General features: G+C 48.3%; 1 protein-coding gene and 1 pseudogene across 3 annotated transcripts; one reads left to right on the forward strand and one right to left on the reverse strand.

Annotated features, from left to right (window-relative positions):
- Positions 1 to 4,928: 4,928 nt before the first annotated feature.
- Positions 4,929 to 5,923, reverse strand: LOC116584085 (annotated as a pseudogene).
- Positions 5,924 to 27,560: 21,637 nt separating this feature from the next.
- Positions 27,561 to 35,392, forward strand: PRDM8 (PR/SET domain 8). Of its 3 annotated transcripts, none has more exons than XM_032334700.1 (5): positions 27,561 to 27,665; positions 28,752 to 28,888; positions 31,180 to 31,400; positions 32,397 to 32,563; positions 33,034 to 35,392. In XM_032334700.1, exons 1-5 carry the CDS (start codon positions 27,637 to 27,639, stop codon positions 34,865 to 34,867), a joined length of 2,388 nt encoding a protein of 795 aa, XP_032190591.1. In that variant the 5' UTR covers positions 27,561 to 27,636; the 3' UTR covers positions 34,868 to 35,392. The 3 variants fall into 3 exon arrangements, with proteins under 3 accessions (XP_032190591.1, XP_032190592.1, XP_032190593.1); XM_032334701.1 differs by having other exon boundaries at positions 32,397 to 32,628; positions 33,034 to 34,764; XM_032334702.1 differs by lacking the exons at positions 27,561 to 27,665; positions 28,752 to 28,888 and adding an exon at positions 29,399 to 29,668.
- Positions 35,393 to 61,987: the final 26,595 nt, after the last annotated feature.

Consider the following 61,987-nt stretch of genomic DNA (forward strand, 5'->3'; position numbering starts at 1 on the left):
GGAAGCAGACTCCCTGCTAAGCAGAGAGCCCGATGTGGGGCTTGATCCCAGGACCGTGGGATCACGACCTGAACTGAAGGCAGAACCCTTAACCCACTGAGCCATCCGGGCGCCCCCAGGCGCCATCTTTTAATGGCGGAAGCCGCGCTGGCCAGGGGCCCGCCTCCGACATCTCCCCCTTTTTTCTTTTATGGCAAGGATCGTGCCTGTCTTAGGTTGTCAGTGGCGGGGAATATCCTTACCCGTCATCAGACGGCAGATATCAATGATCTGCGTCCTGTCTTAGGTTGGTATATTTCCCCCACCAATCTTATCCGTCGTTGACTACTGATCCAGCATACTTAGCCACACTTGGGGGGATGTTCCAGCCTCGATGGCTAACAAGGCCTGCACCATGGCTTGCTGTTGCCTAGGTTGCTGTCGCCTCCAAATTTGCAGTTTCCTTACTAGCAGAATCAAGCCCACTACGAGGATTGTCATCAGACCAATTACGCTAGCCCATTGTTTCGTAAAGGTTAACACATCTTGCAATGTTTTGATTATCTCTGGGAGGGTTGCAAGCTCAACCCTGGTGTTATTATCCTTGTTATGCCTAGTAGCAGGTGCTGAGTATAGTTTTGGAATTCTGCGGACTAATTCCCCCGCAAGTATTGGCAGAGCTGTCGGGAGACATTCTGTAAGTCACTCATGTTAGTATAGGTTATGGGAGTTACACAAATTGCCGGGAAGGGTGCTATACATCCCAGTCCCAATAGGGCCCCCCATATGTCCACTTGTTCTTGAACCAAATCCACTCTCTGGTTGACTATCAGGATTCCTGCTTGCAGATGTGCATTGATCTGAGTCTATGTTTGAAGGGAAGCCACCGTTCCTTCTGCAAGGGTGTTCACAGCTTCCGCAGTGGGTATAGTTGCAGCAAGCGAGACTGCTGCTGCTGTGGCAGCTGCTGTAGATATAGCCATGCTGTCACAACGGCGGCTGTGATACCAAAATCTCTCTTCTTTCTGGATAGCACCACCGGTAACTTGTCCTCTGGAATGGAAACTGGGATAGGAACACGGGTAGGGATACGCATAATCACAGCCAGCTTGAAGGCCGTGACATTCCAGCACTGGGAAAGATAGCAATTCTTAGTGTAATTCAACGTATCATTCAGCTCGCTAACATTTGTTACGAGGAAAAGGAACGGTGGCGAGACGCATATAAGAAGAGTTGAGGAATTTGCCACCATTTAACATGGACAATTGTACCCTGTAAAGGTATTATTTTTATAAGTAGGAAAGCGTGGAGTGAATGTAAAGCTATGCATTTCATTGATGTAAACTGAGCGCAAGGTACTCTGATATCCAGACCACGCCGGTGGCCATACCCTGTTATTGGTGCACCTGGGCAACTTAAAAGGTTGATATGGCCCCGAGGCATTAATAGGTTTCACAGGGGCCAAACCCTGGATCACAGGTGGTCCCATTGAGGTATGTTTGGCAAGCTTTCATCTAGGAACCATAGAGCCGCCTTTTCCACTGTATTCAAAAAGGCCCGAGCAGTTTTTGCTTTTAGTGGAGTTCCATTGGTTTTCAGCAGGTCTTTTAAAGACCCTTCCAACCGCACTTTAGATACTTCAGATCCCACACAGACAACAGACGCGGACGTTAAAGACACTAACTAATACATTAACTTTTTACACGCATATACTTCAGTCGACCTTTACTCCCCGCTTTACCGCGGAATTCCCACTTTTGAACGTGGCTAATGTCCCCGCTTACCTGCGGACCCTTACTCCCCGCTTTCCTGCGGATTACCTTGCAAGATTTCTTTATTTAGTTCCCAGGTGCCGGCACCATTTATCGCCCTCGACCTGCAAGGGCGACAAGAAGCCCCAGTTCGGATGCATCTTCTCTCCCTTTATTTCCGCCGGTCTACACACTTATATACGTTTACATGACCAATCAGCGAGCAGGGTACAGGAGGGAGCGAATCAGGCTGTGCACCTAAACGAACAACTTCGCTAGCAACCAATGCTGTTTACCTCCTCTTTGGGTGTTCCGCTGAGTCGCACGAGGCAATCCTAACCTGGCAACTAGCCAGGCGCCATCTTTTAATGGTGGAGGCCGCCCTGGCCAGGGGCCCGCCTCCAACAGATTATATTTTATATTTTTAACCTCTTTTATTTCTATTCTTATCTTCATTATTTTCTTCTGCTTCTTTTGGGTTTATTTTTCCTTTTCCAGTTCAAAATGGAAGTTTAGATTATTGATTTGAGATCTCTCTTCTTTTTTAATATAAGCATCTAAAGTTATAAATTTCTACCTAAGTACTACCTTAGCTACATTCCACAAATTCTGTTCTCTATTTTTATTTTCTTTCATTTCAAATACTTTCTATTTCTCCTAAAATTCCCTATTTGAATGTATAGGCTGTTTTGACACACATTTAAATTCTAAGTGTCTGTTAACTTTCTAATGTTTGTTTCTGGCTTACTATCTTTCTGATATCTGGTTTTTGCTTGGTATGGTCAGAGAACGTACTTAAGATAATTCTGATTATCCTAAATTTGTCAACTTTATGTTCTAGGATATGATGTATTTTAGTGAGTGTTCATGTGCATGTGGGAAGAGATATTTCTACTGTTGTTTGGTCAAATGTTCCATAAGTTAAAATTAAATCTAGTTGTTTGATGATGATGTTCTATTACTCTACAACTATGCTGATTTTCTTTCTACTCATTCTACTATTAATATCAGAGGAGGTTTTAGGTCTCCAATGAAACTTTAGTAACTGTCTATTTGTCCTTTCAATTCTGTCAGTTTTATGTAATGTAAAGCAGCATTATTAGGTGCATACAGATTTAAGATTATTATGAATTATTGGTAATGTGTCCTTTTGATTATTATAATAAATAATCATTTTTTATCCCTGGTTCTGTTTTTAGCTATGAAATCTATGTGAGCTACTCATGTAGCCATTAAGCTTTCTATTGATTAATGTTTGCAGACATTACTTTTTATCTTTTTAATCTATACATATTATTATATTTGCAATGATTGTTTTTTAGACAGCACAAATTTGGTCCATGGTTTCTTCTTTTTTCCTTAATCCATTCTGGCCATCTCTGCATTTTCTACTGTTATGTTTAGACCATTTACATTTAATGCACTGAATAAGGTGTTTGCATTTAGGTCTACCATTTTATCATTTCTTTTTTGTTTATTTATCTGGCTTGTGTTCCTCTGTTTTCCCTTTCCTGGCTTATTTTGGGTTATGTTAACATTTTTGGGTATTCATTTCAATTTATCTGCTATGTTTTTCACTATGTTTCTCTTTGCATAGCTTTTTAGCAACTGCTCTAAGGATTGTATCATAATCAGCCATCTCTCACAGAACGAGTATTTCACCAGCTGAAGCTGAATGTCGCACACGTGTCCGACCAAGTGTCTCTTCACTCTCTTCCACAACGGAAACCCCATCTGAAAAATTTCCTCACTTCCAGTGTTTTGAGTTGTGGTAAAATATATATAACATAAAATTTGCCATTTCAGCAGTTTTTAAGTGTACCATTCTGTGGAATTAAGTTCACTCACATTGTTGTGCAATCTTTATCAACAGAAGTTTTCATCATCCCTACCTGAAACTCTGTACCCATTAAACTGTAACTTCCCTACCTCCCCCACCCCTGACTACGTTCTTCAAGAATTTGACTGCTCTAATTACTTATATATAGTCACAGGATATTTGTTCTTTGAGGTCTGGCTTATTTCCCTGGCGTAAGTTTTCAAGATTCACCTGCGTTGTGGCTGTATCAGTACGTCATTACTTTTTAAGGCTAAATGTCATTCTACTCTGTGACTATAAAATAATCTGTCTATCCACTCATCAGTTCATGAACATTTGGGTTGTTCCCACTTTTTAGCTGCGATGAATAATTCTGCTTTGAGTATGTTTACACAAGTTTATGTGTGGATATATGTTTTCAACAGTCTTGAATGTATATCTAAGAATAGAATTGCTGGATGACCTGTGTGACTCTATTTAACTTTCTGAAACACTGTCACATATTTGCCAACACTTGTTATTGTCTGCCTTTTTTACTATAGTTACACTAGTGTGTATGATGTGTATTTCGTTACAGTTTTCATTCTCATTTCCCTAATGCGTAATAATGTTGAGCATCTTCTCATGTGTCTGTTGATGACTTTTCTTTTTTAGAAAAATATTTATTCAGATCAATTGGCCAATCTCTTATTGGGTTATTTAACTTTTTACTACTAGGCAGTAAGAGTTCTTTCTATATTTGAGATACAGGACCATTCCTTACCAGATAGATGGTTTGCAAATTCCCAATTAATTTTTTTTCTTTGATTGTGATTTTTTTTTCAAAAAAAAAAAAGTCCCTGTTCAAATTTTATTTGGCATTTTAGTTGGTATGACACTTAGTTGGTTGCATGATCTTTTTACATTATATGGCAATGTACACAATGTACATGTTCTGACATATATGGTACACAAAATAAGATCCTTTGGAACAGTTATGAACAATACATGCAATAATGAATTTATACATTGGATCTGAGGATGTGACTGAATGGAAAAGATGGACTAGGCATGCTGGGTGTTGGATGAAGGAATCAGAAGTCATAGAACACACAGGAAATACGATCTGGTTTGCAGAGCAACTGCAGCATACACAATATTGACAGTGGTGCTTCTGAGATGAACCCATTTAGGACTACAAAGACAGGTATCATCCAGCATCAGGATATAGCTTCAGGGTTTGATGAACACTCTTATTTAGAACTTCAGGAAACTGATGTTTTTTTCTTAGGCCATTTTAATATTCCTTGAGTAACAGATCAGATAATAAGGACAATGTACACAACCTCCAATGAAAATCCTGCTGTAGTATAGACAGTGAAGTGGTACAGTAGAAAACTTTAAAACTGCAGCTCCTTTTGGATCCCCCGGAGTGTATCTTCTTCAAACAGGCCTCTTCCTCAGGAGTTAGAGTCACCTTCACAACATCTGAAATTCCATTCTGTCCCAAGATGTAACGAACACTAAGGAAATATCATCTTTTATTCCAAAGAGACCCTTAATCATGGTGGAAATTGGATGCACCCGCCTAAGATTCTTCATTATACTTTCTGCCAAAACTGCCACAGTCCAATGGCCAAAGAAATGTAGTCTCTCAGTTTGATCACCTCATAGGCACTGTCAACAACCTGTTTGTGACCCCCTTTCCACTGTTCCTTATCTGCATCAGTGCCTAAGTCAGGGAGCAGATTCTTCAGAGAGACACCAGCCATCTGGTGGTAAACCAATGTTTACTCCACTTCATACAGGCACACTGGAGTCACTGTGCTCCCCAAGTATCCACCCATGACACCTTAATGGGTGAACTCCCAGCCTTTCCCCCATTAGGTAACAGAACTGGGCTGAATCCAGATTGCAACCACTTCCAATAATATGGTTTTGGGGAAAGCCACTTATCTTCCAAGCCTCACAGGTCAAGACATCCACTGGATTGGAAACAACAAGCAAATTGCAGTTTGGGCTGTATTTTATGATATTAGGAATGACAACTTAAAAGAGGTTCATGTTATGCTGGACCTAATTAAGACAGCTTTCTCCTTCTTGCTGACATGACCCAGCTGTGATAATAACCAGCTTGGAATTTGCAGTCACATCATAGTCTTTGCCAGAGACAATTTTTGGTGTTCTAAGGAAAATGCTGCCATGCTGGAGATCCATCATCTTCCCTTTTGTCTCCCATGACATCAACAAGAGCAAGTTCATCTGCTAGGTCCTTCATTAAGATACTGATGGCACAAGCCATGCCAACAACACCAACCCCAACAACTGTAATCTTATTTTGGGGAGTATGTTCTTCCTTAAGATTTTGAATCAGCTGATATTTGAGAGTTGCCATTTTGGACTTAGAACTAAAAGGAATCGGGAGTGCACGTTGGGCGGGCCAGGGTCAGCGGTGCTTGAGACTGGACCCCAACTTGGCGGCAGCAGCTCTGACTTGGTTGTTTGTGATTTTGGAGTCATGTCATAGAATCCTTTGCCAAATTGAAGGTCATAAAGATTTTAACCCTCTATTTTCTCCTAAAAGTTTTCCAGTTTTTGCTCTTACATTTAGGTCTCTGATCCATTTTTAGTTAAATTTGGTATATGGTGTTATATTGTAAGGAATAATTATGTAACTTAAAATGTTTTGAGATTTGGGGGAGTTTTTGTTTTTGTTTTAGAGAGGGAATGAGAGTGAGAGAGAGGCAGAGGGTGAGAGAGAATCTCAAGTAGGCTCCAGGCCCGATACAGAGTCCAACATGGGACTTGATCCCACAACCCCAAGATCATGACCTGAGCCAAAATCAAGAGTTGGATGCTCAACTGATTGAGCCACCTGGGTGTCCCAAGACATGTACATCTGATGATCGATTAGGTACAGACAGAAAATAACACCACAGAGAGGTGTATAAACTTGAAAAAGATTTCTTACACTCATAAAACCTAGAGGAAGACAGGACACACCACTCAGGGGGTTATACAGAAGTAGCTCTCACAGAACTGGCTTACCCAAGCAGGTTTTTATTTTTCTTCAAACACACAGAATGTGGTATCCCATAGGCTTCTGGCCTCCACTTTTTCTGCTGAGAAATCAGCTGTTATTCTTATTGGAGTTCTCTGATAAGTGAGTGATGAGTCATTTTTCTCTTTCTGTCTTTAAGATTTTCTGCTTTCCTTTGACTTTCAACAGATTTACTAGGATGTATCCACTTACTGGTCTCTTTTCAACTATTCTTCTCTTCTCATTTATTCATTGAGCTTCCTGGATGTGCAGGTTATTAATTTTCAATAAATTTGGGGATTTTTCAGCTATTATTTCTATTTTTTCTTCCCATTTCTTCTTCCTTCTGGTACTACTACTACTACACACACATTAGTATACTTCATGCTGTCCAATACTTCTCTGAGGCTCTGTTGATTTCTCTTCTTTCTTTTTTCTCACTGTTCATCAGCTTGAATAGACCATAAATTCATATTCAGGTCCGCTAATCATTTCTTCTGCCAGCTCAAATCTATAGCTAAGCCTCTCCAAAGAATTTTTTACCTTAGTTATTTCACTTCACTTTTGAACTCCAAAGTTTACAACTTTTTTCTATCTCTAATAAATATCTCTCTCTCTTTATATTCTCTATTTCGTGTAACATTGGCATTATACTTTACTTCAGTCATAGTTTCCTTCAGTTCTGTGAACTAGTTATAATGGTTATTTTAAATGTTTTTCTGTTAAATCTGACATCTGCAAATTTTCACAGGTATTTTCAGGTGTCTGCCTTCTTTCCAGTATGTAGGTCATACTTTCCTATTCCTTTTCAAGCCCTATAGTTTTTTACTGGGAACTAAACAGTTTACGTACTATACTGTAGCAATTCTGAGAATTAGTCTCCTGCCTCAGGCTTGTTATCCTTATCCCACCCACATACACATACACACTATTAAGTCTCTGATGCTCTGCAATCAGGGAGGCACAGCCTATGGTCACTCTAGGATGACAATGGTACTAGTAAAATTATCTTCCACCCTTTCCTGACAACACCTGTTGAACTCTAATAATTCCCAGTATATTGTCCTAATGTTTTCAATAGTTCCCTCATATTTTCCATAAAAACTGAAAAAACAACCCTAAACTTTGTATGGAACTACAAAAGACCTTGAATAGCCAAAGCACCTTGAGAAAGAGAACAAAGCTGGAGGCATCACACTTCCTCATTTCAAACTATGTTACAAAGATGTAATAATCAAAACAGTATGGCAACAGCATAGAAACAGACATATAAACCAAGAGAACTGGAATAAAGAGCCCAGATATAAACCAATTAATCTCTGACAAAGCTGCTAAGAACACACAATGAAGAGAGGACAGTCTCTCCAATAAATGATGTTGGCAAAACTAGATAAATAAGAGAATGAAATGGGCCACTAACTTACACCACTCACAAATATTAACTCAAAATGTATTAAACATTATATGTAAGGGGAACCTGGGTGGCTCAGTGGGTTGGGCCTCTGCCTTTGGCTCAGGTCATGATCTCAGGGTCCTGGGGTCAAGCCCCGCATCAGGCTCTCTGCTCAGCGGGGACCCTGCTTCCCCCTCTCTCTGTCTGCCTACTTGTGATCTTTCTCTCTCTCTTTCTCTCTGTAAAATAAATAAATAAAATCTTTTTTAAAAATTTAAAAAATTATATGTAAGATCTGAAACCCTAGACTGTCTGGAAGAAAACATAATGAAAAATTTTCCTGATGTTAGTCTTGGCAATGATTTTTTGGACATGACATCAAGAGCAGAGGCAAGAAAAGCAAAAAATAAGCAAGGGGGAACTACACCAAACTAAAAATCTCTGCACAGCAAAGAAAATAACAAAAACATAAAAAGGCATCTTATGTAATCAGAGAAAATATTTGCAAACCATCTATCTGATATGTGATCAACATCCAGAAAGATAAGGAACTCCTAAAATCGAATAGCAAAAGAATAAACAACCTGATTTAAAAATGAAGAAAAGACCTGAGTAGACAGGTACTCAAAAAGATGCTGAAAGACAAACATATGAAAAGATGTTCAACATCACTAATCATCAAAGAAATGGAAATCAAAACCACAATGAGATACCACCTCACACCTGTTAGGATGGCCATTATCCAAAGAGAAGAGATAACAAGTATTGGCAAGGATCTGAAGAAAAGGCAACCCTTGTAAGTTGTTGGTGGGAATGTAAATTGTATAGCCATTGTGGGAAATAGTATGGAGGATCCTCAAAAAATTAAAAATAGAACTACCGTAACATCCAGCAATCCCACTTCTAGATATATATCCGGAGACAACAGGTGTTGTCAGGAAAGGCTGGAAGATAATTTTACTAGTACCATTGTCATCCTAGAGTGACCATAGGCTGTGCCTCCCTGATTGCAGAGCATCAGAGACTTAATAGTGTGTATGTGTATGTGGGTGGGATAAGGATAACAAGCCTGAGGCAGGAGACTAATTCTCAGAATTGCTACAGTATAGTACGTAAACTGTTTAGTTCCCAGTAAAAAACTATAGGGCTTGAAAAGGAATAGGAAAGTATGACCTACATACTGGAAAGAAGGCAGGCACCTGAAAAGAGTCAGTATCTTGGAAGATAATATGCACTCCCATGTTCACTGCAGTATTACTCACAATAGCTAACATATGGAAACAACTAGATTCTCCATCAAGGGGTGAACTGATCAAGAAAATGTGATATACACAGACACACACTCAGACACACACACGCACACAGCCAGAATATTATTCAGCCATAAAAAGAAGGAAATACTGCCACTTTTGAAATGAGGAACCTAGAGGATATTATGCTAAGTGAAATAAACCAGAAGGGAAAGACACGTACTACATAATTTTACATAGATTGTTTAAAAATGTAATCAGAGAAAATATTTGCAAACCATCTATCTGATCCTAATTATCAGGGCACTCTACATTGGGTGTAGAAATTACTTAAAAATAAAATCTTATAAAGAAAGGGTTCCTGGGTAACTCAGTCAGTTATGTGTCTGAACTTTGGCTCAGGTCATGATCTAAGGGTCCTGGGATGGGGCCCCACATTGGGCTCCCTGCTCACCGGGGACTTTGCTTGTCCCTCACCCTCTGCCTCTTCCCACCCCCACTCAGGCTCACTCTCTAATAAATAAAATCTTTTTTTAAAAATTAATTAAATAAATAAAAATTAAATAAATTTAAAAGGTCAAACTAATGGAGACAGAATGGAATGGGGGTCACCAGGGGCTAGGGTGGGGAGGCAGGGAGGTGGCAATAGGGAGATGTTGGTCCAAGAACACAAACTTAACAGTTATAAGATGAATGATTTGAGGATCTCCTGCATAGCCTGGTGAGTACAGTTAATAATACTGTATGGTATACCTGAAATTTGCAAAGAGGGTAGATCTTAAGTGTTCTCACCGGTATAAGAGGTAATACATGTATTAATTAACTTGATTGTGGTAATCATTTCACAATGTACATGTTTATCAAGTCATCATATGCTATAAATATATACAATTTCATGTGTCAATTATAACTCAATAAAGCTGGAAAAAAAGGAAAAACAAAAAAGCGTTCCCAGCAGCAGACTTCCTCCACAAACTAATCCAATCCTACTGTGGCTCCTTGGAAAGAACTGTTTCTGAGATCAGTATTTGATATTTGTACTAATCCCAAAGGGACTTCTCCCAACGCTTTCATTCTGCAGCTCATTGCCACGAACTAGCTGGCTTACAGTCTCAGCTACACTAAATACCCTTCCAGGCGCCTCTCATCACAGCTCACACAACAGACGCTTTGTCTGTCTGTCTGTCTGCTTGTTTGCAGTGGTCTCTGTATCTACCACGTGGCTGGAGCGCACAGCCCCGAGATCCAGGGTCCCGCGCCCCACCAACTGAGCCAGCCAGGTTCCCCACAGCTACACTGCTCTCGCAAGCAGCCCTTAGGTTTAAACTTCCACCACTTCATGACCGGCTTCTCCCGCCTCCACCCGCAGGCAGAATTTCTGAGCCCGGGCTCTGAGGGCAGGAACAATGACAAGCCTCTGGGTGACACTGGTACTCTAGGAGACGAGGGCTTGGTGGGGCTGGAGGGCAGCAGTCCGCTCAGCTTCCTCTCCTGGTATGGGATCTCTGCCTCTAAGACTGAGGGAAGGGCTCTGGGGCCCCAGGATTCCCAATACACCACACCCAACCCAAAGTCAACGGTCTCTTCCCCAAGAAAGGGTTGGGCGTGAGAAGGAAGCTCTGACCTCCCCCACACTCATCCGAGCTAGCCTCAGCAACCGACAGCCAGGGGCCGGAGGGCAAAAGCAGCCATCTTGCTCCTATTGCAGAGAAGATCCTCCCGTTGGGGGCTGCAGGATGGAGCCCGCCCGGTGCTGTCTGCTGTCGGCCGCAGCAGTCTGAGTTGAATCTATGCCCCAGTGAGCTGGGAAGAGGCAGCAGGGAGTGGTCTTGGTTCACATGTCACGGTTTCATCCATCTTGTCAAATTTTTATGGAGTTTCTTGCACAGACCTTTCTTAATTTGCTGTTTGCCTTTAGGACGACTTCTAGAGGCTTTAAAGGACCTTTTTTTTTTCTTTTTAAAGATTTTATTTATTTGTCAGAGAGCACACAAGCAAGGGAAGGAGCAGGCAGAGAGAAGCAGGCTCCCCACTGAGCAAGGAGCCCCATGCGGGGCTTGATCCCAGAACCCTGAGATCACGACCTGAGCCGAAGGCAGACCTTTAAGTGACTGAGCGACCCAGGTATCCCTAAATGACTTTTTTTTTTTGTATATATATAATTTTCACTAGTTTCACTGGGGGCTGGCTCAGCAGAGCTCCCCAAGCTATCGTGCTGGAAGTTGGCCTGTTTCGGTTAACTGTGCTGTTTGGTTATATACAGTAATAAACAAGTTATATACAATAATTCATCCTTGCTTCTCACTAACTTTTCTAGAGTTAACTTGTTTCTCTCCATTAAAACAGTGACTGCCAATTTTATATCAGTACTCTCAACTTCTCAAAGTCTTCATTTCTAGAAATTCAGAAATGAGGCTTTTATGTTAATATCTGGAGTGAACACTCAAGATTCTGATACTAGTTATGATATGTATCTAAAATGAGGCAAGAAGCATGTTTCTCCACCACGGTCCTTGTTCGTCATTTTATCTGTGGGATTATTAAGGTTTAGGAGGAAAGGACCACCAGGAAGGCAAAGTTGGAAAGAGGAAGTACTTCAGTTTGAAGCCCACATAGACGCTGAACTCTAGGGAAGGCATTAGAATGACTTCCTGTTGCTGTGGGATTAATGTGTCGGGAGGTAGTCACCTTTTGCTGAAGTCTGGCTGGCTTCCTTGAAAATAACAGTCAGCAAGTGACTAACCAGGCCTAGCAAGACTGATCCTGACACAGGAAGCCACAAAATGATGGAAGACTGGGGATGCCCAGAGGAAGTTAGTAGGGCGTACTCTCAAATTCTTCCCGGTCTTGGTTTACAAAGCCTGCCAAGACCTCTGGAAATCTCTCATGAGTGCTGGTCAGGACCTTTCAGCCAAAGAGCTCTGAGAGATGATTCTTCAAAACTTGGATGCTTAGGTTTACAAAGCCTGCTAGGTGTTTTTTTGTTTTGTTTTAAGATTTTGTTTATTTATCTGAGAGAGAGGCAGCGCATGAGCATATGGAGGAGGCAGAGGGAGAGGGAGACCCCCTCTGTGAGCAGGGAGCCTGACCTGACGCAGGGCTCCATCCCAGTACCTGGGATCATGAATGGGGCCAAAGGCAAACGCATAACCGACTGGGCCGCCCAGACGCCCCTAAAGCCTGAAAGTAAGTTTTTACTTTCAGCTGGAATTGTGAATTCGAGAGCTGTTTGCAGAGAGGGTTCTTGAAGAGTCTAATTACGAGTAGGAATAGTTGTTTGCGAGTTTTACGCCATCGTCGCCCTGAGATCCACTCTGCACCCTTCCAGGCCTAGTTCTAAGTCCTCAGAAGCTGACCCAGGCAGGTTCGGCACCGTTCCAACACCTGACCGCCTAGTTTCCAGGTGGGTTTAGCCGATGTTAGATAGACACAAGAAACTGGAAAGTTGGGGAAGAGAGAGGTCAGCATTCTTCCTTGCCTCCGCCTTGCCCTACGGCTGCCTCTCCCACAGCAGCTGGATCTCTGTGGCTCTCACCAAGCCCCTCCTTCCAGGTTCCAGGTCTTACTGAGCCCCAGAAACACGAACCGCTTTCCCAAGAGCTTCTTGCTAAACTGCTTCTGTGTGCTTCGTGTCTCATTTACTCCCACTACCATGCCCATGTCTTTGTAAAGAGTCCCTTCATTTGGACCGAATTCTGTTTCCTTCTGGGTCCCTATTGATTACTACATCTAAAAATCTATGTGTGGTCTTATTTCTAAGCCTCACCACAACCCTGCCAGACTTTACTAACATTATTACACATTTACAGGTAAGGACACTTGATTCAGACAAGTAAAATGCCCAAAGTCACACATCTAGTAATCCAGAGTTGGGATTAAAACAGTAGTCGTAATAAAAGCTACTTTCCTTATTTCATTTAAATTGGTACACAGGGGCACTGGGCTGGTCCAGTCAGTCAAAGCCTCCGACTCTTGGCTTCCGCTGGTCTGATGGTAGCTTCATGAGATGGAAACCTCACTGGGCTCCATGCTCAGTGCAGCAGGTTTGAGTTTCTCTGTTCCTCTCCCTCAGCCCTTCCCCTCCTCAGTCACCCGCTTGCACTCTCTCTCTCTCAAAGAAGTAAATAAATCTTTATCTTTTTAAAATATTCTATTTATTTGTCAGAGAGCACACAAGCAGGGGGCGCAGCAGACAGAGGGAGAAGCAGGCTCCCTGCTAAGCAAGGAGCCTGATGCGGGGCTTGACCCCAGCACTCTGGAATCATGAACTGAGCCAAAGGCAGATGCTTAACCGCTTAACTGACTGAGCCACCCAGGTGCCCTAAATAAATTTTTTTTTAAAGATTTTATTTATTTGACAGAGAGAGAGAGATTACAAGTAGGAAGAGCAGCAGGCAGAGAGAGAAGGGGAAGCAGGCTCCCTGCTGAGCAGAGAGCCCGATGTGGGGCTCGATCCCAGGACCCTGAGATCATGACCTGAGCCAAAGGCAGAGGCTTAACCCACTGAGCCACACAGGTGCCCCAATAAGTTTTTAAGTAAGTAAGTAAATAAGTAGTTGTAAACAAATTCTACTTCCATTTTCCCCGAGTTTATTTAAATAAAAGTCAGATTTTATGTCACCTATTTCATGACTATGTTAAGCTTGAGCCCTTATTCTGAAATAGGATTTGATGAAATTCACAAAGAAACTGTTAAATTCAAACACAAGTATCCCTAACTGATAAGTTTCAAGGACTATAGAGAGAAGAAAAGATTCTTACTTAAAACAATGATAAAACTTGAGAATCTGCTCTGGCCTGGTGCTAACATTAAGTCTTCTTCGCCTTCAATTTTTTGGCAGACACCCCGGGCTACAAGTCAATAACTATTCCTAATTCCCTTACCCTAACTTTTTGCACTTTGAGAACCAGTTCCCCCAGAGTGTTTTGTAGCTATCTGTGGCTAGGTGACTCAGGTCACCTGAAAAATGTTTCCAGGTCACCTGGAAAATGTTAAGTTTTTCTTTTACTGATAAAAGGAAAGAATTTTTTTTCTTTGCCCCTGTCCCCTATTTCATGCTTAGAACAATGGTGTGATGTCTGGAATTACAGCGGTCATCTTGTGCTCACGAACCAGTATAAGAATGCCCCAAATATTTCATAGCATGTACTTACACTAGAAAGAGTATTATCATTTTATACATTATATATGAGTACACATTCAATAAAGAGCTGTTAGACTTAACTTAAAAACGTCATTCTGCAAACCCTCAAACCTCTGAGTTTTGTTATTGCTTTATTAAATACTGGCTGGATAAAAAGAGTATTTATGAAATATATGCATGGCATAAAGAAAAAAATACACTGGCCAGCTAGGTAATCATCACCCAGCCTAAGAAAAAGGACAACTCAGAGGCAAGCTTTATCCTAGATTTAACGTTTATCCACCTTTTGCCATTTTAATAATCCCCTTTGTTTTCGTTTGTTCATCTTTATCCCTTCTGAAAGGCTAGAAATTAAGACCTTTAGCTTTTTTTCTCCGTACATGTTGCTAATATATGAAACACTGTGGTCCCAACACACTTTGTGTTTGCAAATCCAGGAGGCAGCCTGCCGGCTCCCTGTCTTCTCAAATTACAAGGCGAGGAGAGTGCTGCAGCTTAGACCCGCAGGTTGCAAGGTCATCAGAAGACTTGAGGAGGGTCACGGTTCACCTTCTCGGAGCTAGTTAGAGGAACAGGTACACACGGGATGCCTGGGGGGGGGCGGGTCTTACCGTTGGGGTCGGGGGGTGTGGCCTCTGTATTAAAACTTTGGGGTTTCCAGAGGGGTTCCCCCGCCCCTCCCTCCGCTCAGTCCTAGGCAGGCGGACCCGGCCCAAGCCTCCCTCCGGATCCCGCTTACGCTTTCTCGCTAGACGACTCTCCGCGCCGCCATCTGCTCCGGGGGCACCTGCGGGGCGCCCCGCCTCCCCAGCCCCGCTTCCAGCCCTTCCTGTCGCAGCACATCGTCTCCCGCGGCCCCGCGCCAGGGTGGCAGGAGCCGTCCGCGGGCGCGCGCGGGGCGGGCAGCGAGCGCGGGGCGGGCAGCGGGCAGGGGGCACCCGGCAGGGCTGTGCACGCGGCGGACCGGGCCCCGCGCCGTCGAGCGCCGTCCGCGCCCGCCAGATGCGCCGCGGGGGGACGCGCCAGCTCTCCCGCACGACGCCGGCCACCGCACGCGCGACCGCGGGGGAGGGGCGCGGGTCTCCTGCCGGGGGTGCGGCGGGTCTGGTTCCGTCTCGGGTCTCCCGCCCCTGCCCGCACCCCCGTCGGCCCCCACAGCCCGCCGGGACCGCGGCCCAGGGCGTGCGGGGGCGCTCGTTCCCGAACGGACGGGGGGGGGGGGGCGCTCCCCTGGCTCTCTGCCAGGTGCGCCACGCGTCCCCTTCCCCCGCGTCTGCCCCGCCCCCTTCCCCCGCTCCCGACGCGGTTTTCCCTTCGAGAACTGACCGCACCGGCGGGGCCTGCGACGACACGGGGAGGAGGATCCGCACTCGCTACCCCCGTGTCTCGTCCCGGCGCCGCACGTGCCCGTCGCCTCCCCCTCCCCCCAGCACCCCTGCAAACGGCGCTGTTGCCCCCGGGGGGACCGTCAGCGCCCGGAGCCCCCGCCGGCCGAGCGCTGTCGTGGCGCCCGGAGCCCCCGCCGGACGGGACGGCTCGCTCAGGGGGACGGCCGAGGCGCGAGGACGGGGACGGAGAACGCGTGCGACCGCGGCCCGGGGCCCCCACGGCCCTCCACGGCGCGTCCCGGGAGGCGGAGGGAGTCGCCCCGTCGGCGCCCGCGCTTCGCGCACTGCGCGCCGCCCCCGCGCCGAAATCGGGCGGCTCGACCCGCGGACCTCCGCGGCCCCCGGGCCGGCCCCGCCCGCCCTCAAACACGCTCCCGTCCCCGCTCGCGTCCCCGCGCCGCAGGCCCGGCCCCCGCAACCACCGCCGCCGCCCGCGGCCGAGGCTCCAGACGGCCGCTCCCGGGCTGCGCTCGAGGCCCCCGACGCCGCCCGCGGCCGCCCCCCTCCCGGCTGCTGCGGCAGGGACCGGCCGGACCGCCGTGCGCCGAGGGCGGCTCGTCCACAGGCCCGGGGCCGGGGCAGCAGCGCGGCCGCCGGGGGCCCTCGGGAGCGGGGCGCGGGCACGGGAGCGGGCGAGCAGACCGGTCGGCGGCTGCCGGGAAGGCCGCCCCCTCCGCCCGCTCACCCCGCGCGCTGTCCCCGCGCGCTGTCCCCGCCCGCCGTCCCCGCCCGAGCTCCCCGGGCCCCGAGCCCCGCGCGGCCGCCAGCAGGGGGCGCCCATCCCGAGCCGGGGCCGCTGCGGGCTGCGCGGGGCGTCGCGGCCGCCGGGGGAGGCGCGGGCCGGAGGGGCGCCCCCTGCTGGCGGACAGCGGTAGTGCCCGGGCCGTGACCTCCTGGGTCCCGGGCTCCCCTCTTCCTCCCGCCTTCCTCCCGTCATTTCCTATTTGTTTCTCCGTTTTCCTTGCGTGCGGGCTCCCGCCCTCCCCGCCGTCCCCCTCCTTCCCCCGGAACCGTCCTCTCTGCCCCGGGCCCCTCCCTGGCTCGGGGCGGGTCCGTCGCCCACGGGTGCGTCTCCCGCCCCGGCCCCGGTCCTCCCGCGGACGCCGCTCTTGGCGCCCGAGGACGCGGCCCCGAGTCCCGAGGCCGGCGGGCGGCGCTCCTTGTCTCCCGGTGCGGGACGGCGACTCCGCGGGCCGGGGAGGGCGGCGGTCGGGAGCGGCTTCCCCGCACACGGAGTCCGGAATGGGCGCGGCTCGGAGGACGTGGTGCGGGGCAGAGGCTGGGGCCGAGCCGCTTCTTCCACGCAGAGTCAGGCCCCTCGAGGGCCTCTTCCCCTCACACACCCTAAAAATCAAGTCGGCCTCCCGGACAGTTCCCGCTGCTTCCTCCTCCGAGCCGTCTGGCTGGGTGCGGAGGCGCGGGGTGCGGGGGCGCGGGGGTGCGGGTGGGGGTGCGGGGAGGCCTGGCGTCCGCGCGCACCCGAGGTCCCCGCTGACCCCCGAGGCCGGCGCGCGCCCGCAGACCCCGCCCCCCGCGCCGCGGCCCTGCGCACCGGACCCCGCGAGCTCCCTAAGCTCCCGCACAAATCCCCCCGGAGACACTAATCAGAGCGGCCGGCGAGTGCAGCACGTGTGCCGCCGCGTCTGCTCCGTAATCCCGCGCGCGGCTCTGGAAAGCAGCCTCGGAAAGGGGCGTCGCTAATCCCTTCCACGGGCCAAGGCAGTCTGGGACCTGCGAGACCCCTTCTCCCGCGGCTGCCGAGAGCCTCCCCAGAGGGATGTTCCGAGACAGACGCGCGCCCGCCCGTGCCGTCCCGGGACGCCGCCCGCCGCAGGCTCGCCGCGGGGAGGGGAATCCCCGGCCGGGGGTCCCGACGCTCCGCAGGGGCAGCGCCAGAATGGGAGGAGGGGCAAGGGAGAGTGAGCTGCCGGCGGGCACCTAACAGGGTTGGGAGCCCGAGAAGAAACCCAGTGCCCTCTCCTCTGCAAGCTTGGGACGAGGGGACCTCGTCTGGGGGGCTGCCTCCTCAGGAGGGCGCTGGGAGAGGCAGCGGGGCCCACCCACAGCACGCAGGGGTCAGGGTTTGCCCGCCCGACCCCCAGGCCTGTTCCCCCCCCCTTGAGTCTTCTCTCTCCTGTTCAATTAATCCTATTTCCTTTCTCCCATTTTGTTCAAAACTGTCTTCTAGGCCTTCATAATCGTACTTTGCACCATTGCCTTTTATCTGTGATTAATTGAGAAATCGACAAAGATAATGGAGGGTCGCGCCCATAAATTAGCTTTGGGGACCGACACACAGACAGACAGACGCAACCGTGTGGGTGGGCCCTGCCAGTCGCCCGTGGAGCCTGGTGGGGGCCAGCGCCGGCCGCGAAGGAAGGGGCTGACAAGAGGCGCGGGTGCGCGCTGCGCGGAGCATCTGCTCTGAAGTGACCCCAGTGGGCGCAAGCAAGGACTTCTCGCCGCACTAACTGGAGGGTCTCCTGTGATTTTTAGCTTTTCCTGTCTGAGCCTAGAAAAAAAGAGAGGAAAGGATTCGGGTGGGGTGAGGACGGGACCCCTATTTCCGCCCAAGAGGCCTCCCTCCCGGCAGAGGAACAGATCTGAAGTCGGGTTTTTAGGCTGGGGTCTGTTTCTTCCAGGGATGGAGACTTACATTCACTTTTGCATCCTTTCCTGCCCTCTCCACTTGCCTACCAGTCTGAGGAGAGAGAGAGGAAGAAAAAGAGAGATTGAGCGACTCCGCGGTTGCGGCCACACCTAATTCCCTGGCCTCAGAGAAGTACCCATCGCGCCGACCCCTCTCGGCTCTCGGCAGAGGCGCAGGCCGGCTCTGGATTCTTTTCTCCTCCATGAAATCGATCCCGCCTCCCAGACGGCTGAAGGAGGGCACTTTGCCACTCTTCACAGCGTCGCCCCAGCCCCTTTAGCTTTCAATTGAAAACCAATTAAAGGTTTCTATAAATCTGTTAGCTCCCCTTTTATCTGGGGACCCCTGATGCATGCGATGCTGCCCTTTCGATGCCTCTTCCGTGTTTTGTTTTACAATTGTTGTATCAATATAATGCGGCCTTTCTTCTCCTGTCTCTATAGATACAGATACACAAGGAAAACCAAAGCTATTCAGTCTCGTTTGTCCAGCCGCCGAACAGTGGTGCCCTTTCTCTGCTGCCGCTCTCGCTGCTTCGGGAGCAGCAGTTATGGCAGAAGCAGATGGCTACTGATTGGGGGAGCTTTGTGGCTCTGATACTGAATACTTTATGGAAAAGGCCTTTATCATGCTTCGCTGAGCAGAGGAACAAGGGGGTGAGATTTATGCCCAGGAAAAATCAATCTTTTCCAAGTTGTGGCTCCTTCTCACCACTTGTCTCTTTTGCTGGTGGGGGGGGGGCACTGAGGAGTTGGTTTTATTTTATTTTATTCTCTTTTCTACTAACAGCACTTTTTAGTGAGAGTCCGAGAGGAGAGCAGACGAAGAGCCAGAAGTTTGTGGAATTCCTGAGGCGAGCACTGCTCTGCCCTCAAGGAAAAAGCATAAGAGTATGGTCTCCAAGACTGTCTGGGGCCATGTTCTCCCGGACGTCCTGTTAGTTCTGGGTAAAACATCATCCTCTATTATCCTATTATTATCTGTAGAGAACAAAAAGGGATGTAAGTGCTCCCATCCGAAAAGTCAGGGAAGGTCACTGGTATTGAAGGAGCGGGCCCTGGTGAGGCGCGTGGGATGGAGGTGGCTCCCGCGCTCCGAAGGGGACTGATCCGCACGGGTGATTCAGGGATGTCTGCGAGTGTCGGTGTGGGACTCCTGTTGAATTTTCAAGCTTTGGAGACTGTATAGACTCCAACACTCCACTGAGGGTCTAATGCACCTCAAGGTAGTTGACCTTAAGTCTTTTCTCGCTTCTTCCCCTCATCGAAGCGTTACTTCTCTCGAGTCAGATACGCCCCGTGTCTGTTGCGGGAACGTGTCCCTTCTGCAGAGGCAGAGGCCGCACCCCTGCTCCTGCTCCTCCCCGACCTGTTCCCTAGAGCAGTGCCGCCCCCTCTTCCATCTCTCCCCTGAGCTCGTCCCCTCGCAGGAGCCGCGACTAGACGCACAAGTGCCCCCAGCATTGCGAGCCAGGCGCAGAGACGCGGAAGCCAGCTCCAGGCCTGGGCGCCCCATCCCTCTTCAGACGGGCTCCTTGGCTTAGAAACATTTGTTCCGAATCTTTCATGTCCTAAGCCGCGTTTCCCTACCTTTCTCACTCCCTGCCTAGTCCCTAGGGGAAAGGCTCGCTAGAGGGGCGGCTGGGCGGCAGGACGCGCGCGGCCGTCGGAAGCGCCGTCTAACCTCCCGCCGCAGCCCGCGCTTCCCGGTCCTGCGGCACCGCCGGTCCACACGGCCGCGCACGGCGTCTCTGAAGCGGGGGGAGGGCGGGAAAAACAAGGCTTAGAGCTCGCATTTGCCTGAATTTGCAGGGGGCACCCCTGAGAGGCCTCCAGCGACGCAGTCTGGGCTCTCCCTGCGCGCAGGGCGGCGGAGGCTCGGCCGGGCTCGCGTCACTCAAGCCGACCCTCCGAGCCCCGCGGGCCCCTCCAGTCCAGCGACGCCGCGCCTGCGCGGAAACGGACGCCCGAGAGGCTCAGCCCCCGGCGCGCGCCCGAGGGGACGGACCCGGCTTGACCCCGCCGCGGCCGCGCCGCCAGGCGGACGCTGGTTCCGCGGGTTCGCGCGCGGAGGCGGCGGTTCAGGGACGCGGGTGGCTCGCTCGGAGGCGCGGAGCCGACCGCAGGCCCGGGGCACGCGCGTGCGGAGGGTCCGCAGTTCCGGGCGCTCACGCACCGCCTGCCGGTGCCGCACGAGAGGGCGACGAGGAGGACCGCGGGGCTCCGCGTGCGACCCCGACCGGCCTGCGTCGGCCGCGCGGCCCACAATGCTCCGCGCGCAGCCGCGTGCGGCGTCGGGGGCGGGGCCGGAAGGCGGTGGCGGGGGAAGCTCGAGGCCGGGCGGTCCGCGTCGCTCTCGGGCCGCGGGCACGGGGGTGGGGGTCGCTCGGCCCCCGGCCTGCTGCGGGGGCGTGCGGGGAGGGGCGGCGCGCGGCCCGGAGGCTCCCGGCCCGGACTTCGGCCTTCGGCCGCGGCGCTGAACCAGCCGGCGGGGCGTCCCCGGCTCCGGTCCTGCGGGCGGTCGCGCTCCCGCGGCCCGCGCTGCCCCCACCCGCCGCGGTGCCTGGGGCGCGCGGTCGGCTCCGACGGAGGGAGGCGGGGCGGACGCGGTGCCGCGCGCGGGGGGCGGCCTCTTCCGCGGCGTCGCGGGGGACGGCGTGGGGCGCCCCTGCGCTCGGGCCTCGGCGAGCGGGCGCGGGGCTCCCGGAGCCCGAGCGGGTTCCCCCTCCGCCCGGTGTCACCCGGCACCCCCTGGTGTCCTCGGAAGCTTCGAGAAGCCCTTCGGCCTCCGGGGCTCCGAGCGGCTCCCAGGACAGCCCAGCCCGTCGGAAAGGGCGCGAGGGCCGTGCGGGTCGGACGGCCGCGGCCGGACTGACGCGGGTGTCCGCCCCGCACCGCGCGTTGTCCTCGCACGTGCCGCCGGTCACCTCGCCCCTCGCGACGGCGTCAGGATGCCGTCCGCCCGCGCCGCTGTCGCGTGCAGGCCGGCGAGGTCACAGCGGCGGGGCCGGGACGCGCACCCGGGCAGTCGCAGGGCCCGGCCGGAGCTGGGCTGGAGCCGGACTCGCGGGCCCCTCCGGGGTCCGTCCTCCAGATCTCAGAGGCGCGGGAAGGCCCCGAAGGCAGGCGCTGAGCCCTGTCGGGGCTGACCCGGCGCTCGGGCGCGCGCCCTCGCCGTCTGCCCGGGAACTGGCTGTGCAGACGCGCTCGCCGTCGTGCGCACCTGACCCGCGCGGGAGGCAGCTCCCTCCTGCCCTTGTGCTCGGGGAGGCATCCGCGGCCGGAGAGGACCCTGGCAGCCCGGGACAGGGAGGGCAGAGGCCCCGGCCCCTGGAGAGACGGCGCGGAGACCCGCGGCGGGAGGACGCGTGGCGCGTGGGGAGGAGCGTGGCCGCTCCCGCGAGCCCCGCGGTCAGGACGCTTCTCTCTGCCCCGGGCGCCCGGCGGGAGACGGCGGCTGCACGGCCCCGGGGAGGGCGGGAGCCCGGAGAACGTGGGAGGCGTGGAGCCTCCTCCCGGCTTCGTGCGTCCAGGGTTTGCGTGGCCGCGTCTGGGACACCCCCAGTGAAGGTGGCAGGTCCCGTGTCGCACCCGGCGTCGGGGGCTCCATCCTTTCTCTGACTCGTCCCCAGCGGGGTAGTGAACGCCCGGCCTCTCCAGGACGCCTCGTGGACCCGCGTCGAAGCCCCTTTTGTCATTCGGTGTCCTCCGCGCTCCTAGCGTCCTGGCCCAGCATTTAACCGGGACGTCAACAGCGGGAGGTGCCGACGTCGGAAACCACCTGCCTGGGCAGACCTAGAATGGAGCCACCACGTGGGTACCCGGACGTCCGCGACACACTTTGACGCTTTCAGGGACTCCCCTTGTCTGGAAACGCGGGCTTCCTAGGCCTCGGGCGGACCGGGTCTGGAGCGTGGGCCACGCTGTGAGGCATCTGACCCACGTGCAGGGTAGTGGGTGCTCAGGTGGGGGCAAACGGGCTCTGGAGAACTCGGTCCAGTTCCACTCGTCCAGGAGCAGGTGCTCCTCGGTAGGACTCCCACAGGCCACTTTCTCGCAACCATCCCGCCTGAAAACGTGCCACGAGGAGCCCTGACCCTGAAGTCAAGAAAAATGACAGTCCTGAAAGTTTCTTTAAAATGCCTCAACAGTATTCAGCCCCAACCTGCTTAAACACGCGCGCGTGTGTGCACACACACTGAAGGACCATACCTGACTGGGTATAAAAATTGTCCAGACCTTAACTGAATTTTGGGCCTTCAGGAAGTCTCACCGTCCAGGTCATATTCAAAATGTTTCTTTTTCTTGGGACATTGTGAATCATTTGATACTTCCGGATATTATTTATTTATTAAAATATGAATTTTCCTCAGAACTTTAGAGGACATTATGAATTATACCTTGGTCACCTTTATATTAAATTACCAGAAGACTATCAAGTCAAACTGGGAACTGCTTTTTCAATCAGCAAGTTCAAGAGAAAAGTGTAACTTTGAATTTCTTTACCTGTTATTTCTGATGTTTTGTAATGCATATGCAGTAGTACACTCCGTAGTAGTGGGGCCATTCCTGTTCTTTGTGACAAGTTGATCTGTCTGTGAGTTCTCTGAGCGACCACATTTTCAAGTATTAGAATTTGAAGAAAGAATTACAGTGGTAGTTCTTAAGTGCTTATGAAAGTCTACTGAAAGCTGTAGGCTTTCCATATGATGCTTGGGGAGACATTCCCTCATTGAATCTAGATTAATATGCCTGGATTAAATTGTGAAACACCTGCAGTCCATTTGAACTGAAATCATGAAAGATGGTTTCACTCAGAGTCCAATATGTCATATGACGAGGGGAGCAGTTTAGGTATGAGAGGTATGGTTTGTGAAGAAATCAGACTGTATTGTCAAGGCTCTAACAAAGCAGCATGAATCACTGCTGTTGTGGTTACTGATTGGTGTCTATTCCCCAAATCCTTTTCTCCCCCGCCCCCTTCCCCTTTCCTTAGAGAAAATCAGATGTCTGTCTCTCTCTTCAGCCTTCAGAAAAGTATGTCATGGACACCTTCCAAGCTAGAAAGTCCTGGGCATGTGTGCATTCTGCCTAGACTCCCTTCCCAGGGGATGAATGCTTTATGCAGCTCATCCTTCAGAGCCCATTTTAAAATGAAAGTCCATACCTCAGAGAACTGGCTGGGATCTGATGCTAAGTAATCTTCCTATTACAAATCCCATGTATGCTGATCAGCACCTGGCTTTTTAACTCAGAAATTATACACAGCCTAAAACAGAGAGAAAAGGTGGTGGAACTCAAGTACTATTGGGATAATGTCCCTTCTCCTGGCTGTGGAAAAAGATTTAACCTAGAACTTCTCAACTTAGTAACATTCCCAAGGCCTAGACAGTCTTCTTAAAATCTGATGCTCTCTCCGAGGCTGCTGGATAGCACTTGATCCCCAGTTTGCCTGGAAAGCCTGGCCCAGGGGCTGAGGAAGCCCTGGGTGGCTGACCGTGGTCCTGCTTACATTTCCTTCTGTTCACCTTCCTCCTCCTGCTGAGACCTATTCAAGGGCTGTGGTGTCTGAGTCTGGAAAGGACATCATAACCCATAGCTTTGACAAAACCGGATATTCCCTGCTAGCTCTCTAGGTACTGTATGGGGGTGTGGTATCAAAACTGGGACAATCTAAGGGTCAAGGTGCTGGATAGGGCATCTGGTTCACAAGTCGCACTCAACACAGTGCGCATGAAGCACTGATTTCAGATTTGTGGTGGTTGTCTTCAATGTCACCTTGGTTTGCCAGCCCTGCTAGAAGTCATACTCAAAAGCCATTAGGCCAGTTAACAACAATTCAGATCCAGGAGAGGAAATAAATTGCACAAAGTCCTCAAAGACCATCCAGCTCACAGCTGAACTCCCAAGAGAAGGGTGAGTGGAACTTGAGATCCCTCAGAGACAAGCTTATAAACTTGAGAAAGGGAGGTTCTAAGCATAATGACAACAGTTGTATAAAAACAACGGTACCATTTATTGAGAAACAGGAAAAGCTGAAGTCAGAACAATGTGAGTCAGGAGTATTGATCCCTGAACTGAGGAGACTGGAGTCCCGTCTCCCAGGCTACAGAATTATCCATCCTTTGAGAGTTCAGCATCCCAGGACCAGCCTGGGACACATTCACTCGTTTATCACCTGCTGAACCAACTGTAATACTTAGGCAAGGAATAGACATAAACTGAAATTCCATGTACACTTATAAAAAACAAAGTGCCCCCATCCCTGTCCACTTTTATCCAGCTCAGCAGTCTGCCTCTTCTTGTCTCTCGGTCATCCCTTAGAAAGTTTCTTATTTTCCAAGGTGAGGTTGGGCAATGTAATATCCCTCTGTGAAGGTCCATTCTTACCTCCTCCAACCCTCACAGCCCTGTCCGGAGACCTCCCTAAGCGACATTAATAAGCTTAGAGAAAAGTCTCCACACACCATCTCACTGGCCCTCCTCTTGTCCTCAGTGCATTCTCCCTTTCACCGTGAATTGTTACTTTTATTAAAAATTGGATTACTGAGGCTTTGCTGGTTTACTGCTCTGGAGGTGGGATTAGAGGAGGGTGAACCAGGACCTGGAAAGGAAGAGAGAAAGAAAAACAATGTGTTTTTGTTCTTAAAGGGTAATAATTCTTCTAAGTGAGTTCTTCTTAGAGGCTACACCAGCCTCCTATCACAGAAGCTGAAGCATTTGGGGCCCCACTTCTGTACCCTGGGGGGAAAAGGGCATTTCCACTCTAATACTCACTACGAATCAGATCTCCTTTCTTACCCTTTCTCCACCCTCTCGCTTAGTTCATAAAAGGCACCACCTCAGGAAGCATTCATCAACCTCTCTCCAGCCTTCTCTTCCAAAACAATACTGCAGTTGTCTACAGGTGTCTTTTTTACCCTAACTGCAGGAAGCCCTGCTAAGGGGAGCAAGGTGAACAGATACTCACTCTTCACTGTTATCTCTCTAATCATTTAATTGGAAATAAAATCCCGGGGGAGAGTGCTCCAACTATAAACCCATTGTTCCATGTGAATAAGATAAAACTATTGACTGAGATGCGTTTTTATAGTACTGCTTGAAACTGAATAAATGCTGCAATCCTTCATTTAGTATCAGTGAATTCCAGTAAGTAATAATGCAGAGTGATTTCAAAGTACTTTATACACCAATTTAGCCCATAAATTTCTAGGGAAATAAAAGTAATTTATTGATTTTTCTTTACAACCTATTAATAATTAAGACCATTTATATTACCAAGCAAAATGTGCTTCACTTAAAATACTAGAAAACCCTCAAAGTAGGAATGTCAGGCTTAGTCTTACCCATATTTGTTTTTTGTTATAGCAGTCATTGAATCCATAAGACGAAGAGTCGGTAGGATTCATAGAATGTTAGAAATTCTTTTATTTGGGAATTTTTGCCTGAAATCAGTAGGGGAACTCTTAATTAGAGAGCAGAAAAGAGAAACAGAGTAAATAGCTGATGGTCAGATTCTCCATACATGTCTCCCCTCGTTGATGTTTGAATCTGAGCTATTTTCTGTCTTGTGTTTTGGAAGGTCAAACTCCCCCATCCCCAGCTTAAGTATCAGAAGCAATCTTTATTTTATATAAACTGGAATCTAGGTCTCAGAACCTCAAAGGAGATATAGTCTAAATGCCCCATATAGTTAAGAAAAGAAAGGCCAAGGGAAAGAGAAAATGTGTTCCACTGAGCGTTGAAGGTTATCTAAATGCCCACACCCTGAAGTGGGTGCTTTTATATTTACAGTATGGAGGAGGATTGTTTTAAGTGGCTTCAATGGACAGATGACTTATTCTGGGAAAGGCAAACTTTCTATCCTCTAACACAGAGGAAGACTAAGGATTGCTGTGTTCAACAGTTTAATGGAATTAGGGTCATGGGCATTGGGCACACACACACACACACACACACACACACACACACACCCTAGCTTTATTAGGCTGCAGTTTCTGAAGGCCCACAACTCTCCTATGGCTAATTCTTCATCTTAACTTGCTGTTGTTGACACCTGTGCTTCTCCGGCCCTTTCTTTTTTCCTTTTCTTCTCTTAATTCACTTGAGTGACCACTATTCTCCATCCCTGCTTGTTATTTTTCAGATGTTTGGGCACTTCTTTGGGGGACATTTCTAATTATTCCCCTTTCCTTTAAACAAGGGATGGGGGATGCTTTCTCGTGTGTGAGAGAAAGTAGGGAGGTCTGAATGAAACACCCAGTCATAAGACAATTCGTGGCTTAGACACTGGAAGACTCATACACAGGCACGGGAGAGTTCTCAGCATTGAGCTCTGGTCGAGTTGCCCTTTGCCAAACTGCTTGACAGTGTTCACACATGCATAGGAGAAATCATAGATAAAGATGAAAGAAAACTGCAGTATAAGAAGCGTGGAAAAAGCTAGTGCTAACCTGGAAAGGAAGAGGAAATGCCACCCTTCCTCACTAACATACAGGGGTCTGCTACCCTTCCTTTGCCGAGTCCCGGTTTAACCGAGGCAGCAGCTCCGTCCGATCAGGAAAGTTGGAACTTCGGTGGGGAAGGAGCTAACCACGACCGGGTGGGGACGGAGCGCGGGAAGAGGAGGGAGGCAGGCCAAGCAGAGAGCTCGCGGCGTGGAAATCACTCCCCCGCAGAGCCCCTCCCTGGCCGCCCCGGACTGCGGGGTGCGGAGCAAGGGCGCTCCTCGCGGCCCCACTGGGTCCCGGAGGGAAGGCTCCCGGTTGCGAGCGGGTCAAGCCCACACTCCACGCACCCGTTCCTTTAAGCTGCTCTTTGCCAACCCGCAAACCACTTACCTCCTTTCCACACCGGATGGAAACGAGACCGGCTCCGCCTTCGCGGGGGTTCTGCTCGGTCCAGTCGCGCCGGCCGCGCGGTCCGAGCCCTGCGGGAGCGGACAGACCGACCTCCTCCGAGCCGCGGCGCGGCGGGCGGGGCGAGGGCGCAGCCGCCCGTGCGCTCCAAGGTCTTCCTTCCCGCAGGAGCTGAGTTGGAGGCGGAGAAGAACCCAGAGATCCCCCCGCGACCCTGGGCCGCGGCCCCCGCTGAAGGAGTCAACTTCCAGGCGTTCCGAGTCCTCGGGTCATTAGCTCCGCGGCGGCCCGGGAGGGGCCAGTCGGCGCCTCTAAGTGGCTCAGCGCGCGAACGTGGCTCCCGAGGCGGCCGCGACGGCCCCCTGCGCTCCTCCGCCACCGGCTGGATGGACATCGCTCTCCGGAGCCCATCTTGGTAATAATTTCTACTTTCACTCCCCCTCCGCGGTCTCAGAAAACGGGCCGCCCCCAGCATGGGACCCCGCGGGGAGGCGAAGAACGCGCCGGGAAGAGCGGAGGGGCAGGGACGTCTTGGGTCCAGGAACCGGGGAGCTTCCCGCCAGGGCCCCCGCCCCCTTCCCTGGCCCAGGTAGTCGCGTTCTCCGACCGGACGACCCCAGCAAGCCCCCTGCGGTGGGCTGGCGGCGTCCTCGCTCCGCCCTCCTCACCCCTTCTGTGGGTCCCGGGGAAGACCGAAGCGACTTCTCGCCGGAGCGCATCCTGCCTGCGTCTCGCTCGGAAGGGCTGGGTAGGGGGAGCGCTCGGAGAGGGAGCCGGCGCGGGGGCATCACCCTCGGGCAACCCGCTGCGCAAAGCAGCGGTGGCTCCACGGCCGGGGAGTCCCCGGGGGCTCCTCCGCACCCCCCCACCCCATCGCGCAACTCAGACTCGGGAAGAGCGCGCGGCCCGGGGCGCGCGCTGGGTGGCCCGGTCTCTGCCGGAGGCGCCTCAAGTGCCCGGAGAAACGGAGGAAGGGCCGCTCCCGTCCTTTCGGGGCTCCCCTTGCCGACCCCGGCACTGATCGCTCCCTCCTCACAGACCCAGAGGGCCGCAGCTTCAGCAGGAGGCGGGCCCGGCCGCGCTCCGAGACGCTTAGCCACTTGGGGAAGGTGCTCGGGACCTGCGGGGCACCGGCAGGCCGGAGAGACCGCGGCGAGGCAGGCGGCGCCGGAGGGAGCGCCCAGCCCAGCAAAGAGTTAAAGGGAGGGGACGTGGGCTGTCACGCGTCATTGGGCAGATTATGTGCAGCAAACAAAAAGTGTGTGTCTGCGTGCCAGTCAGTCACTGCGTCGGGTCCATCTGTACAACTCTCCGCGCGCTCTCGCGTCTCGCTCTCCCTCGCTCTCCGCCCGCCTCTCGCACCCCGTCTCCGTCTCCGTCTCCCCGTCTCCGTCTCCGTCTCCCGTCTCCGTCTCTCCGTCTCCCCGTCTCTCTCTCCGTCTCCCCGTCTCCCCGTCTCCCCGTCTCTCTCTCTCCCGCTCTCGCCCCCTCCTCTCTTTAGGCACCGCCTGCGGGGCAGCAACACCAGCCCCTCTCGACTTGGAAATGCACTGATTCCGCGGGCAAAAGAGACCCTCGACTGCGTCCCCGGGTTCCAGGTGGCCTGCTCGGGGCGGTTCGTTCCCGACCTTGTCCCGGGTGAGTCTCGGGGCTTCGATGCGGGAGGGGGCGGGGAGGCAGGCGGGCTGGGCTGGGACCGCGGAAAACCTCGTCCGTTTCGTCGCCCGCCGGGAGACAGGGCGACGGCCTCGCGGAGGGGACCGCTACGGGCGACACGACGATACAAAGGGAGGAGCGGGCGGGGATGCCTTCGCGGGAGAAGCCGGCGGCGGGGCGCGCGCGGCCGCCAGACAATGCCTGCCCGCGGGGAGGGCGAGCGGCCGGCGGCAGCGACGCGCTCTCGGGCAGCCCCGCGCGCTCTGGGGAGGATCCCCGGGCCCAGGCAGCCGGGGCCGCGGCAGCCGCGGAGCTCGGAGGGGCCGGGGGGCGGCGGCGACCGCACGCCGGCGGGGAGCCCAGGCTGTCGCCCGGCGCCGATCGCGGCCGCTCGAGGCTCGTGGCGGCCGCGGCGGCGACGCGAACCCCTCGGAGCGCGGCGGAGCGAGGGGCTTTCGCCGTATTGTTCGGTAGAACTGCATGTTAATGACTGCGTCCCTGCTGTCGCCGAAGTGACGGGCGACCTCCCGCACAATGAACCGCCTGTGTGAAAGAGACTTTTAAAGGGGAGAGAGAAATTGAGGCATAAAACGCTGAATTGAGGAAACTGAAAAGGAGAGAATAGGATTCCGCTGAAAAGGAGATGAGAGATTCTGAAGGGCTGATTTTTTTTTTAACGTATTTAAATGTGCAATTAGAGATCAGAAAGGTTACCTTGTGTGGGGTAAAAATACCCAGAGAAAGATGCCTTAATATAATAAAGTAAGTTTCTATTTTATGGATATTTTCTTTTATTTCTGTCTGGCAGAAACAGCCCAGTACTTGACGTTTTGGGGATGTAGCAGAGTGAATGGAAAAAGAGGCTGACCAAAGTTTCATGCTCTGTTAACTGAAAAGAAAAAAAAAAAAAAAACTCTACCTTGTAATCACATTTACAAGATTAATTGGTTAATAGACATTATGATAAAAATGGACATTACTAATATTATTCCATAATGAACAGCTTCTCGGGAAAAGAATTAGGTCTACTCTTTCTTGCGACTTAAATTATACAAAGTATACATGAATTACTGCCTGTCCTGACGTTATTAGGAAAAAACCAACTTGGGGGAATCTTTTAATCAGTCAGGGTTAACAATGCAGTTAGTTCAAAGCCAGTTTAAATTTTAAACACCTGCTTTGTTTTGTTTCGTTTTGTTTTAAGTGACAAGTTTTGTAAGGGTGGCCAGTGGCATAGGAAGGAAAATGTCTCTTTATGACAGCTTAATAGAGCCCTCCATCAGGGTATTAAACTTTGTAAATTGCTGTGGATTGCACGGGCAGAGAGCCCACAGAGATCGACCCCAGTGGGGCTGCCCCTCTTGCCCAAACCGGGTCCTGTCTGAGGGAGTGAGAATTCACCAGTCACTACACATGCAGTATTTCAATCCGGGGACATTTCAGGCCTGCCGGGTACCTGCTCACTCCATGAGGCACATGCAACTCAATCCACCCCCTTGTATAACAAGGTACCTGGGATTCACTCTCATCTATAAATAAGCATGTCGAGAAAAAAATAATTACCTCTGCTTGCTGCTTTTAATTAAAGCCTCGGAGGGACAGTGTTGGATTATGGTAATGAACAGACAGACGTCCTCTCTTGTAGGCTGCAGAGGAAGGTTAGCTGACACAGACTCAGTGGCCCTGACACTCTCCTGGAAATCCATTCGCCATGCTCCGCTGTCTCTGCCTGCTCGCTAAGGCCGCTCCCCTCTTTGGAAGAAAGAAAAAAATCAATTCCTGGGCACCCAGTTCAATACATTAGAAGGGGGGAGAGGAGCTTTCTCCCAAGGGTTGGAAGTTTCTTTCAGTCGGGGACAGTCTGTAGGCTAGTAAAAACAAAACAAAACAAAACAAAAATCCTATTGTTCTCCCCACCCTTATCCCCCAAATCCTGGCCCATCCTCCCCCAAGATAATGCAAAAAGCTGATCTGTCTTTTCCAGACTTGTTTTCCTTCTCAAAAGCGGTACCCCCTGAGATCCCATGATTCCAATTCTTTAAAGAAAGTGGCAGGGATGGGGGAGGGGGAGTAGTCCTCAGTTGGCATTTTCAAAATATGCCAGATTTAATCTGCCACTGGCTTTATTTTTGAAATCAAGGCTATGCGAAAAATCAGGTAAACTCAAGAAAAATATAACTATAGTTGAAATGTTCTGCCTGGATTCATAGAGGCAAAAGGAGTAAATAAGGAGTAATGTAAGTTGTTTCCTTGTCCTGTGTATCTGTCACCAGTGATGGAGGATTCAGGCATCCAGCGAGGCATCTGGGATGGAGATGCCAAGGCTGTCCAGCAATGTCTGACAGATATTTTTACCAGTGTTTACACCACCTGCGACATCCCCGAGAATGCTATATTTGGTCCCTGCATCCTGAGCCATACTTCCCTGTATGACAGCATAGCTTTCATAGCTCTCAAGTCCACGGACAAGAGAACAGTCCCCTATATCTTCCGGGTAAGTCTTGGCCAGTGCTGCATAGGGTATGAAGGTAAACCCATGTTGAAAATGGACCAAGGATCATTCTAATGACAAGCTGAGATAGGTTATGAATGTAGAGAGTAAAGTAATGTGAGACATCCTATTTTACACACCAAAAAAGAGAGAAAGAATATTAAACTCAAATCATTGTCAGCTGATTTCTGGAATAAATGGTAAAATATGATTTGGAACGCCAGGTATATCTAAATCGCTGCCTCAGTTCTAGGCTTTCCTGGCGGTGAGCTCCACTTCCTTAACTCTGGAAGATTTCAGCTAGGGTGGAAGCTATTTGCAAACTAAGTACTTTCTGTAAGTACTTTTATTGTAAGTACTGGGTGCATTTGTGTTCCAACCCAGGAGGCCTTCTTTTCCTCTAAATGTTACTCTTTCTAGGAAGCTAGCCTGGTTCCAGAATTTGTATTTAATGAAAATGTTAATGGCTTGACAATAAAACATCATTGAACTCATATGTTTGGCTTTCAAGATATAAGTCTTCCCACTTTCTATTCTTTCTTTACAAAGAAGAACTATTAATTGTTTAAGGCAAAATTAGAAAGATGAATGAATACCACAGAATAATGTCTAAGATCTAAGCTTGCTTTTTAACTTCCAAAGCAAACAAAACTCTTCACACTTTTGTAATGTGGGATAATTTAGAACTGAACTCTCAGGAGGTTAATATTAATTTGAATTGTAAAGAGAAATGTCCTCATTTGATATTCAACCAATATATGAAAAACACTGCTTTATATGATTGGTACAGCGTTTCAAAGGACAGTTATCTGGCCTGCTGCTTGCAGACACAAAGATGGGTGCCAACTGGGGTCATGGTTAAGCTTGATCTCAGACAATTCTTTGGAAAAGGGTAACAAAAAGGAAATGGTCCAGGCTTCTCTGGCTTCATTCTCTCAGGAGGGTCTCCCTTCCCCCGCCCCCTACCTTCTCGTGTTCTTTCTGTTTTCTGGTCTGTAGGTAGACACCTCAGCGGCAAATGGTTCTTCAGAAGGTCTCATGTGGCTGCGACTTGTCCAATCAGCCCGAGATAAAGAAGAGCAGAACCTCGAGGCCTACATAAAAAACGGACAGCTGTTCTACCGTTCTCTCCGCAGGATTGCCAAAGACGAGGAGTTACTAGTTTGGTATGGGAAAGAACTGACTGAGTTACTCTTGCTCTGCCCCTCTAGACCCCACAGCAAAATGAATGGTAGGTTGGCTCGCGACCTGCGGCGGGGCCCTTCACGAGTGGGGGAGACGCAGGGAGAGGCGGGGCTCGCTCGGCGCCCTGGCGCCCGTCCTCCCTTGGGGCGTCTGCGGGGAAACCCGGAGGCCTAGCGCGGCGCGAAGCTGGGACAGAATAAACCTGGGACCCTTGGCTTGGTTACTGCATTGCCCGGGGTTTGGAGGGAAAGTTAGAGCAGCTCGGACAGGGCACTCTTCTCGGGGCGCTCAGGTCCCGAGAGATGGAGGTGATCTGTGAAGGGGGTGACGGCGAGCCGGTGCGGAGACGATGCTTAGTAACCCCGTGGTGTGCATGTGCGCGCGTGTGTGCGCGTGTGTGTGCGCGTGTGTGTGCGTGTGCGCGCGTGTGCGCTGTTCTCTCGCTGAGCAGGGTCGTCCCCGTACACATGCCTGGAGTGCAGCCAGCGTTTCCAGTTCGAGTTCCCCTACGTGGCGCATCTGCGCTTCCGCTGCCCCAAGAGACTGCACAGCGCGGACGCCAGCCCGCAGGACGAGCACGGCGGCGGCGCGGGCGCCAAGGATCGCGGGGGCGGGGGCGGCGGCAAGGACCAGCCGCAGGCGCCGCAGGAGGCGCCCCTGGGCGCCGGCCCCAAGTTCGGCAAAGCCGGCCCGGTGCACCACTACCCGGCCCCCTCCCCCGAGGGCAGCGGCCAGCCCGCGGCCGGCGGCGGCGCCAAGCCCTCCACGGACTTCCACAACCTGGCCCGGGAGCTCGAGAACTCGGGCGGCGGCCACACCTGCTCCCCGGGCCGGGGCCTCGGCGGCGGCCAGCAGGAGGCGGAGCTGAGCCCCGACGGCAGCGCCCCGGGCGGCGGCAAGGGCAAGCGGAAATTCCCGGACGAGGCGGCGGAGGGCGGCGGCGGCGGCGCGGGGCTGGCGGGGGCGCGGGGGCGCTTCGCCGAGCGGCCGCCGCCCGCCTCCAAGGAGGACCTGGTGTGCACGCCGCAGCAGTACCGCGCCGCGGGCAGCTACTTCGGCCTGGAGGACAGCGGCCGCCTGTTCGCGCCGCCCAGCCCCGAGACGGGCGAGGCGAAGCGCAGCGCCTTCGTGGAGGTGAAGAAGGCGGCGCGCGCGGCGGGTCTGCAGGAGGACGCGGCCGACGGGGGCGGCGCGGCCGCCGACGACCAGGACGCGGGGGGCGGCGGCGGCGGGGGCGGCGGCGGCGGCCCCTCCACGCCCGTGGCCGCCTCTCCGGCGGGCGCCGACAAGCTGCTGGCCCCGCGGCCCGGGGGCCCCCTGCCCAGCCGGCTGGAGGGCGGCAGCCCGGCGCGGGGCAGCGCCTTCACGTCGGTGCCGCAGCTGGGCGGCGCGGGCGGCGCGGGCGCGGGCGCGGGCGCTGGGGCGGCGGGGGGCGGCGGCGGCGGCCAGGGGCCCGGGCCGGACGAGCGCAAGAGCGCCTTCTCGCAGCCCGCGCGCTCCTTCGCGCAGCTGTCGCCGCTCGTGCTGGGCCAGAAGCTGGGCGCGCTCGAGCCGTGCCACCCCGGCGACGGCGTGGGCCCCGCCAGGCTCTACCCCGCCGCGGCCGACCCGCTGGCCGTGAAGCTCCAGGGCGCCGCGGACCTGAACGGCGGCTGCGGGGCGCTGGCGGGCGGCGGCGGCGGCGGCGGCGGGGGCGGCCTGCCCAAGCAGAACCCCTTCCTCTACGCCACCGCCTTCTGGCCCAAGAGCTCGGCGGCCGCGGCGGCGGCGGCGGCGGCGGCCGCGGGGCCCCTGCAGCTGCAGCTGCCGTCGGCGCTCACGCTGCTGCCGCCGTCCTTCACGTCGCTGTGTCTGCCCGCGCAGAACTGGTGCGCCAAGTGCAACGCGTCCTTCCGCATGACCTCCGACCTGGTGTACCACATGCGCTCGCACCACAAGAAGGAGTACGCGATGGAGCCCCTGGTGAAGCGGCGGCGCGAGGAGAAGCTCAAGTGCCCCATCTGCAACGAGTCCTTCAGGGAGCGCCACCACCTCTCCAGGCACATGACCTCGCACAACTGACCCGAGAGGACCCCGGCTCTCCGCGCGCGCGCGCAGCCGAGCCGCCTGCGGGAAAAACACGCGAGGACACCCACCACCTCCTTGTGACCTGGAACGCTGCACCCAGAGACCCAGCGCACACGCTCAAGCGTCCACGGGCCGCCCCAACCTTTCCCTTCCATGTTTCCCTGCGACCTACGTTCCACGCGCACGCACACGCACAAGACAGGATGGTGGATCTTTGATTGGGTGGGTTGTTCGAGGGGTTTTCTTTTGAATGCACGCATTTTCACTTTCCAAAAACAAAGGTACATTTTTAAAAATGTCATATATTGCAACATATTGATGCATTTGTCATACGTTTCTACTTAAATTATTAAGCACTTACGGTTTAGATGTAATAATTATATGTAAGGGCAAAATTTATTTTGGATATAAAGTAAAGGAGGAGGGTGAGATGCTTTCTGCATTTCTTGATGACAGTTTGTGTTCTTACAAAAATAAATAAAATGAAGACAAAGGGGTCACCATTCAATTTCAGTTTCCAGGGGGAAGTGCATGGATCATGAAATGATTATGGACTTCAATGAAGAATGTCATCATTATGTAAATATGTATTTGCTTTTAATACAAAGTGTAATTTTGTGCCAGTGAAATGGAGTCTGAATAGTTATGTGTTTCTTTTATCCCTGGAAAGATTTATTAAACTTTATAGATTATCCAGGTATGTTGGATGCTTTGACAATAAATGACTATTTTCTTCAAAGCAATTATGTGGAAAGTTTTTAAGTACTCTTTTTTTTTTTTTTTTGTAGCTAAGGGCTACACTTTGAGTAGCTACCATCTATTTTCACTGAGTCTCTGAAAAGAAGAAGAGAGAGAGAAGAGAGAGATAATAAACCCAGTCCCACTTGCCTGAATTTACTGTGAGCCAATATGGAACCTGAAAGTGAGAAGTCAAAGTTTGATACTGTTTGTAAAATCTTTAGCTGGAAGGTGTTGGGCTTCTTCCTCAAAGGGCAAATCATTTAGACAAAGATGTCTGCCAGCAAGCTAACCTGTCCGGGGATCAGCATTCTTTTCAGCAGCAGGATAACTAGCATCTTCACAATTGGCCAGAGACCACTTTAGGCCTTGATCAGAGAGACTGGATGAAAAGCCCATTTTCATTCTACAAATGATGCCTACAGGCGGGAGTATCCTGTGCGCTAGAACCTTTCAGCATTCTGTCCTGTGCTCTAGAACCCTTCAGCATTCTGTCATGACCCATTAAGAGACCCAGTGAGGAGTTTCTTTAGAAACCAAGGTGAAATGACCACGATAGTCTATGCATTGCTGGGCCCAGCCTTCTTTCTAAAGGCTCAAGCAGCTGTACAGCCTCTGGAAAAAGCCTGGTCCTAGAGCATGATGATACAGAGGAACCGGATAATTTCCCCTGTTCTTCCTGTTCCTCTTATGAAAAGTCTCTCTGTACTCTTCATCTGCTGACAATTCCCAGTTAAAGTGTCTGACACCAATAGGTGCAAAACCATAAAAATGATGGTCCTTTAGGTCTTAGGGGAGCCCGCATCTAGAGTCATTCTAGAAATGCTCTACGAACAGACACTACCCTGGTTTGTCTATCACTGGAGGTATTCTTTCCCATTTTGTCCTCCACTATGTCAGAAGGAGGACACCTGTGAGAAAGTCTGTAATGGGAAACGTCCACACTGTCTCACTGGAGACATTCAATGGCTTCCCCTCCAAAAGGATTTGAAAGCCTTCATTGTCTTGAGGTGACTACAGAACAAGTTATATTTCAGGCAGGGAGCAAGTAAAGACCAAGGGTAGGGTAAAGAGACGTATCCACAGTGTGACCACCATTGCGTCAAAACGCTGGTTGACTCCCTTACCATCTAAGGACCTTTCTGTGCTACATGTCTCTGAGGCCTGCTCTGTTTTCCTAGGCAACAAGTGGATGATCTAAAACCCTAATCCTCAGCAAAGTAGAATGAGAACAGTCCAAAATTTCAGTTTTAACTGCTCTTTATGACTAATATGGCTGCGTCATCACTGCTGTCCTTTGATTTCGCTGCATTCTGGTTTTCTCGTCTACACAGGAAGTGTGACAGGTTCTGCTATCTGTAAACTACTTCCCGCCCTGGGGATTGTTTTTTGTAATGGGCCAATCAGGTCCCAGTGATATCTAAAAGGAGATTTGTAGAGAAAAGACCAAGATTGGTCATGAAGCGAATTTGATGGCAAGAAGTAAGAAAGATATTTGGGGGCAAATGAAATATGGGCCCCAAGAGATCCTTAAATCAGGAAGCTTGAGAGGCTAACTGAATTGTCCAGACCTGAGACACTAGTGGATTTCTGGAGCAAAAATATCTTCAAAACCAGCCAACCAACCAACAGCACAGGTCGCTTGGGGACCAAAGTCTCCAAAACCGACAAAAATGCCCCAGACTTCAATGCTCCCACGTTCTGTCCCAGTTGTCCAGAATCTCCTCTTGACTAGGGGGCTTTGTTCCCTGTTGGGATCCAGAGATGAACTTAGGTCTAGACAAAAGGTACGCAGAGGCGCCTTTTTGTGAAGTCTGGAATCTCGCGGTTCGCAGGCTGCGTGATTTCGCTCGTGTCTGCTTCGGTCAGGCCGTTAACGTAACCGCACAATCGGGAAGCGCGCGGCGTCTCGGCAGAGCACGGTCCGAGAGCCCGGTGTGCGCGCCGCAGGCGGACGCTTAGGGCTGGGCCCCGGGGCGACCGCTCTGCGCACAGGACATCTTGGCAGGAATGGGGAGGGCAGGGCGCCCACAGCTCGTTTTGCCTTCAGCCAAAGCAAACTGAGAAGTGTTTTATCTTAATGCTGCGTTTTCGAGCTTTCGGGTGTATCTTAACTCTCTGCGCGTCGGAACTTGCTCAGATGAGACTTTCTCGTCACCGCCCCGGTCCACACGGCTGCGGTCGCTGGCCGAGGCCGCGGCGTAGACGCCCGCACAGCCGCGGGGGCAACGGGGTCACAGGCTGCGCCGGCGGCGCCTGCGTGGGTCAGGCGGGTCTAGGACAGGTGGCCTGAGCTCACAGCCCCGAAGCGGGTCCTCAGGACCGGGGAAAGGTAAAACCAACCGGGGCGCTGCCCTAGCCCTTGCTGCGTCCCAGTCGGGGCCGGTGCCCGGGATTTGCCGCGCGCCCCGCGCCTTCCGTCTCCGCGCGCTCTCGGAGCAGGTCCCGAACCCCCTCCGCTCCCGGCTTCGGTCCGCGGGGGCGGGCTAAGGGTGGGGGCGGGGCGGGGCGCGGCCGGGGAGGGGGCTGCGCTTCCCGGTTTGGCTTCCGAGGGTGCCGAGCTTTCGCGCACAGGCTTCGCGCCTGGAGGGCCCCAGAGGACACATGTTGCACCTGTTCGCGGGCGCCGGCGAGGGGAGGCCGAAACCTGAGCCGCCGGGGAAAGTCCCCAAGGTCCCTGGTCCTGTCCTCGGCGCTGTCCTCGATGCCCGAGGTGCCGCGTATCCCAGTGGCGGCCGCGGACGGCCGGTTGCAGGCCCGGGTCAGCGGCCACGCGCGCCGCAGGGGCGGGGCTGGGTGGGGGCGGGGCGGGGGGGAGCAGGTGCTGGAGGCGGGTTCCGGGGCTCCTTCCTCCAGGGATGCCGGAGCGGCGGGGCTGCGGCCGCTTCCTGTCCCCGGTCCGGTTTCTCCTCCAGCTCCTTCCCCCGCAGGCGCCGGCCAGGGAGCGCGACGGCGAGCGGGACACGTCGGACACCCGGACCAGGCACACCCAACCCCGGCCGGGAAGCGCGCCCCAGTCGCTCCCGATCCCGGGGCCTGAGCCGCAGAGCGGTCCGGCCCGGGAGCCCGGGGCTTCCCGTCTCCGGTCTCCACCCACACGGGCCGCGCGACTCCCCTCCGCCAGCCCGGACGGTGCGGGCAGCCCGCGACGTGCCCTGGGGCCCCGCACCGCGCACCACGGAGCGCACCACGGAGCCCGGGCAGCGGCGGCCGCGAGGGTCCCCGGGGGGCGGGGTGGGGGTCTCCGGGGGGCGGGGTGGGGGTGCGTAGTTCGACGTGAGTTTCTTTCTTTTCCTCTCCTTGCCCAGCCCCGTGTTCTGGCGTCGCTGTTGGCTCCTTCCGTGGTCTTTCCCGTCCCCGTCCCTCGGTCCGTCCGCACCAGCGCGGGTCTCTTGCTGATCTGAGTCTCCTGAGCTTCACGAAGAAACCGGCCCCGAATTCCCAACACTCGGGGCGCCCGAGCCTGCGGGGGCCGCCGCCGCCCAGGAGGACACTGCCCTGTCGAGTTACCGCGCACGGAGGGCGACCCGCACCTGACCCAGGGATTTAGAGATGGGCAGGCGCAGGTTCCGACAGACAGACGGGCAGACAGGCAGACACACACACAGTCACACTCACACACTCACCCACACTCTCTCTCACACACACACACACACACACTCACACTCACAGCCACCTCTAAACAGTCCCTCCTAGGAAAGGACGGCCTTGGCCAGGCTTCCGAACCTACAGGGCCGTGGACTTGCTGGGAAATGCCATTGTCTCCCGCAGGTGCAGAAGTGCCTCCCCGAGGTGTGAGCCCTGCGGCCTGCCGGAAGCCGGAAGCCGGGCCGGGGATGGAGTGAGAAGCCGCCGGCTCCTTTTTCCTCTTCCGCGCGTTCCGGCTGACAGGCAGGCGGGCCTGAGGCCTAGAAGCCTGAGGCTAGTGGGCCTGAAGGCCTCCTGCCCTAGTCGTGCAGCTGGGCAGGGAGAGGGATGCTCTGCCTCTCTGCTTCACACACCCCAGTCCTAAGGTAGCTTTTGCTTTTCTTCCTTTGAATTGGAAGTTAAAACTTCTCAGAAGCATGTGTATTCTCCAGCGGTAGTGGATGAAGAAACTGAAGAAGTTCTATTAAAAAAAAAAAAAATTCTGGGCGCCTGGGTGGCTCAGTGGGTTGAGGCCTCTGCCTTCGGCTTAGGTGGCGATCCTGGGGTCCTGGGATCGAGCCCCACGTCGGGCTCTCTGCTCAGCGGGAGCCTGCCCCCCCCCCCGCCTTGCTTCTCTGCCTACCTGTGATCTCTGTCAAATAAATAGAATCTTAAAAAATAAATCAATAAATAATAAATACATGTATCATTAAAAAAAGATTTTTTTTTAAATCCTTTTTAAATTTTTTTAATCTGTAGGGTTAGAGGTCTGGTAAAGCATCTTACTTAAATAGCTGACCCAGTTATACTAATAATTAGTTACTCATTCCTTTTCTTTTCTTTTTTAAAGACTTTATTTATTTGAGAGTGCACAAAGGGAGAGAGAGAGAGAGAGAGAGAAGCAGCTCCCAGACAGGGAGCCTGATGCCGTGCTCATCCCAGGACCCTGGGATCATGACCTAAGCCGAAGTCAGATGTTTAACCAACTGAGCCACCCAGGCGCCCCATATTTATGCCTTTTCAAGTTATGTGTGTATGTGTGTGTGTACTGAGATACATACATATGCATGTTTGCACATATAGCACATATGTGCATATAGATGTATGTGTACATATCACCCCAAACACATATATTTGTATATAGAAGTGCACATATCCATTGTAGTACACACACACGCACACGACTTGACAGGCACTGTTCTCAATGCTTTCTGTTGATTCGGCTTAATTCTCACAATCTGCCCAAGAAGAAGCCTACAAAGGGCCCCACTCCTCTAAGTTTCAGGATTACAAAGTTGGTATGTCTGTCATCTCAGGAACAAAAAGATGGATATCATACAGGGTAATGGAGAGAATAGTGGCTTCTAAGTCAGAGGCCTGCTCCAAAATCTGTGGCCTTTTCATGCATGCATGGGTCTCGGTGAGTAATACCACCTCTGGTCTGACACATCGCCGTGTCTTAAAAAGCAAATCAGACCTTTCACACAGAAACTCATCACTTCCCACAAGTGATTGTCTTTCCTGTTGGTGATGACATGCTTTCAGCTTCAACCTACCTTCCTCTTGGGATTGGGATGCCCTCTGAGCTCTGTAAGAAATCTTGTGTGGTCTTAACTTCCTTAAGTGATCTTTGCTCATTTTGAAGCAAAGGTGGGAGTTCCTGCTGGTTTGATTTTGATTCTTCGTCCGCTGGGGACTACCAACTCCAGCTCAAGTTCTTTTTAGTGTTCTTAAATGGACCTCAAGTTACAATGCACTATTTTATTATACATTTCCAGTCTTTTAAAGAGATCTGAAGAGGACATACAGTATCTTCTTCTTTTCCTCAAATTCTTGAGGGAATAAATTCTTCTGAGAAACATTAAGCCTCTTTGTAAACCAAGAAAAGGAATAAAATCTGAAAGAAAAAAAAATCATGGGACAAATGTAACTATCGGTTTTATATCCTTCCACTTCTCTTCCGATCTCCAGCTAGCTACCAATTCCAAGTGCTTCTCGTCTTGTCGTCTTCTTCTTCTTCCCCATTTTCTCTGGAGAAACTGTGTGGGAGTGTGTGGGTTTCTCCGGGGAAGAAATCCAGAAAACAGATCCACCCTAGACCAGGATCCCAGAGCACACACACCTGCTTTGGGGATGGAAATCTGGGAAAAATAGAGCATGATTACAGTCCTCCCTCGGGATTCATCTCTGGATGGGTGTGCCAGTGTTACACCAGCACTCCTAGAACGCAAAGTAGTTTTTTCTGTGTTTAGTTACTTTTCTGTGAAGTGTGAAACTTTTTTTAAAAAGCTTTTGATGGCTTCTTTTCTCACAGACAAACAAATGAATTAAGATCTGTTTTCCCCTCTGGCAAGATTTCACTGGGTCTTTGAGAAAGACAAACATAGCCAAACAGCGACACCCAGCCCAGAAATCGATGCAAATCATGCAGTTTAAAAATCGTGGTATCCATACATTTCTCTAGGCTCAGAGGTTAGGTGTTGGAGCCTAACGAGGTTGGAGGAAAGAAAACAAAGGGAATATTGCTGCAGGGTCCCTCTTAGAAAGCGGGTCAATGAGACTTGCCCAGTTACGTGCTTTTGGAGAGAGGACAAGTGAAACTGTTTGCTTTTGCTGGGCCCGATGGAGGTAAATCGTGAATGCCGTAAAGCTTTTCCTCATGGACATTCAATCTCTCTCTGATTTTCATCTCAGAACTCCCATCTTCAGTTGGCTCTGCCTTTAGGCTTTCTTAGATCTCCCTTCGTCTTTTCCCTCCAGCAAAGGGGTGGTATACAAAATTCCCACTGGTATGAATAAATAGCAAGGAAAAAACATTTGAATGTACATGAAGGTATTTTCCTCACCGTTTGTTTTTTTGAGCTTCTTTTCTAATTCTGGAACAGTCTAAAGAAGGATGAGCCAATGGTATGCAGAGGTACTTCTGTTCCTGGGCTGATCATGCTTAAAACGACTTCCAAATCAGAAGTCTTTGATTTTGAGGCTGCCCTTGAAAGCGTTTATTAAGCTTCCAAACATGCCTAAACATAAAACCAGGGAGATATTTAGAAAACTTACCTCTCAAAAATTGAATTCCATGCATACTAAAGATAATAGCATGGTAAGACAAGTTTTATCAAGTTCCATGACTGCTAGCAGCTCACATCTGAATTTCTTAAATCCCTTAAATATTTAAAATACATTTATTTTGGTATTAAGCCAATTTTTTTAGAGTCAGCTCCACGCCCAACATGGGGCCCAACCTCGCAAGGGCAGGATCAAGGGTCTTACACTCTACCGACTGAATCAGCCGGGCACCCCAGTACCAAGTCAATTTGATGACAGCTCAGAAAGAGGGGTTTGGGATTTCAGAGAGCACAAATTTCTCTCTTCCTTTGAACATTTCAGGAGAAGAAATTTAAAGCTTAATATGTATAGTTTCGGAGTCTCCGTCGTGTCTGCTCTTTACAACAGCTTGCTCAGGTCAAGCGGAAAAGCAGATAGAGACGAAAAGGCAGGAGCTCTCATGGCGACTTCCCAGTTGTGTGGACTCCAGGGACAACTCCAAAAGGAGGTAACTTCCCCCAAATTCCCCTTGTCAGAAATTTTCATTAGAAATGATAGATATTAAGAGCCCACAGAGCAATAATAATAGAAAAGTAATATTTCCCAGGAAAGCAATAATATCTGTAGGGCATTATAAAGGTCTGTGAGGATGCGATCTCTCTAAACCACCTAGCTGACTGTTAAAAATGCAAATTCCCAGACGCACTTCCAGAAATTGGATAGATCTTCTTACGGGCTCAGAATCTTGTGTTTAGTTAATCATCCCAGGTGATTCTAGAGAAGGTGACTCTTGATCCACACTTGAGAAGCGCCGTGAAGTGTTCAGAACAGTAATTAGTCCCTTGGAAACAAATTAAAGTCTATGTGTACCTCAGTCTAGAAACTTGCTATGGTTCAGAAATACTGAGTCTAATTTGAATTACAGTGTTATAATATAACTGTATATAATTTTACTGTTATATACAGTAAAAGTTTTTAAAAATATTTTATTTATTTATTTGACACATAGCAAGAGAGATCACAAGTAGGCAGAGCAACAGGCAGAGAGAGGAGGCAGCAGATTCCCCACCGAGCGGAGTGCCTGACGTGGGTCCCACGACCATGAGATCATAACCTGAGCCGAAGGCAGAGGCTTAACCCATTGAGCCACCCAGGCGCCCTTACAGTAAAAGTTTTTAAGTATCTTCAGGGATGCTCTATGTTTCAGATCAGTTTTCTTTTCTTTTCTTTTCTTTTTTTTTAAGATTTTATTTATTTATTTGACAGACAGAGATCACAAGTAGGCAGAGAGGCAGGCAGAGAGAGAGGAGGAAGCAGGCTTCCTGCTGAGCAAAGAGCCCGATGCGGGGCTCGATCCCAAGACCCTGGGATCATGACCTGAGCCAAAGGCAGAGGTTTAACCCACTGAGCCACCCAGGCACCCCTCAGATCAGTTTTCAATTTCTGGTAACTCATAACGTGTCAACATTTTGCCCTTTCTGTCCCATTCAGGCCCGGCCATTAGTATAAACAACAATAAAATATATATAAGTGCATAAGAAAGGCTCTAAGAGAATCTTTGAGCGGAATCGGTGTGGAAGATTTTTAAATGTCCATGGATCATCAGCTCATGAGGGATTTGTTTTTTATTATATTTTATTTTATTTGCATTTGGATACTTTGGATTTTCTTAAATTGCGTCACAGCGTCTTTGCACTTGTGTGTTCATGGCCTTCCCCAAACAGGTAGTGACAGCAGTCTCCCAAGAATTCTCCGCACCTGCGGGTTTTCGGTGGATCATAGCACAGAACTGAAAATCTCTTAAGCTATGGGTTTGCTCTGGTCCCAGCTTACCGAACCTGCCCCGCTGGGGGCCACACAGACTCTGCCACATTCTGAGGGACAGTGAGTGGAGGCCACCAACTCCGACCGCAGAAGCTACTGTGGCCCAGAAACGGACTGCTCTTCTGCTAGCTGGGTCCTGCCGGGCCTCCATCGGGGCCTCAGATGGAAATCCGAGGGGGTGGGACCTGAATAGCCTGGTGGCATCTGGTCGTGGCCGAGCACTCACAGGAACCCAGCAGTTCTGATGTTGCCCATGGTCCTTCGACAGGGTATGGGCTCTGGGATGCTCTTGTACAAATGTAACCCTAAATGCAACAGACTTGTCCTACTAGGCTTCTAGGTTTGTCCGGACATGCCTGACTTCGAGGGTAGGCACTGGGACCGGAGCTACAAGATCATTTAGGGTCCATATAGTTCTTCATTAGCACAGAGGATCCTGCTTTAAAAAGAAAATGAGATTAGATTTCAGGAGACCTAACATCTACTCTCCTTTCGGCTCCGCCATTCCCCAGCTGGTGACATTGGATGGACTAATTTCTTCCAGCTTCAGTCTTCTCACCTGTGAAACAAGAGGACTAGACCAGATCAGAGCTTCTCAGACTTTATAATAATTACCAGGGCCCTTGATAAATGGGTTTGGCTCCATTTCTGGAGATTCGGAACAAAGGGGCAGTGGCCTGTGTATAAGAATTTGCATTTTAATAAACTCTCTGGGTGATTCATGATCCACCTTCTGGAAATATTTGTCTAAATCAGTGGTTCTTCACTCTACTCTTGCATTAGAAACATGAGGAAAGTTTTAAAAAATGCTCTTGACAGGATCCACTGTAAATGAGCGCATCAGGTCATCTGGGTGTGGGACCAGGCGCTACAGGTTATTTTGCACTGCAGGGGTTGAGAATCAGTGGCTTAGATAATCTTTCAGATCTTTCCTTAGGTCTAGACCTCTCACTTTTAATTTGGGATTCCTGGTTCTCTACCACAGTATACAGATTTACTGCTAGGGGCTGAGTCCTCTACCCCACAAATTCATATGTCACAGTCCGAACCCCGAGTACCCCAGAATGTGACTGTATTTGGAGATGGGGACTTTAAAGGAGTAATTAAGGTAAGATAAGGTCTTATGGGTGGACCATAATCCAAAGTAACTGGTGTCTTTGTAAGAGGAGATTAGGACAGAGAGGACACAGAGATAAACTGAGAAGACCAGGAGAAGGCAGCAATCCATGGTCCCAAAATGCAAGTCTCAAGAGAAACCGACCCCATCAAATTTCTGCTGTCATCAGTTTGTGGTGTTTTGTTAAGGACAACCCTAGCAAACTACGACATTAGTCGAATGGTTTTCTGAACCCCGACTGACTTGGCTTGTCTTGTTATTGTTCAGAACCAACTTAATCTCTTGTATGGACACAAATGAACTAAAAGGAAAATGATTTAATGAGCATTTTTTCCAAAATCCTGATTAAAGATAAGCTATGGAAATAAGTAATGCAGTTTAAAATACTATGACTTAATTTTGAAGATGATGTTTTAAGTTGACAGGACTAAGAAAATTTCCAGGACTTTTTGCTACCACTCATAAATAGCAGGGCTGATTTTAATTAAACAATAAATTACTACCAAATTTTTAATATGGTCATGTAAATTTAATGTAAATTTTAATTATGAGCTTACATGAAATAGAATTTATTATTTTAATTTTAATTCTGGGTTTTATAAGACAACCCTGTCATCTATCCTATCCATCCCTAATTTCTCATGCCTCTTCCTTAAGATTTCTTTAATCTTAATTTTCACTTGGATCTACTCAAAGAGAAACTATTTGAGTATTTTCATCATACCCTGGAAAAACAGACTTAGACCATAAAGAAAAAGATATATTGCCACCTAGTGGAAAATAGGCAGAATCATTCGATTTCACTCAGTTTTAAACCACAAAATGGTTAGTACAAGAAATGCTGAAAAATGTTCTTCCATCATGAATAACTACACTTTAATTAAATGATGCCTTCCACATTTAGCTGCCGTACCGTTTTTGTCTTCTAAGTTACGTATTCTTTATTTTTACTCAGCAGCTCCTCATAGACATATGCTATTGCTATTGCTGGGGGATAAAGTGGAACCCAATCTTTCTGAAGGACATCTAGCTAAAATGACAAAAAGTATTTACAGGCAAATAGAAAGACTATTTACTGTCCACAGAAGGCCAGCATAGGAGACAACTGATGTAAATATAGCTGGCGAGTTTGGGCAAGTCACAGCTTTGGTCCTGTTTCCTCATCTGAAAAAGTGGTGTTAAACTACAGAATCGATTAGATATTTCCAATTCTAATATGATCGGACTGTATATCTAGAATACACACTTAAAGTATCAAGCCCAGGGTCTTTGTAATAATTAGGTGAGTGCCCAGCTTAGTTTAGAGAACGGTGCTGGTGAGCTAATAGGTGTTTGTCTTTGGAGTGACATTTCAGCATAGAACTAAAAGAAGTTTATTAATGGAAAGGAAGTTCCTATCTATTTACTTTGTTGCCAGGTTCCCGGGGAGTCTCCCCCACCTCCCCCCCCTTAAGATGAAGGTGACCCGGCTAATTTTAACTTCAGCAATCACATTCTATCCAGCTGAGTTATCCTGGCTGCTTCTGTGTGGTTGTAGCATCTTTATTGTTTCCTGTCCTAAACTCAGAGAAGGTTGCTGCTAGCTGGTGGACTTGTGGACCTTCAATAAGCATGAAGGATCATATTAACAACTCGGTAATTCTGTGAGTCTTTCTTATCACGCACGGGCTGGGGAAGGAAAGGAGAGTTTAAGGGCACTTCCCTTTTCTTAGCCCTTGGTATGTTCCAAGAATGTCACAAGCCTTAAGTAGTTAACCCTACTGTGTGAATGCCCTCTGGAAAGATCCTGTTTCAAATGAGGTAATTTGGGGAGCTTAAGTCATCACATTGTTTGACTTAAATTCTTGGATACAGTTTCTTTCTCTACAGCATTCAGACAAAAGTCTTTCCCTCTCAGATTGAATGGGCTTCACGTGGCGTAAGGGAACAAGTGTGCTAAATTAGTAGGTGTCATGACATACTACAGGTAGGGAGTCTGCTGTACTCAATTACCTTTTAAGTAATTAATAGTGAGAAGCTCCAGTCATGTAAGCACTAATAAAATACTTAGAGGACATAAGAAGATTGATATCAAACTTGTGTTTGAGACCTCATCCGGAGATAACATACTGAGGAAGGCCAGTTATGTAGTATTTCTAGTACATTTCTGCCCTTCTCCCTTCTTCTGTCCCATCCCCACAGAGGCAGAGGAAGAGGAAGAAGAGAAGGAGACGAAGAAGGAAGGAAGGAAGGAAGGAGGAAAGAAAGAAAACGAACAAAAGAGAGTAAAGGTTAATTTTCCAGAGTACGTGTGTTGTGAATAAGGTCTGGGGAAGTTGATTCTGACAACTGAGAGGAACAGAGCGGACTTCTAGGGTCTCATTTTTTTCTTCCTAGAAACTCTCTGTATGTTCTGTTTGTAATATTTATTTTCAGGTGCATTTTGTGGTATTTGTTGTCCATTTTACCTACTTCCCTTCTTTTTAAATCAGCAAAACAGCAGAAAAATAATGTTCTAAGTCTCAAATGCAAAGCTGGAAAACACCTGCCTTCTTAGAATAAGCAATTGTTTCTACCCCCTCCCCCCTTTTTAAAGTACAAATAGTTTAGTAACCAGATCTACTTAATTTCAGAGGTAAAAATTCAATTAATAATTTGAGACATTCTTTATTCTATCAGATTATATGGCTGCCTCATATCATTTTCACTATCAATCTTGCCAGCCTATTACATATCTTCTACTTCCTCAGTTAGGTAGTTTTAGCAATAAAATATGGAAGAGGCTACTGCATGCTTGAAACAACAGTTGGATGTGACAAGGACAAATGAAAGGTCATGACACATGCCATTAGGGAAGTATTTCTGTAGGTCTGAAAACAAAACAAAACAAAACAAAAACCTCTAAGTTTGAGCTACGATTTAAGTTCCAGCATAGATTAATATATCTGTTTTTTGATCATCTACAACTCTCAGCTGACTACTATTTTTTTCAACTGATTACTATTATTATTCTCTTCAAGGTGGCATTTCCCCCCATATTGTAGCGGAGCAATACTACACGGCATGTATAACAGTGAGACACGTTCTCTCTAGTGATATAAAATCAAAATATTCCATTTCAGTGCAAGAAGGCATCCTAAGTGCCACCCCATGAAAGGATACTTTATAGGGTAACTTTGTTTTGACTGTGTCATTTTTTTCTTTTTATTATCGAACGCATATGCATGTGATATACATCCCAGGGAAGCGGAGTTAAGGCAGTGAAGGGTGTTTGTCCCAATAAACGAGAAGAGATTCCTAAAGTCATACATGTTACATTCCACACATTTTCCATGGTCCGTCCTAGAAAGAGGTTGCAGTGTAATGAAATAGTTGGGAAATACGGCTGGTACTTAGAATTCAGAGTGTTAAGAGGGAAAGATGTCCCAGAAATATAGGCAAAACTGATAACGATTCTTTCAGATAAAATATTGGTCTGTTTTGGTGTAAAATGTCTTATTAACCCTCAGTGCTATTGTACACACTTACGCATATGCGTGAGAGTGAGCTTATTTATATGCAACCAAACATTCCTCTGGCCAGCAGCCTAGAATATTCTGTTCTAAGAGTGGAACAAATGCCTCAGAGATCCTAAGTCTTCACTTCCTTTTCAAAATCTCAAATCATGGGGTGCCTGGGTGGCTCAGTGGGTTAAAGCCTCTGCCTTCAGCTCAGGTCATGATCCCGGAGTCCTGGGATCAAGCCCCACATTGGGCTCTCTGCTCAGCAGGAAGCCTGCTTCCCCCTCTCTCTCTGTCTGCCTCTCTGTCTACTTGTGATCTCTGTCTCTCAAATAAATAAATAAAATCTTCAAAAAAAGATCTCAAATCATGACAATTTTTTTGTCCTCTTACTGCTACACTCTAAAAGGCCTGGGTGGCTCGGTTCGTGAAGTGTCGGCCTTCACCTTGGGTTGTGATCCCGGGGTCCTGGGATCGAGTCCTGCTTCATGCTCCTTGCTCAGCAGGAAGCCCGCTTCTCCCTCTGTCTGCCACTCCCCCTGCTTGTTCTCTCTCCCCCCCCCCTTTGTCTGACAAGTAAATAAATAAATTTTAAAATAAATAGTGCACTAATTGACAGGCTCTTCCGGGTGCCTGAAGGCTTTCCATATCTACCTTAGCGATAGAGCCTTCGTCTGGGGTTGGTATCTGGTATCTTTAATGCCTCGGCTTACTTGAATGGATGTACGTGGTTTTGTGGAAGCCAGAGAAAAGTCACAAGGTTTTGTTTTAGTTTGTTTTGTTGTTGGTTGGTTTTGTTTAGTTCATTGGTGAAACGAAACTTCAGTCAGGGTTCAGAAGTTGTTGGTAGCACCTGATAAGCATGATCACTGAGATACTGAGATTAGCCAGGACTTAAGGAATGGCCGCTCTTCCTTGCTTTTCTAGGCTATGCTGGAAGGCGCAGCAAGACGGAGTGCGGGGGTCAGAAAGGCCTTGGCATGACCACTCCGTAGTAGACCAGTGTCGTGCTGTGCCCTGTTGGCAAGTCGCCTTACTCTTCTGAACCTGTTTTCTCCCCTGACAACTGGAATGTTGAAAACCATATGAGGTTGTTGCAAACATTGTGGGTGAAGGTTTGGAGGCCCAAGTCACACAGTAGCCCAAGATACATGCAAATGATCACTTCCGAGTTACCCATCAGAGGCCTTTCTGAATTTCCCATTATCTCGTGCCTTCTCAACTTCAGGCCTATAAACTCTTTTCTCCCTTTTGTGAATAAAGGGAGGCCTCCCCTCTCCTCTTTCTGTGAGCAGAGGGTGCTGCTGGGAGACTAGAGAAGATCTCCGGGGTACGGACGGTTTCTCGAGAACTGCAGGTGAGACCTGAGACCAAGGAAGTCGGAGGCAGAAGCGTGGTCTCCTCCCTCAGCAGCGTAGATCGCCTGTCTCCCCTAAACACCTGCGGGGGCGGTGACCCACGCCTCCAGACTGCTTTGGAAGCTCACCACTTGAGAGAGCTCCCTTCCCTGGTGGTCTGGTGGAGCCCAGGAATGCTGGCCTGTAGGGCACAGCCCCAGACCTGTCTGCTCACTCAGCTTGGAGTGAGCAGTGTGGGAGGTCCTGATAAGCCGCTACCCGGACGGGAGCTCGGGAGCCGCATGCTGAGGGCTTGCACGCACTGGTGAGACACTGCCAAGGGGTCACTACAAACTCCGAACTCGAAGAAAGATTGAAAGCCTGAATTTTATTAACATGTTATCCTATCAGAGCCCTAAACAATGATTCTGTATAGGACATTTTCAAATATCTATGTTTGAGTTTGGAAAAGAATTATCCTATATTTTTAAAATAGCCGTTCAGATCACCTTGTTGGTAAGTTACCTTGGTGCTGGAAGAATTTGAGCCAGTATGGATGGAAAGCTCAAGGTTCTGTCGTTCCTTTCCTACGAGGGATGAGTAAAGAGAGAAAACAAAACATGAACCAGAGGGTAAAATTCAATCCCATTTAATTCTGTTTCAGCCTGAATTAAGTTCGAAGTGCATATGAAAAGTAGACGACAGTAATACTAAACTGAAACACTTCATTTCATTTAGTATTTCTCTAAATGGGTGTAGGGTTGAACTAGCAGAGATTCTCAGCACTTACTGAAATCTCGTTAGTCCTATAAAATTGTATTACATTGTTGAGGAAAACCTATAAAGTTTTGCTTCTAAAAATCTCTCAACCTCAAGATGATTACTGATCTGACAGTTTTCTTGGGTTAGAAAGAGTAAAAGAATTACTTAGGGAATTTTCTATGCTCCTTACAACTTGCACAGAATTTCTATGTTTGCTTGGAAATCGGGTTCTGAATACATCTTCCTTTTATTCAATGAATGTCATCTTAAGTTTTTTCACTCTATAAAATGGTTCTTTCTTTTTTAATAAAACCATAGTTTCTGGTGCTTTTCAAAGAGACATCTCATCTTTACCTTGGTGAGAACTTCTGCTTCTACTATTTCATTACACTCCTATACATCAATGTTCTGTTTCCGATATGTGCTTTTTAACAAATTTCCTACAAGATTTTGAAGTCGGAAAACAGCTGGTGCTGGCTTATGGCACTTACTCAGTAGAGGCTCTGGGCTCCTGCAGAGGATTAGCCTTATTTTAGAATATAAGACACCAGCAATGTGCTGCGGGTGGGTAGGGCGGAAGGGCGCCACTGCCCAGCGAGTGGGCCGTAAAGGACATGCAGGGTCAGGCCCGCAGTCGCATGTGCCATGAGCTCGCACCCCTCACGTCTCCTGAGTCTAAACCATCCGCCCGAGCCTGACTGGGAATGCTTTTTGGCCTGTTAATGCTATTCCATATGTGAAAAGTACATTCTAAATTTTATGTTATTTTTAGATCTATGATAGCTTATCAGGGGAATGTGTGAACTTCTTTTACGGTGCTTTTAAATTTTTGAAAACAATCAGAATAAATATATAATGTAATAGTGTTTTTAAATATACTGTCCAGACTCCATGTCCTCAACAACTTACATTCATCATTCATAACAGAAACATTTTTTCCCCCAAAATGAAAAAAGCCAGCTTTATACATGAAGCTAAGAGTCCACTAGAGGTCACTTTCCAACTTACTTCCATTAAAAATGGAGAAATTAAGCCTTGATTACCAACATTGAATCTTTTATCACGTCTTTGTTTCCACTGTTGTATATTTTGCTTCCTCCCAGAAGAATTTCTGCTATTCCTCAATTTTTTTTCTGAATTCTTTCTGATACTGGGCTCATATATTCTTATATATCAAATATATTTTCTATTGTGACTTTCTAATGACTTTTTTGGATATCTAATTAGGTCTATATTATTTTTTATTTTTAAACATCACTCTTCGAACACTAGCAAGATGTGTCTACTTCTGAAGTTTTAATAGACTTTATAATACTGTATTCATGTGAAGGAAGCATAAATGGACACCTTCTCAGGACTTGAAGCAGCCGTTCAACTTCTGCTCCTTGCCACACACGCTGGAACTGATGAGCATCAATACTTGTTGATGAATCTCTGAATTTCATCCTTCTTGATTTAATTTATCTTGTAATCCATTGGAGCTATATTTTGAGCCACTTTTTGAAAAGCAATGACTCTAAAATGTGATACCTGGTATCCTTTAGTTTATCTAACTGAGTGCCTAATATGCTTCGGTTGTTTATCTCTCTCTCCTTATGCTTGAATTGCATAAATGTTAAGCTACTGTTACATTGTTAGTATCACAACTCGTGGACAAGAAGTAACATTGCAAACATATACATATCATATATATAAATACATATATTACCAACATATATATCATGTGTGTATGATATATATATATCTGTGTGTATTTATAGTCTTGTGTATTTCCTATTAAACCTCCTGGCATAAGGTTACAATTTCCTGGCTTCCCATTGGAAAAATGCCCACTACATCTCTCCTCTATCTATAACTGTACTGATTTTAAAACGTGTTTGTAGCTATTTTAAAACTTTACTCAAAAAGCAGTTTTTAAAATGGCACTAGTGCCATATCTCATTTCTCTGTGAAATGGAGATGTTTATAAAGAAATCACACAAAGATTTATTCTTGCCTTCCAAAAAGATGTCCATCTCTTTATACATTCATGTACCACTAATGTGTCTAAATAGACTGTAACAGAGGTCACTGAAACATAATTTCTACCACTTATGAGAAGATTTTATCAAAGAAAATATTTAACATTTGAAAACATAATAAAAGAGTTAAAATGCTAGATGTGCTTTAAACCATACATATAATACCCAATTTTAATACATTATTTATATACCCAATTTGTTAAAGTTATTTTATGCACAAATATAATATGTGAATAGTTTCCCCATGGAAAATACTGAAATATTACAGATAACTGCAGGCTTCTGCTTACTAGCCCTGACCTCCAAACCCTCCCAAAGGTAACTCTTTTTGTGTATTTTCCCAGATCTTGTGATAAACATTTACATGCAAATATGTATACCTCTAAAATATATACATACTACTTAGTTTCATGTACACATGTGTTTTTAAAATAAACATTATGTAACTTTGAACAATTGTTCTGTCATTTATGCTTGATTTCTATTTAATAATAGAGTTGAAGTTATTTACATGTCTGTTTCTATAAATCTGTCTAATTCTTTTGAACTAGGGCACAATGTCGTTGAGAATGGACATGCCCGTAATTTAACTACCCGTATTCCTAGGGAAGTACTGTTCATTTCTGTCTTTTCTGACTTGGAAGCGATCTGTCTGTGTTTATCCTCCGCACGTGTCCAGCGTTCCACGGAGCGGGTCTTGTGAGGAGCACTGCTGAATCGTAGAATGCAGGCACTGGCCACTTAACAGACACCGCCAACTAGCTCTCCCGGTGTCTTCAAAACTGTCCTCGCATCTAGCAGCCACGGCAGAAGACCAGGCTCCCTGCACCCTGGTCAGTATTCTGGATCCGACTTGACATTTTTGTCATTTTTATGGCATTTCATGTTTGAAGTTGTATTTGCCTAGTTATGAGGACTATTTAACTGTATCATCTTTCCATGCATTATTGGGTATTTGTATTTCTTCTTCTGTGGATTTCTTATTTATAATTTTTGCCCATTTTATAGTTGCATCATTTGCTTTTTCTTACCAGTCTCTAGGAGATTTTCTATATTTTGAGTATTGAGTGCTTGTAGGTTATATTCATGCAAATATTTTTCCAGTCCATCTCTTGTGGTTTTTTTTAAGATTTTATTTATTTATCTGAAAGATTAAGTTAGGGAACACAGTATTAATTTTAAATTTGATTATAAGAGAGTAAGATATTATCCTTGTTACAGAGAAAAATTACTTTCAAAGTGTTGGTCTATCGCAGGTTATTTTGCTGCCCAGTACTCCAAATAAATTACATACAATATGAATTAGTCTGTTAGACACCCAGTGTGAGTGAAGATGGGGTTAATTTCAGAAAAACATTCGGAGGCTAAGCTTTACGTCTTCTCTTAATTGAAACTCCGTTTTTCTAAGGCTGCTTGTCGGTGAAATCAGTTGCCGAAGATAGAAAGAATTTATGACTGGTGTTGATTAAAACCTCAAGTACAAAACGATTTTAAACTACATAATAAACCCTTTGTCCAGTTCTTTCCTAAGAACACCGGTGCTTAAGATTTACCAACTAATACACAGTCCAGTATTGGTCTTGACATTGTTCGAATGAATACTTAAAACCAACGAGAGTACAGGAGGTCTGAAACGTAATCCACAAACATTTAAAGGATGCTGATTTTGTATCAAGCACAAAAAATAAATATTGAAATTTGGAGGAAAATCACACCTCTGAAAAGTCTGAGGATTGATTCAATTGTCATTCCCATCTTCTAGAAATAGAAACGGACACCTGGACCTAACTATTGACCAGTGGTGTGCAATGGCAGTTCTCAGTGTTCAGAGATCCCAGTTCTCAGTGTTCAGAGACACTTTCCGGGAGTCTGCCATATCACCACTATCCCAGAGAGCGTCAGTCTCTCACGATGCACTGGAGTGTTTCAGAGGCTACAGGATGGGCACCATCTCAATAGATTGAATGCAGACTTGAGACTCCAGCTCTCTTTTTATTCAGAGAGTAAGGAGATTTTTAAAAATGTAAAACAATACTTTTTGCCCTACTAAATTGTTTTTGGTTGTGGAAAATGCTATTATTTTTCACAAAATATTTGCAATTCCATTATAACAATTTTCCATGCAAAATACCCTGGTTTTCCCTTTTTAAAGAAAAGATTTTATTTGTTTGTTTATTTGACAGATAGAGGGAGAGCACAGGCAGAGGGAGAAGCAGGCTCAGCACTGAGCAGGGAGCCCACCATGGGGCTCGATCCCAGAACCCTGAGATCATGACCTGAGCCAACGACAGGTGTTTGACCAACCGAGCCACCCAGGCATCCCTGGAATTATTCTTGATTCCTCCCCTTTTCTCCTATTCCACATGCAATCTATCAACAAATCCTGTTGTGTCTACCTCAACGTGTGTCAAAATACAGTGCACATCTCCTCATCTTTGCTACTCCCAACTTGCCTGGTCCAAGCCACAAGGATTATAAACCTGGATTATTCTAATAACCTTCCAAGGCTGCTTCTTGCTGAAACCTTTTCCATCTTCAGTGACTTGATCTGACTTAAATTTCAAAATAATTCCTCTAGCACCTGGGCTGAGTATAGACTGTAAAGGGGGCAAAAGTGAGGTGAGCGTGATCCATTAGGAGACACTGCATCATCCCGACGAAAGGTGACAGCAGCTCCACCTGGGCCGGTGGTGGTAAAGGTAGTGGCCGTGAATGATTACATTCTGGGCGTTTTTTTATTGTGGGACATTTCAAACACACACATTTGTAGGAAGCCCAGAAAAATGGGCCCATATGTAACTGTCTCCGAACTTCAGTAATGATCGCCTCAGGACCGATTCTCTTTCATCCGCAACTTTTCACTCTCTCCTTTACCAGATCATTTTGAAGCAAGTTCCAGATGGAAAATCATTTCATTCCTAAATATTTCAGGATGTAATCCAAAAATATATGGGATATGTTTAAAACAAACAAAAACCTAATTACATTGCAAAAATTAGGAATAATTTCTTGACATCATCAAGTACCAAAATCGGTTTTTCAAGTTCCCTGATTGTCTCATACTAATTTTTATAATCTGTTTGAATTAAGATCTAAACATCAACAGATTTATATGTCTCTTAAACCTTTTAAAATAGAAAAATTATTTATTTTCTCTTGCAACTCTTTTTCATGAAAAAATCGGGCCAGTTGTCATGTAAAATTGCATGCACTCTAGGTTTTTCTGGTTGCATTCTTGTAGTGTCATTAAATTATGTTTTCTGTCATCTTTACTTCCTGTAAGATGGCAGTTGGATCTAGAGACTTGACCAGAATTCTTCATAGGTGGCACTGTAGACTTGCTTCAGGAGTCACTTGTCAGGTTGTTTTATTTAGGAATGATAATGACTACTGATGGTCATTGCCTTGATCCGTTATTTCATTAAATGTTGAAAAATGGTACCATTCTAATTCTAACCCTTCTTCCTCAATTATTAGCTAGAATTGTTCTGTCTTACCCTGGAGATAGTGGATTCCGAAAATGAGAGAAAGACAACAGAGATGCCAGCTTGAAGAGATAAAATAGCCAATTGAAGATTTAAAAATAAAATAATCTATTTCTTGCTTGGGAGATTTTTCGCTGTAAGACAGAGAGAAAGAACATTGAAGAGTAACAGTAACAGTTCAGTGGCCACAGCAAGTAATACGATGAGATGTTTACCCAAGTTTATTTTTCTGAAAATGTCTGACAATACCAAATTTTATCTTATTCCTATGAACCAAGGAAATTCAGAAACTTTATCATTTCCAGCAGTCTCATATGCAACTATGAATTTTGTGATCTTATTTTCCAGAAGGTTACTTAGCATGTAAACACTTCTTTTGGAGTTTGCAAAGCTCTTTCGCACATACCATCTCATTCAAACCTCGAAACAACTCTGTGAGTTAGTCTAGTTAAGTAGTGTCGCTCTATACTACAAATGAGGGAACCAAAAATGTTTTTCTTTCACAGTCTTAAAGTTACTGCCCCTAAGTAGAGCTGTTTTTCTTAAACATAAATAACGATCGCATTGCCAGTGTTCACAGTTGCGTTGCTATGGACGACCAGGAAGGAATGAGTCAACGGTTACGTATGTGCAACATCACATCGTCTTTGCTAACTTGGCTCACCTGAATATTCTGAGTATCAACTTGCCAGGGCTGGGTCACAAGTTATATAGTGAGTGGGGGTGGGAGTGAGCAAGCAGAAATCATTATTAGAGTGTGATATAAGAAGTGTAAAACTTGGAAGTGTGTTCCTGACTTGCTCTGAGAATTGAGGCAGGCAATGCCTTGTGTTCAGTTCCCCACTCGACCAAATGAAGAAATTAGGGGTGTTATTAAAATGAAAGTTTAAAAGAAAAAAAAATGAAATGAAAGTTTAACTTTTCCAGTTATATTTTGCATTGATTATAGGATTGACAGGCTAGAAAAAAAAAAAACACATTAACCAATGTTCTAAAGAAATTAACTTAAAAACTAAGCAGAATTAATTCAGGCTGGTTTACAAAGAACCTATTTTAGAAGCATTAATGGAAGAATTGTAGGATTACACATTTCTTTTATATTAGAAAAAAGTATGGGGGGTGCCTGGGTGGCTCAGTTGGTTAAGTGAATGCCTTTGGCTCAGATCATGATCCAGGAGTCCTGGGTTCAAGTTCCGCATCAGGCCCCCTGCTCAGTGGGGAGTCTGCTTTTCCCTCTGAGTCCCTCCCCTCTCACCGTCTCTCTCACTCTCTCCTTCAAATAAATAATAAAATCTTAAAAAAAAAATAAAGAAAAGAGTATCAGGGCACTACGTGGCTCAGATGGTTAAGCGTCTGCCTTCGGCTCAGGTCAGGACCTCCAGATCCTGAGATCGAGTCCCGCGTTGGGCTCTCTGCTCACTCAGGAAGTCGGCTTCTCCCTCTGCCTCTCCTTTCCCCCTGTTTGTGTTCTGTTTCTGTCTCTCTCTCAAATGAATAAATAAAATATTTTTAAAAAATGAAAGGAATATCAATACATCATGATATTTTAACACTATTTTTTTAAAAAGATTTTATTTATTTGAGAGAGAGTGAGCGAAAGAGAGAAAACACAAGCGGGAAGGGGCAGAGGACGAGGGGCAGCAGACTGCCCCTTGAGTGGGGAGCCCGACCCGGGGCTCTATCCTGGGACTCCAGGATCATGACCTGAGCCGAAGGCAGATGTTAATGACTGAGCCACCCAGGCGCCCCTTAACACTGGTCAATGAGTTCAAAATGACCACAGCCGTTACTCTAATTAACTCTAAATTTTAAGACAGCTTCTAAGGTAATATGTATACATAAAATGAGTACCGTAAGCATCCAAAAATACATACAGATTTTACATATTTCCATTTCAATTTTTACTTAAAACATGAACATTACCTAAATTCCATCATCACAAATGTCCTTTGACTCATGACTGGCTAAAGTGCAATGAGCCCGGGAGCTTCCTTCCCCACGGTACTCGTACACTTAACTTTTGAGTATTCTATTTCTTATAATTTCAGTGTCTAACCAAAAACCTTTCCATCCGTCACAGGGGAAAGAGTACGGTCTTCGTTGGCCCCCGAGGTTCAAAGCCTTGTCCCTCTACTAACAAGGTGGGTTGAGATACTAGCGGAACCGCAGGGAAAGTGCCTAACACGTGCCGTGCTTCCCACACAGCAGCGTGTCCTTCCCTTGCCTCGTCGTGTGACCGCTCCGTGACGGTCGCCTTCTCCGAGCTGGTCCCCCAGGGGATGCAGCAGCCTCCCCATCCCCGTTCGGCCCTGCTTCCTTCCCCTTCCCGCGCTGGGGGTGTCCTTCTCCAGCGCTGTCGAGATGAACAGAGTTCCCTAATGTAGCCATGTACGCATGCATCTCGTGAATTTAATCACAGAGGCTTTTGAGCTTGAAGGGGCCTCCCAGAAAGATAATTTAGCCCATGTGGCAGTTGAGGAATTGGGGGGCCAAACATGTCACTTCCTCAAACACAGGGGGTGACAGTGCTGAGACGGATTTCCTCTTTTCCAAGTCCCCTGCTCTCCTTGTGACACAGCTTTGCTCATTACAAGCCCCTTTGTCGTTGCGGAATGACACGTTTTGTGTTACGTTAGCAGAGTTGAGGTCTCCAGGGACTAGGGAGAGTGCACGGAGGGGACTTAGGATGATGGTGCGAGGTGGTGCGGACACCCCGGATAGGACTGGCCACACGACGTGAGGGCCCAGTGCAAAGGGAAAGTGTGGGGCCTCCTGTTCAAAAAGCAGGACAAGAATGCCATTAAAGTTACCAAAATATAAATGTTTTCCCTTTCTCCACCATGGTGTTTTGTGGGGTTTTTGTTGTTGGCTACTAATGTTCTTTTTTTTTTTTTTTTTTTGCATTTTTAAAATGATCTTATTTATTTATTTGACGAAGAGAGAGACAGCGACAGAAGGAACACAAGCAGGGGGAGTGGGAGAGGGAGACGCAGACACCCTGCTGAGCAGGGAGCCCAACATGGGGCTCCGTCTTGGGACCCTGGGATCATAATCTGAGCTGAAGGCAGACACTTAACAACTGAGCCTCCCAGACACCCCTATTTAATGTTTTAAATAAAGAAACAGTAAATGTTAAGTCACTGAAGAATTATTACTATTTATCTTTGTGTTGTGCAATGCCAGTTTTAAATGTAAATATAAGAGTGTTTAACTTGTATGCAGAAGCATCCAAATTACACAAGTGTATTTTGTTTTCTTTTGTTTTGTTTTTTGTTTTTTAAAGGCTTTTGTTTATTTGACAGAGACAGATAGCGACAGAGAGCATGAGCAGGGGGCAGGGACAGAGGCAGAGGGAGAGGCAGACTCCCGGCGGAGCGGCAGCCGGATGCGGGACTCCATCCATGACCTGAGCCAAAGGCCGGTGCTTCACGACTGAGCCACCCAGGTGCCCCACAAGTATATTCTGCACCTCATCTATGTGTGTGTGTTCTTAACAGAAGAGTGGAAATCGGCACAAAATTAACTGTTTTTATTTCTCTTCTTGAGAGGCACACATTCTACTAATACTCGCCCCACTTGGCTTACTGATAAGGAAGGAAGACTGAAAGCCCAAGGAATTGCTAACAGCCCTCTCTTTTCCTTTTCTTCCATTTCATGGGGCACTGGGTGGCTCAGTGGGTTGAGCCTCTGCCTTCGGCTCAGGTCATGATCTCAGGGTCCTGGGATCAGGCCCCACATCGGGCTCTCTGCTCGGCAGGGAGCCTGCTTCCCCTTCTCTGTGCCTGCTGATCTGCCTACTTGTGATCTCTCTCTCACTCTGGTCAAATAAATAAATAAAAATCTTTTTCTTCTATTTCATTATTTTCACCGTGAATGGTCAGCCAATACAGGATGGTAACGCACTAACACTGTCTTCTTTCTGCATTGACCCTATTTCAAATGTTCCTGAAACCAATCAGGCAGACACGTGGCTGGCATATGCAGTGCGACCAACTTGCGCTGCTCTGTGTCCCCGTGTCCCCTTGTCCCCTTTACCCTCATTCCTTCGAGGAACTTTTTTTTCCAGAAACTTCTTTCCCTGCTTCAATTCATTTTCCACAGAGATCGCATTGCCAATTGACCTTTTATCTTATTTTTACTGTTCTGTATTAATTTAATTTATTTTTAGCATCGTTATTTGCCAGTCATATAAATTATCTGAGGCACTGTATCCACTTGCCACCCTACCCCATCTTTATAAAACCATTTATTATTAACATTGCACATTACAACAAAATTTTGTGTGTCAATTTTTCTTGTTCTTTCTGAAATATGTCCTACAAATACAAGGAGTTTCTACACAAAATTTTCCCCAGGAGTAAAAATAAGAAGCTTCTATGTGGGGATGTCGTCATCTCCTTAAAACAGTACTAGTAGTAAATATTTTTCCTGGTTAAACATTGGTCAAGATTCTTTGTTTTTTTCTTTTAAATATCTGTAGTGTCTTCCAAACTTCGTTTCTCTCTACACATGCAGGAACAGAATTATCCTTCTTCAGATGTATTTTATCATTTAATGTTTTCACTTAGTTGAATTATCAGTATTGCACATTCACAATGACTTATTTCAGGAGCACTATGAGTAATAATGGTGTTAAAACTTCTGTAGTATTTATTTTTAAAAAATTTTAGAAGATTTTATTTATTTATTTGACAGAGAGAGATCACAGGTAGGCAGAGAGGCAGGCAGACAGGGAGGGGGGAGCAGGCTCCCCGCTGAGCAGAGAGCCCGATGCGGGACTCGATCCCAGGACCCTGAGACCATGACCAGAGCTGAAGGCAGAGGCTTTAACCCACTGAGCCACCCAGGTGCTCCGTTCTGTAGTATTTATATTTACCAAAGCATTTCACATACTTTTCATACAATTATCTTTTCGTTTGATCTTCATGGCAACTCTAGGAATGATCTACAAATGTATTCTTGGGGGACACCTGGGCGCCTCAGTTGTTAAGCCTCTGCTTTCAGCTCAGGTCATGATCTCAGTGTCCTGGGATCGAGACCAGCATCGGGCTCCTGGATCAGTGGGAAGCCTGCTTCTCCTGCTCCCACTCTCCCTGCTTGTGTTCCCTCTCTCTCTCTGTCAAAAAAATATAAATAAAATCTTTTAAAAAATTTTAATGTATTTATCATCTTAAAGTTAATGAATAATATGTTGTTGCATATTAACATACAATTCCCTTATTCCTAGGTTTGAACTTTTTCTTTAAAGACTTTATGTATTTATTTGACAGACAGAGAAACAAGCAGGCAGAGAGGCAGGCAGAGAGAGAGGAGGAAGCAGGCTCCCCGCTGAGCAGAGAGCCCGATGCGGGGCTCGATCCCAGGACCCTGGGACCATGACCTGAGCCGAAGGCAGAGGCTTAACCCACGGAGCCACCCGGGCGCCCCCCGGGTTGGAACTTTTAGAGGAATTTCTTGGGAAGTCATCCACAAGCCTCTCCCCTCCCTGCTGCTGTCGAGTCTCTAATGCAGGAAGACCAGGCCTTCATCGAAAACAAAGAGAATAGTCATTTGGGGGCCCTTAGAGTCCGCTGGGTTTGTAGTCTATTACAGTTAGTCTAAAATCACAGTAGAATAACTTTAAGATTCATGGTTCTTTATTCGTTTTAATTCGCCAGGTGCTGCTTTTCGAGGTCAGATGCCGAGTGTGGGGGAGGAGGGGCTGAGCCGTCAGTCTGGCCCCTTCGTCTGCTCTCTGTCTTGCCGCAGAGCTCAGCATTTTGTCCTTACAAAAGCGGGGGTACAAACGTGTCATAGAACCAAACCCCGGCCCCCAATGTCCTTGAAAATACTGACTCAATTTTCATCCTCAAAATTTAAACGACACATATTCATTCTTGAGATCCGAAGTGCCGCCAAACATT

Source organism: Mustela erminea, chromosome 2 (assembly GCF_009829155.1).
Source record: "Mustela erminea isolate mMusErm1 chromosome 2, mMusErm1.Pri, whole genome shotgun sequence".
Classification (NCBI taxonomy): Eukaryota; Metazoa; Chordata; class Mammalia; order Carnivora; family Mustelidae; genus Mustela; species Mustela erminea.

Bases quoted from the DNA above. Each gene is read 5' to 3' on its own strand.
- PRDM8 (XM_032334700.1), top strand. From the start codon at position 27,637: ATGGACATCGCTCTCCGGAGCCCATCTTG. The intron at 27,666-28,751 runs GTAATAATTTCT...TCCTCTCTTTAG, and splicing joins GCTCTCCGGAGCCCATCTTG to GCACCGCCTGCGGGGCAGCA. The intron at 32,564-33,033 runs GTATGGGAAAGA...CTCGCTGAGCAG, and splicing joins GACGAGGAGTTACTAGTTTG to GGTCGTCCCCGTACACATGC.